Here is a 72089-nt window from a genome sequence, read left to right on the forward strand (position 1 = left end):
ATACACGGGTGGGGGTTCGACTCGTACATACACGGGTGGTGGTTCGACTCATACATACATGGGTGTACATACAGAGGTGGGGGTACGACTCGTACATACACGGGTGTACATACACAGGTGGGGGTTCGACTCATACATACACGGGTGGGGGTTCGACTCGTACATACACGGGTGTACATACACGGGTGGGGGTACGACTCGTACATACACGGGTGTACATACACGGGTGGGTGTACGGCACGTACATCCGCAGGGTCTGGGGGGGGTTCGGCACGTACCGGGCCCCCAATTCCGCTCGCATCGCGCCGTACTTCGCTTTTCCGGCACTTTTTGGGTGCCGTAAAAATATTGCCATCCGGACTGGTGTTGGTACGATTCGTACTTCCTGGTTCGTGAAATGCAGCCTGCATGCGTCCCGACGTCACGTCGGCGCTGTCCCGAATCACATTGGTATGTGTTTTTACAGTCGGTCGGTGTTTTTTCCGACTCGTACGGAAATGGTGTTTCCGTACGAATCGTACTTGCAAGTTTGTAGGGTTATTTTACCGGGTACGAGTCGGACGGAGAAAACCCTCCGACCGACGGTTCGTACCCGGTTTTTCCAGGATCGGAATCGGCACCACAGTAATACAGTGAAAACACTACAAATGGACACCACACCAGTTTAGAAGTATAAGTAATCTTTATCTAAACCAAACAAGACCGAAATGACAAAAATCCACAATAAAGTAATAAAAATATGACTTTCAAATGGTAGAAATAGTTCAGCTCAAAGCAAATTGTGGATGCAACACTTTTCACATAAAGTACCTTGGATGCGTCGCGCACACAAAAAAGGGTCGCAAAGTAGGTTATGCATCGGTTCCTTACACCCAGGGAAGGTGATGCGTCGGTTACTTACTCGGGGAAAGGTGATGCGTCAGTTCCTTACTGCTGCCAAGGGGAGGTGATGAGTTGGTTCCTTACCGGAGAGGAGGGGATGCATTGGTTTCTTACTGCTTGGGGAGGTGATGCGTCGGTTTCTTACTGCATCCACCAACGTAGTGACAGACTTGGTGCCTCGAATCAATGCGACGATCCAGGATGATGCTTGGGTTCTTGCAGCCGCACAGCAGGCCTTGGGTTGGAATCACTGCAGTGATCTCGGAGATCGGTGCACTTGATGCGGCGTGCATCGATTTGCTGAGCCGCGGGCAGGCGCTGCAACAATTTTTTCAGCGATGCGTCGGAAACTTTTGAGGATGCGTAGCGCTTCTCAAAATTGCATTACTTTTCTAGCTCCCAGGGGCAAACAGCCTCCAGAGGTCCAAAACAACAGCAGGCACCTCTTAGCAGGTTAGAACTCTCAGCAAGGAAGTTTAGGGGAGCTGGTGGTGAAGTCTTTGTGTCCCTGAGACTTCAGAACAGGAGGAAAGCTCACTCCCTTGGATATCTTCCTCAAGCAGGGGACACAGCAAACAGCAAAGTCCTTTCCCCTTTCCTTGGCAGGAAGTAGCCACTGCAGGCCAACCCCTGACAGCAAACAGCACAGGGGCAGTATTTCTCCTCAGCTTCTCCTGCTCTTCTCCTTGGCAAAGGTTCCTCTTGATTCCCAGAAGTGATCTAAAGTTCTGGGGTCTGAACCCCAATATTTATAGCACAAATTCCTTTGTTTCCTGGTGGCAAAGAGGCTCTTTGCCCAGCCAAACCCAGTTCTGTCCTCTCTGGTGCAGCTGCCTGGCAGGAGGTGGAGACAGCCCTGTGTAAGGCAGACAAGGCCTAGTCAGGTGCAAGGGAAATCTCCTTCCACCACTCTAAATGCAGACCGGGCCTCTTCAGGTGCTAGTGAAAACTCCTCACCCTACTCTAAATGCAGCCCCATTTCTCTTCAGCCCTTCTCGACTTGTGCAGACTCTCGGGAGCCACTAGACATCCCAAGCCCCTGTCACTGTAAAGCCAGACAGTCAATACACATCCTAGCAGAGGCACAATGGATGACTAAGCAAGAAAATACCTACTTTCTGAAAGTGGTATTTTCAAACACAGAGAGGTGCCGATTCGGATCCTGGAAAAACCGGGTACGAACCGTCGGTCGGAGCGTTTTCTCCGTCCGACTCGTACCCGGGAAAAAACCATTACAAACATGGAAGTACGATTCGCACGGAAACACCATTTCCGTACGAATCGTAAAAAACACTGACCGACGAAAATATACATACAAATGTGATCCGGGAAAGCGCCGACGTGACGTCGGGACGCATGCAGGCTGCGTTTCACGAACCAGGAAGTACGATCCGCACTGACGTCACCCCGCACGGATAAAATTCTCCGCCTGCCAAAAACTGCCGGGAAATCAGGACGACGCGCACAAGGAGCACCTGTACGCGACAGACAGCCATGGACCCGAACCTACGTGTCATCCCAGCACTCATAGCAGTCCACCTGCTCTACAGGAACCGACGCAGACGCCGCAGAAGGTCAGAACAACACCCAGGGGCAAAGGGGGGGGCAGGGGCAGGACACAAAACCCCCACCCAAGTCACAAATCATACATGGCCTGGACATACCTGACCTTCAGGGCCTGGTCACTTCGAGGGGGTGGGGGCGTGTCCAGCAACGGAAGTGGATGTACACGCGAACCGGCAACACAACAAGTCCGGTATGTACCGTACCCACGCCTTAAGAGCGTGGGTACGAGTCGTACCACGCCCACCCCTACGTCACCCCAATAATGGCGGTACGGCCCGTACCCACGTTCCAAAGGCCTGGGTACGGGCCGTACCCCCACCCGTGTATGTACGATGCGTACCAACACCCCACCCGTGGATGTACGGACAGTACCCACACCCGCGTACGTATGGAGCGTACTTCCACCCCAACAGTGTATGTATGGAGCGTACCCCCACCCCAACAGTGTATGTATGGAGCGTACCCTCACCCCAACAGTGTATGTACGGACCGTACCCCCACTCGTGTATGCATGGAGCGTACCCAGACCCGCGTATGTTCGGAGTGTACCCCCACCCGTGTATGTACGGACCGTACCCACACCCGCGTACGTATGGAGCGTACCCCCACCCCAACAGTGTATGTACGGACCGTACCCCCACCCGTGTATGCATGGAGCGTACCCAGACCCGTGTATGTTAGAAGCGTACCCCCACCCGTGTATGTACGGATCGTACCCACACCCGCGAACGTATGGAGCGTACCCCCACCCCAACAGTGTATGTACGGACCTTACCCCCACCCGTGTATGCATGGAGCGTACCCAGACCCACGTATGTTCGGAGCGTACCCCCACCCGTGTATGTACGGACCGTACCCACACCCGCGTACGTATGGAGCGTACCCCACACCAATAGTGTATGTACGGACCGTACCCCCACCTGTGTATGCATGGAGCGTACCCAGACCCGCGTATGTTCGGAGCGTACCCCCACCCGTGTATGTACGGACCGTATCCACACCCGCGTACGTATGGAGCGTACCCCCACCCCAACAGTGTATGTATGGACCGTACCCCCACCCGTGTATGCATGGAGCGTACCCAGACCCGCGTATGGTCAGAGCGTACCCCCACCCGTGTATGTAAGGACCGTACCCACACCCGCGTACGTATGGAGTGTACCCCCACCCCAACAGTGTATGTATGGAGCGTACCCCCACCCCAACAGTGTATGTATGGAGCGTACTCCCACCCCAACAGTGTATGTACGGACCGTACCCCCACCCGTGTATGTATGGAGCGTACATGGCCAGACACAGGAGGGCTGGGTGCAGAGTCCTCCCAGCAGTGGCCAGACGCAGGAGGGGTGGGTGCAGAGTCCTCCCAGCAGTGCCCAGACACAGGAGGGGTGTGTGCAGAGTCCTCCCAGCAGTGCCCAGACACAGGAGGGGTGGGTGCCTATCACTCCCAGCAGTGCCCAGACGCAGGAGGGGTGGGTGCAGAGTCCTCCCAGCAGTGCCCAGACGCAGGAGGGATGGGTGCAGAGTCCTCCCAGCAGTGCCCAGACGCAGGATGGGTGGGTGTAGAGTCCCTCCAGCAGTGCCCAGACACAGGAGGGGTGGGTGCCTATCACTCCCAGCAGTGCCCAGACACAGGAGGGGTGTGTGCAGAGTCCTCCCAGCAGTGCCCAGACACAGGAGGGGTGGGTGTAGAGTCCCCCCAGCAGTGCCCAGACACAGGAGGGGTGGGTGCAGAGTCCTCCCAGCAGTGCCCAGATGCAGGAGGGGTGTGTGCAGAGATTCCCAGCAGTGCCCAGACACAGGAGGGGTGGGTGCAGAGTCCTCCCAGCAGTGCCCAGACACAGGAGGGGTGGGTGCAGAGTCCTCCCAGCAGTGCCCAGACGCAGGAGGGGTGGGTGTAGAGTCCCACCAGCAGTGCCCAGACACAGGAGGGGTGGGGGCCTATCACTCCCAGCAGTGCCCAGACACAGGAGGGGTGTGTGCAGAGTCCTCCCAGCAGTGCCCAGAAACAGGAGGGGTGTGTGCAGAGTCCTCCCAGCAGTGCCCAGACGCAGGAGGGGTGGGTGTAGAGTCCTCCCAGCAGTGCCCACACAGGAGGGGTGGGTGCAGAGTCCTCCCAGCAGTGCCCAGACACAGGAGGGGTGTGTGCAGAGTCCTCCCAGCATTGCCCAGACACAGGAGGGGTGGGTGCAGAGTCCTCCCAGCAGTGCCCAGACGCAGGAGGGGTGGGTGTAGAGTCCCCCTAGCAGTGTCCAGACACAGGAGGGGTGGGTGCCTATCACTCCCAGCAGTGCCCAGACACAGGAGGGGTGGGTGCCTATCACTCCCAGCAGTGCCCAGACACAGGAGGGGTGTGTGCAGAGTCCTCCCAGCAGTGCCCAGACACAGGAGGGGTGGGTGCCTATCACTCCCAGCAGTGCCCAGACAAAGGAGGGGTGGGTGCCTATCACTCCCAGCAGTGCCCAGACACAGGAGGGGTGTGTGCAGAGTCCTCCCAGCAGTGCCCAGACGCAGGAGGGGTGGGTGTAGAGTCCTCCCAGCAGTGCCCAGATACAGGAGGGGTGGGTGCAGAGTCCTCCCAGCAGTGCCCAGACACAGGAGGGGTGTGTGCAGAGTCCTCCCAGCAGTGCCCAGACACAGGAGGGGTGGGTGCCTATCACTCCCAGCAGTGCCCAGACGCAGGAGGGGTGGGTGCAGAGTCCTCCCAGCAGTGCCCAGACACAGGAGGGGTGGGTGCAGAGTCCTCCCAGCAGTGCCCAGACGCAGGAGGGGTGGGTGTAGAGTCCCCCCAGCAGTGCCCAGACACAGGAGGGGTGGGTGCCTATCACTCCCAGCAGTGCCCAGACACAGGAGGGGTGGGTGCCTATCACTCCCAGCAGTGCCCAGACACAGGAGGGGTGTGTGCAGAGTCCTCCCAGCAGTGCCCAGACACAGGAGGGATGGGTGCCTATCACTCCCAGCAGTGCCCAGACACAGGAGGGGTGGGTGTAGAGTCCTCCCAGCAGTGCCCAGACACAGGAGGGGTGGGTGCAGAGTCCTCCCAGCAGTGCCCAGACACAGGAGGGGTGTGTGCAGAGTCCTCCCAGCAGTGCCCGGACACAGGAGGGGTGTGTGCAGAGTCCTCCCAGCAGTGCCCAGACGCAGGAGGGGTGGGTGTAGAGTCCCCCCAGCAGTGCCGAGACACAGGAGGGGTGGGTGCAGAGTCCTCCCAGCAGTGCCCAGACGCAGGAGGGGTGAGTGCAGAGTCCTCCCAGCAGTGCCCAGACGCAGGAGGGGTGGGTGCAGAGTCTTCCCAGCAGTGCCCAGACGTAGGAGGGGTGGGTGCAGAGTCCTCCCAGCAGTGCCCAGACGCAGGAGGGGTGGGTGTAGAGTCCCCCCAGCAGTGCCCAGACACAGGAGGGGTGGGTGCCTATCACTCCCAGCAGTGCCCAGACACAGGAGGGGTGTGTGCAGAGTCCTCCCAGCAGTGCCCAGACACAGGGGAGGTGGGTGCCTATCACTCCCAGCAGTGCCCAGACACAGGAGGGGTGGGTGCCTATCACTCCCAGCAGTGCCCAGACACAGGAGGGGTGAGTGCAGAGTCCCCCCAGCAGTGCCCAGACACAGGAGGGGTGGGTGCCTATCACTCCCAGCAGTGCCCAGACACAGGAGGGGTTTGTGCAGAGTCCTCCCAGCAGTGCCCAGACACAGGAGGGGTGTGTGCAGAGTCCTCCCAGCAGTGCCCAGACGCAGGAGGGGTGGGTGTAGAGTCCTCCCAGCAGTGCCCAGACACAGGAGGGGTGGGTGCAGAGTCCTCCCAGCAGTGCCCAGACACAGGAGGGGTGGGTGTAGAGTCCTCCCAGCAGTGCCCAGACACAGGAGGGGTGGGTGCAGAGTCCTCCCAGCAGTGCCCAGACACAGGAGGGGTGTGTGCAGAGTCCTCTCAGCAGTGCCCAGACACAGGAGGGGTGTGTGCAGAGTCCTCCCAGCAGTGCCCAGACGCAGGAGGGGTGGGTGTAGAGTCCCCCCCGCAGTGCCGAGACACAGGAGGGGTGGGTGCAGAGTCCTCCCAGCAGTGCCCAGACGCAGGAGGGGTGGGTGCAGAGTCCTCCCAGCAGTGCCCAGATGCAGGAGGGGTGGGTGCAGAGTCCTCCCATCAGTGACAAGACGTAGGAGGGGTGGGTGCAGAGTCCTCCCAGCAGTGCCCAGACGCAGGAGGGGTGTGTGCAGAGTCCTCCCAGCAGTGCCCAGACACAGGAGGGGTGGGTGCAGAGTCCTCCCAGCAGTGCCCAGACATATGAGGGGTGGGTGCATATCACTACCAGCAGTGTCCAGACATATGAGGGGTGGGTGCAGAGGACTCCCAACAGTGGACAGACATATGAGGGTTGGGTGCAGAGGACTCCCAGCAATGCCCAGACATATGAGGGGTGGGTGCATATCACTACCAGCAGTGTCCAGACATATGAGGGGTGGGTGCAGAGGACTCTCAGCAGTGGACAGTCATATGAGGGGTGGGTGCAGAGGACTCCCAGCAGTGCCCAGACATATGAGGGGTGGGTGCATATCTCTACCAGCAGTGTCCAGACATATGAGGGCTGGGTGCAGAGGACTCCCAGCAGTGGACAGACATATAAGGGGTGGGTGCAGAGGACTCGCAGCAGTGCCCAGACATATGAGGGGTGGGTGCATATCACTACCAGCAGTGGACAGAGATATGGGGGTGGGTGCAGAGTTGTTAGACCCGGCCCTCGTAACATAGTCAGACCTGACCCCTGCACCTCACACCAGCCCCGAGCCCCTGGCCTGGTCGATCCTTCCCACCAGAACACACACACCCGACCCGGACTTCCCCCGTCCGTAGGCCTTCCTCCTTCGGCCACCCCGGGCCCGCGTGCCCACTTCATGCACCAAGAGGGCCGCCCGGCCCCAGCGCGACCCTAGCCTACAGGCGCCACTCCGGCTGGAGGACATCGCGCACCCCTTGGGATGAGAAGGGGAGAAGCAGTTTCCATCACACCTCTGCGCTTCCCTGGGAAGGTGGGTTTCGATCGACCCGCCGGCCTCCCCGAGGGTTGGCTCCACGCCTGCTGGGTGTCTGGGGCTCCTCCCGACCCGGCCCTGAAAGGATCAAAGGACAATGGCAGGAAACCCCCAACAAGCGACCCCCAGGTGACAAGACCCCTGCCTGCACAGACTCCGGACATCAAAGAGGAGTCGCCCTATAACAAGGGGTGCCCTGGGACTGTCCGGCAGATTCGCCTTGGAAACACCTGAGCCCTGCTGAGTGACTCGCGGCTCCCTGAAGATCGTAAGACCTCCGAACTTGTGCTTGAGCCCTGCTGAGTGACTCGCGGCTCCCTGAAGATCGTAAGACCTCCGAACTTGTGCTTGAGCCCTGCTGAGTGACTCGCGGCTCCCTGAAGATCGTAAGACCTCCGAACTTGTACTCGAGCCTGCTGAGTATCTCGCAGCGCCCCCAGACTCCCTTGGTCCCGCCGGACCCCACGACGACAAGCGTAACCCCCAGCTCGAGGATTGTGAGCTGTGCGCCGGATACGCTCCTGCATTTGATCCATTCCCCCAAAGACTGTCCCGCTACCTCCTAACCCCCCTCCAAGACTTTGTGAGCCCGCGCTCTACTTGTATATATATTGCCTTGCTGATCATAAAAATTTTACCACTCCGATCTGATCCTAGATACGAGATTCCTCCCCTGAGGAGTCTCCCGCCAGTGCCCGGCTACGATACCTCGAGGGTTGGTCTCAGGACAGTCAGGGCCCCCTCCGGGCCCCTCTGAGGTCGCCTTCTAACATTGGTGGCAAGCGACGGGATTCGGGCCCATAAACTAGAGATCGTACCGTGAACGGCTGACGCACTACCGACAAAGATGGCAGAAGGAAACACCGCGGTTCTCGTAGAAGACGACGCCAGTACCATGTTCCAGGTGGAACAGCTGGAAGAGCACACTCACAGGGAACTAAAGCAATTCTGTAAGGAACTCAGAATCGCTACCAGTGGTCTCAACACCAAAGAAGATATGCAAAAGGCACTGAAAGCTTGGGTGGATTCGGGAGCCCCCCGCCCAGAAGGAGCGGTGGAGCCCCACGACGAAGCAGGACCCTCCCAAGGAGAACGCAGCAGCAACCATGTGCGAGGCTTCGTACCAGACGGGGGCCTATCCCCGGAGGAACTCGCAGACAGAGAAAAAAGTCGCCATCGCGAGCTCGAATTAGCCAAACTCAAAATTGAGGGCGAGTTGAAATTAGCCGAGAAAAAGCTAGCAGTAGAACAGTTGCGAGTGCAAGGAGAACTGGAAGAGAAGAAACTCCAACGAGAACACGAGGGAAGGAGACTTCAACTAGAACATGAACGCAGTTTGAAGGAAATAGAACTGAAAGCAAGAAGCGAAGAAGCGCGGCCCCCGGGGAACCGGGAGGCGGCCGCCCCGACGGAACAGAAGGTCCACATCCCCAAGGATGTGGTCAAGGAATATTACAAGAATGATGACATTCAGCAGTGGTTTCGGGCGTACGAGGTCGCCATGACCTCCCACCGGGTCCCGCAGAAGGATTGGGGGGCTGGGTTATGGGGACGGTTCCTGAGCGAAGGAAGAGACACCCTGCTCGACCTACCCACCTCCATGCAGACCTCATATGAACACATGAAAGCGGCCCTCCTCACAAGGTACGGCCTCACCCCGGAGATGTACCGCCAGCGGTTCCGGGACTGCCGGAAGATCCCGGGTACCACCTGGGTGGAATATGTGAATTTCTTCAGCCGTGCCTTCGATGGGTGGATCAAGGGCAGCAAGGTAACCACCCTGGAAGAACTAACTGACCTTATGTTATGGGAACACCTGGCTGCCAACTGCTTTGTGGAACTACGCCAGCATCTGCTCGACAGCAAGCTCACAGACCCGAGAAAGCTGGCTGTCGAGGCGGATCGCTGGACCAACACCCGGGTCTCCCGGGGCCCTGTAGGAGAGTACCCCCGAGCCAGTCAGGGACCACCCCGCCAGAGAGGGGGGGAAACCAGGGAGGGCAGAGAGAGCCCCAGACTAGCCCCCCGAAGTCCCAACCTCCGCCTTTCCCGGCACCCCCACCAGCTGTATCCGGCCCCCCCCCTGAGACGGGGGCACCGGGTAACCATCACTTGTTTCCGTTGCCAGAAGCCCGGGCATTACGCCAACGACCCTGAATGCCCCATGGCCCCACGCACCAACCAGGCAGCACCCCCTGCTAGACAGATAGCCAATGTAGCCCTGGGGGAGGAGGTTGAGGAGGCCGAGGAGTGGGAACCCGCCGCTATGGCCCTAGTGTCCTTAGGAGATAGAGAGATGGTCCCTGGGAGCCTCCTGCCCTCTAACACAAAGAAATATGGGCAGGTCGTCACGATCAATGGCCACCAAGTAGAAGCCCTCCGTGACACCGGGGCCAGTATCACCGGTGTCCTCAGCCATTTAGTCCACGAGGACCAGGTCCTCCCCAACGTATTTTGCCCTGTCATTTCAGCCGACAACACAGAAAGCTTATGTAAGGTAGCCCTGGTACCTTTCGAGTGGGGAGGGGTGGTCGGTAAACTGAAGGTCGCAGTGAGAACATCCCAGCCCGTCGACTGTCTCCTGGGGAACGACCTAGAAAGTTCCCCCTGGGGGCAAGTTGAGCGCAAGACCCACCTAGGGATGATGGGCCTCCCTGAGTGGGTGTGCGCCACCACTCGATCCATGGCGGCTCGACTGACCCCCCTGAGGGACGTCGACGACGCCCCGACCCCTGAAGATGGGATGGTCCCGGCCGAGGGCCCCCACATCCCCCCACCAGAAGAGTCGCTCGCCCGTGACGAACCACCGCCTTCCGACTCCACCCCAGACACCGAGTTAGGCGATCTGCCTGAATTAGCACAGTGGCGCCACGAAGGGGGCCCCTACCGAGAGGAGTTCTGCCGAGAGCAGGCTACCTGTCCCTCCCTGGTCGGGCCCCGGCAACAGGCAGAGGCCCAGGCCGCAGGCGTCCAGACAGGGACACACCGGGTCTATTGGGAGAATGACCTTCTGTACAGCAAACAGAAGTCGGTGGAGCTAGGGTCCGGCCGAGTGCTGGTGGTACCCCTACGCTTCCGAGACCTCCTCCTGGGCTTGGCCCACGACGTCCCCCTCGCAGGCCACTTGGGTCAGGACAAAACATACAGTCGCCTCGTGACTCACTTCTACTGGCCCAGAATGAAAGCGGATGTAGAAGCCCACTGCAAGTCCTGTCCCACGTGCCAGGCCAGTGGGAAGAGTGGAGGAAAGCGCAAGGCTCCCCTCCAGCCCTTCCCTGTCGTCAGTACCCCTTTTGAGAGGGTCGGGATCGACATTGTAGGACCTCTGGACCCCCCAACTTCCCAGGGGCACCGGTTTATCCTCGTCCTGGTGGACCATGCCACCCGTTACCCTGAGGCCATCCCCCTGCGCACCGTCACGGCCCCCGTGGTGGGCCGGGCGCTGATGGGGATCTTCTCCCGCATGGGTTTTCCCCGCGAGGTCGTGAGCGACCGCTGTACCAACTTTATCTCCCGATACATGAGGTCCTTATGGCAACAGTGCGGGGTGTCCTACAAGTTCACCACCCCGTACCACCCCCAAGGAAACGGCCTGGTAGAGCGGTTTAACCGGACTCTGAAGGGGATGATCGCGGGCCTGGAAGAGCCCCTCCGGCGTAAGTGGGACCTCCTGCTCCCCTGCCTCCTATTCGCATACCGCGAAGTTCCCCAGAAATCCTTGGGTTTCAGCCCCTTCGAGCTACTCTACGGGCACCCCGTCAGGGGGCCCCTCAGCCTGGTCAAAGAAGAGTGGGAGGCGGCGCCCCGAGGCACCCCCCGAGACGTGTTCCGTTACGTCCTGACCCTCCGCAATCAGACTAGGAGGTTCCGGGAGATGGCAGAGGCCAATCTGGAGGCGAGTCAGGAGGAGATGAAGCGCTGGTATGACCAGAATGCCGCGCTAGTCGAGTTTCAGCCGTGCCAGCTGGTGTGGGTCATGGCCCCCGTGAAACCCTGCGCTCTCCAGGATAAATGGACCGGGCCCTTCAAAGTAGTTGAGCGAAAGAGCCCGGTCACGTACTTGGTAGATGTCCAGTCCCCCCGGGACCCCCTCCGGGTCCTCCACGTGAACCGCCTCAAGCCCCACTTTGTGCGGACAGAGCTGAGCCTCCTACTGGCCACTGACGACGGGTCCGAAGAAGAGTCAGATCCTCTCCCTGATCTTCTGTGCACCAAGGAGAAGGACGGCTCCGTAGAAGGAGTGAACCTCTCCCCGTCTCTCACTCCCCAGCAACGTGAGGATTGCCGCCAGCTCCTAGGGCAGTTTCCCGACCTTTTCTCCCTGGTCCCCAAGGTCACCGACTGGTGTGTCCATGATGTGGATACCGGGGACAGCCCACCAGTAAGACACCGAGCCTACCGAGTCCCCGACCGGGTCCGGTCCTGTATCCAAGCCGAAGTCTCGAAAATGTTGACCCTAGGCGTGATCGAACCCTCAGACAGCCCCTGGGCCAGCCCCGTGGTCCTGGTCCCAAAAGCAGCCGCCCCCGGGGTCGCCCCGGAACTCCGCTTTTGCGTGGACTACCGGGGACTCAATGAGGTCACCCGAGCCGATGCCCACCCCATTCCCCGAGCCGACGAGCTCATTGACCGGCTCGGAGCTGCACGGTTCCTCAGCACCTTCGATCTCACCTGCGGCTACTGGCAAATTGTGCTCACAGAGGGAGCCAAGGAGCGGTCCGCCTTCTCCACCCCGGATGGGCACTATCGCTTTCGCGTAATGCCCTTCGGGATGAAAAATGCCCCGGCCACCTTCCAGCAACTGGTAAATAGAGTCCTGGCCGGGCTGGAAAAATTCAGCGCTGCATATCTCAACGATATCGCAGTTTTTAGTTCAGAATGGAGCGAGCACCTCCAACACCTCCGGAGGGTGCTAACCGCCCTACGCCAGGCGGGCCTCACCGTGAAAGCCAGCAAATGCCAGATTGGGCAAGGTTCGGTAACCTACCTGGGGCACCAGGTCAGAAGCGGGCAGGTCGCCCCTCTACAGCCCAAAATCGACGCCATCCTAGCCTGGGAACCTCCCACTACCCAAACAGAGGTCCGAGCCTTTCTGGGCCTCACGGGCTACTATCGGCGATTCATCCGGAATTACGGCAGCCTGGTCGGTCCCCTCACGGGGCTCACGTCCAAGAAGCAGCCCAAGAAGGTACAATGGTCCCCTGCCCGCCAAGAGGCGTTCAATGCCCTGAAAACGGCCATGTGTACGGCCCCTGTCCTCCAGGCCCCCGACTACTCCAAAGAGTTTGTGGTACAAACTGATGCCTCCAAGCATGGCATCAGGGCCGTCCTCTCCCAAGTAAATGACCAGGGTCTGGACCAGCCCGTGGCCTTCCTCAGCCGAAGGCTGTTGCCCCGGGAACAGAGATGGAGTACCATCGAGCGCGAGGCGTTCGCAGTAGTCTGAGCCCTCAAAAAACTACGCCCTTACCTGTTCGGCACCCATTTCAGGGTCCAGACCGACCATCGCCCCTTGCGATGGCTCATGCAGATGCGAGGAGAAAACCCCAAGCTTCTGCGGTGGTCAATCTCCCTCCAGGGGATGGATTTCACCGTGGAACATCGCCCTGGTACGGACCACGCCAACGCCGATGGCCTCTCCCGATTCTTCCGCCTCAGCGAAGAGAACCCCCAAGAAGATGGGTAGTTCTCTCCGGCTTTCAGCTGGGGGGGACGCGTGTTAGACCCGGCCCTCGTAACATAGTCAGACCTGACCCCTGCACCTCACACCAGCCCCGAGCCCCTGGCCTGGCCGATCCTTCCCACCAGAACACACACACCCGACCCGGACTTCCCCCGTCCGTAGGCCTTCCTCCTTCGGCCACCCCGGGCCCGCGTGCCCACTTCATGCACCAAGATGGCCGCCCGGCCCCAGCGCGACCCTAGCCTACAGGCGCCACTCCGGCTGGAGGACATCGCGCTCCCCTTGGGATGAGAAGGGGAGGAGCAGTTTCCATCACACCTCTGCGCTTCCCTGGGAAGGTGGGTTTCGATCGACCCGCCGGCCTCCCCGAGGGCTGGCTCCATGCCTGCTGGGTGTCTGGGGCTCCTCCTGACCCGGCCCTGAAAGGATCAAAGGACAATGGCAGGAAACCCCCAACAAGCGACCCCCAGGTGACAAGACCCCTGCCTACACAGACTCCGGACATCAAAGAGGAGTCGCCCTATAACAAGGGGTGCCCTGGGACTGTCCGGCAGGTCGCCTTGGACACACCTGAGCCCTGCTGAGTGACTCGCGGCTCCCTGAAGATCGTAAGACCTCCGAACTTGTGCTTGAGCCTTGCTGAGTGACTCGCGGCTCCCTGAAGATCGTAAGACCTCCGAACTTGTGCTTGAGCCCTGCTGAGTGACTCGCAGCTCCCTGAAGATCGTAAGACCTCCGAACTTGTGCTTGAGCCCTGCTGAGTGACTCGCGGCTCCCTGAAGATCGTAAGACCTCCGAACTTGTACTCGAGCCTGCTGAGTATCTCGCAGCGCCCCCAGACTCCCTTGGTCCCGCCGGACCCCACGACGACAAGCGTAACCCCCAGCTCGAGGATTGTGAGCTGTGCGCCGGATACGCTCCTGCATTTGATCCATTCCCCCAAAGACTGTCCCGCTACCTCCTAACCCCCTCCAAGACTTTGTGAGCCCGCGCTCTACTTGTATATATATTGCCTTGCTGATCATAAAGATCTTACCACTCCGATCTGATAAAGATTTGCTCTTAAGAACTCTCGGTGTGGTGTCTCTTTGTCGTATGGTGCCGAGTGTACGATCCTAGATACGAGATTCCTCCCCTGAGGAGTCTCCCGCCAGTGCCCGGCTACGATACCTCGAGGGTTGGTCTCAGGACAGTCAGGGCCCCCTCCGGGCCCCTCTGAGGTCGCTTTCTAACAAGAGTCCACCCAGCAGTGCCCAGACACAGGAGGGGTGGGTGCCTATCACTCCCAGCAGTGCCCAGACACAGGGGGGGTGTGTGCAGAGTCCTCCCAGCAGTGCCCAGACGCAGGAGGGGTGGGTGTAGAGTCCCCCCAGCAGTGCCGAGACACAGGAGGGGTGGGTGCAGAGTCCTCCCAGCAGTGCCCAGACGCAGGAGGGGTGTGTGTAGAGTCCCCCCAGCAGTGCCGAGACACAGGAGGGGTGGGTGCAGAGTCCTCCCAGCAGTGCCCAGACGTAGGAGGGGTGGGTGCAGAGTCCACCCAGCAGTGCCCAGACACAGGAGAGGTGGGTGCCTATCACTCCCAGCAGTGCCCAGACACAGGAGGGGTGGGTGCCTATCACTCCCAGCAGTGCCCAGACACAGGAGGGGTGTGTGCAGAGTCCCCCCAGCAGTGCCCAGACACAGGAAGGGTGGGTGCCTATCACTCCCAGCAGTGCCCAGACACAGGCGGGGTTTGTGCAGAGTCCTCCCAGCAGTGCCCAGACACAGGAGGGGTGTGTGCAGAGTCCTCTCAGCAGTGCCCAGACGCAGGAGGGGTGGGTGTAGAGTCCTCCCAGCAGTGCCCAGACACAGGAAGGGTGGGTGCAGAGTCCTCCCAGCAGTGCCCAGACACAGGAGGGGTGTGTGCAGAGTCCTCCCAGCAGTGCCCAGACACAGGAGGGGTGGGTGCAGAGTCCTCCCAGCAGTGCCCAGACGCAGGAGGGGTGGGTGTAGAGTCCCCCCAGCAGTGCCCAGACACAGGAGGGGTGGGTGCCTATCACTCCCAGCAGTGCCCAGACACAGGAGGGGTGGGTGCAGAGTCCTCCCAGCAGTGCCCAGACGCAGGAGGGGTGGGTGTAGAGTCCCCCCAGCAGTGCCCAGACACGGGAGGGTTGGGTGCCTATCACTCCCAGCAGTGCCCAGACACAGGAGGGGTGGGTGCCTATCACTCCCAGCAGTGCCCAGACACAGGAGGGGTGTGTGCAGAGTCCTCCCAGCAGTGCCCAGACACAGGAGGGGTGGGTGCCTATCACTCCCTGCAGTGCCCAGACGCAGGAGGGTTGGGTGTAGAGTCCTCCCAGCAGTGCCCAGACACAGAAGGGGTGGGTGCAGAGTCCTCCCAGCAGTGCCCAGACACAGGAGGGGTGTGTGCAGAGTCCTCTCAGCAGTGCCCAGACACAGGAGGGGTGTGTGCAGAGTCCTCCCAGCAGTGCCCAGACGCAGGAGGGGTGGGTGTAGAGTCCCCCCAGCAGTGCCCAGACACAGGAGGGGTGGGTGCAGAGTCCTCCCAGCAGTGCCCAGATGCAGGAGGGGTGGGTGCAGAGTCCTCCCAGCAGTGCCCAGACGTAGGAGGGGTGGGTGCAGAGTCCTCCCAGCAGTGCCCAGACGCAGGAGGGGTGTGTGCAGAGTCCTCCCAGCAGTGCCCAGACACAGGAGGGGTGGGTGCAGAGTCCTCCCAGCAGTGCCCAGACACAGGAGGGGTGTGTGCCTATCACTCCCAGCAGTGCCCAGACATATGAGGGGTGGGTGCATATCACTACCAGCAGTGTCCAGACATATGAGGGGTGGGTGCAGAGGACTCCCAGCAGTGGACAGACATATGAGGGGTGGGTGCAGAGGACTCCCAGCAGTGCCCAGACATATGAGGGGTGGGTGCATATAACTACCAGCAGTGTCCAGACATATGAGGGGTGGGTGCAGAGGACTCTCAGCAGTGGACAGACATATGAGGGGTGGGTGCAGAGGACTCCCAGCAGTGCCCAGACATATGAGGGGTGGGTGCATATCACTACCAGCAGTGTCCAGACATATGAGGGCTGGGTGCAGAGGACTCCCAGCAGTGGACAGACATATAAGGGGTGGGTGCAGAGGACTCCCAGCAGTGCCCAGACATATGAGGGGTGGGTGCATATCACTACCAGCAGTGGACAGAGATATGGGGGTGGGTGCAGAGTCCACCCAGCAGTGCCCAGACACAGGAGGGGTGGGTGCCTATCACTCCCAACAGTGCCCAGACACAGGGGGGGGTGTGCAGAGTCCTCCCAGCGGTGCCCAGACGCAGGAGGGGTGGGTGTAGAGTCCCCCCAGCAGTGCCGAGACACAGGAGGGGTGGGTGCAGAGTCCTCCCAGCAGTGCCCAGACGCAGGAGGGGTGGGTGTAGAGTCCCCCCAGCAGTGCCGAGACACAGGAGGGGTGGGTGCAGAGTCCTCCCAGCAGTGCCCAGACGTAGGAGGGGTGGGTGCAGAGTCCTCCCAGCAGTGCCCAGACACAGGAGGGGTGGGTGCAGAGTCCTCCCAGCAGTGCCCAGACACAGGAGAGGTGGGTGCCTATCACTCCCAGCAGAGCCCAGACACAGGAGGGGTGGGTGCCTATCACTCCCAGCAGTGCCCAGACACAGGAGGGGTGTGTGCAGAGTCCCCCCAGCAGTGCCCAGACACAGGAGGGGTGGGAGCCTATCACTCCCAGCAGTGCCCAGACACAGGAGGGGTTTGTGCAGAGTCCTCCCAGCAGTGCCCAGACACAGGAAGGGTGTGTGCAGAGTCCTCCCAGCAGTGCCCAGACGTAGGAGGGGTGGGTGTAGAGTCCTCCCAGCAGTGCCCAGACACAGGAGGGGTGGGTGCAGAGTCCTACCAGCAGTGCCCAGACACAGGAGGGGTGTGTGCAGAGTCCTCCCAGCAGTGCCCAGACACAGGAGGGGTGGGTGCAGAGTCCTCCCAGCAGTGCCCAGACGTAGGAGGGGTGGGTGCAGAGTCCTCCCAGCAGTGCCCAGACACAGGAGGGGTGGGTGCAGAGTCCTCCCAGCAGTGCCCAGACACAGGAGAGGTGGGTGCCTATCACTCCCAGCAGAGCCCAGACACAGGAGGGGTGGGTGCCTATCACTCCCAGCAGTGCCCAGACACAGGAGGGGTGTGTGCAGAGTCCCCCCAGCAGTGCCCAGACACAGGAGGGGTGGGAGCCTATCACTCCCAGCAGTGCCCAGACACAGGAGGGGTTTTTGCAGAGTCCTCCCAGCAGTGCCCAGACACAGGAAGGGTGTGTGCAGAGTCCTCCCAGCAGTGCCCAGACGTAGGAGGGGTGGGTGTAGAGTCCTCCCAGCAGTGCCCAGACACAGGAGGGGTGGGTGCAGAGTCCTACCAGCAGTGCCCAGACACAGGAGGGGTGTGTGCAGAGTCCTCCCAGCAGTGCCCAGACACAGGAGGGGTGGGTGCAGAGTCCTCCCAGCAGTGCCCAGACGCAGGAGGGGTGGGTGTAGAGTCCCCCCAGCAGTGCCCAGACACAGGAGTGGTGGGTGCCTATCACTCCCAGCAGTGCCCAGACACAGGAGGGGTGGGTGCCTATCACTCCCAGCAGTGCCCAGACACAGGAGGGGTGTGTGCAGAGTCCTCCCAGCAGTGCCCAGACACAGGAGGGGTGGGTGCCTATCACTCCCAGCAGTGCCCAGATGCAGGAGGGGTGGGTGTAGAGTCCTCCTAGCAGTGCCCAGACACAGGAGGGGTGGGTGCAGAGTCCTCCCAGCAGTGCCCAGACACAGGAGGGGTGTGTGCAGAGTCCTCTCAGCAGTGCCCAGACACAGGAGGGGTGTGTGCAGAGTCCTCCCAGCAGTGCCCAGACGCAGGAGGGGTGGGTGTAGAGTCCCCCCAGCAGTGCCCAGACACAGGAGGGGTGGGTGCAGAGTCCTCCCAGCAGTGCCCAGACGCAGAAGGGGTGGGTGCAGAGTCCTCCCAGCAGTGCCCAGACACAGGAGGGGTGGGTGCAGAGTCCTCCCAGCAGTGCCCAGATGTAGGAGGGGTGGGTGCAGAGTCCTCCCAGCAGTGCCCAGACGCAGGAGGGGTATGTGCAGAGTCCTCCTAGCAGTGCCCAGACGCAGGAGGGGTGGGTGCAGAGTCCTCCCAGCAGTGCCCAGACACAGGAGGGGTGTGTGCCTATCACTCCCAGCAGTGCCCAGACATATGAGGGGTGGGTGCATATCACTACCAGCAGTGTCCAGACATATGAGGGGTGGGTGCAGAGGACTCCCAGCAGTGGACAGACATATGAGGGGTGGGTGCAGAGGACTCCCAGCAGTGCCCAGACATATGAGGGGTGGGTGCATATCACTACCAGCAGTGTCCAGACATATGAGGGGTGGGTGCAGAGGACTCTCAGCAGTGGACAGACATATGAGGGGTGGGTGCAGAGGACTCCCAGCAGTGCCCAGACATATGAGGGGTGGGTGCATATCACTACCAGCAGTGTCCAGACATATGAGGGCTGGGTGCAGAGGACTCCCAGCAGTGGACAGACATATAAGGGGTGGGTGCAGAGGACTCCCAGCAGTGCCCAGACATATGAGGGGTGGGTGCATATCACTACCAGCAGTGGACAGAGATATGGGGGTGGGTGCAGAGTCCACCCAGCAGTGCCCAGACACAGGAGGGGTGGGTGCCTATCACTCCCAACAGTGCCCAGACACAGGGGGGGTGTGTGCAGAGTCCTCCCAGCAGTGCCCAGACGCAGGAGGGGTGGGTGTAGAGTCCCCCCAGCAGTGCCGAGACACAGGAGGGGTGGGTGCAGAGTCCTCCCAGCAGTGCCCAGACGCAGGAGGGGTGGGTGTAGAGTCCCCCCAGCAGTGCCGAGACACAGGAGGGGTGGGTGCAGAGTCCTCCCAGCAGTGCCCAGATGTAGGAGGGGTGGGTGCAGAGTCCTCCCAGCAGTGCCCAAATGCAGGAGGGGTGGGTGCAGAGTCCTCCCAGCAGTGCCCAGACACAGGAGAGGTGGGTGCCTATCACTCCCAGCAATGCCCAGACACAGGAGGGGTGGGTGCCTATCACTCCCAGCAGTGCCCAGACACAGGAGGGGTGTGTGCAGAGTCCCCCCAGCAGTGCCCAGACACAGGAGGGGTGGGTGCCTATCACTCCCAGCAGTGCCCAGACACAGGAGGGGTTTGTGCAGAGTCCTCCCAGCGCTGCCCAGACACAGGAGGGGTGTGTGCAGAGTCCTCCCAGCAGTGCCCAGACGCAGGAGGGGTGTGTGCAGAGTCCTCCCAGCAGTGCCCAGACACAGGAGGGGTGGGTGCAGAGTCCTCCCAGCAGTGCGCAGACACAGGAGGGGTGGGTGCCTATCACTCCCAGCAGTGCCCAGACACAGGAGGGGTGGGTGCCTATCACTCCCAGCAGTGCCCAGACACAGGAGGGGTGTGTGCAGAGTCCTCCCACTAGTGCCCAGACACAGGAGGGGTGGGTGCCTATCACTCCCAGCAGTGCCCAGACGCAGGAGGGGTGGGTGTAGAGTCCTCCTAGGAGTGCCCAGACACAGGAGGGGTGGGTGCAGAGTCCTCCCAGCAGTGCCCAGACACAGGAGGGGTGTGTGCAGTGTCCTCTCAGCAGTGCCCAGACACAGGAGGGGTGTGTGCAGAGTCCTCCCAGCAGTGCCCAGACACAGGAGGGGTGGGAGCTGAGTCCTCCCAGCAGTGCCCAGACGCAGGAGGGGTGGGTGCAGAGTCCTCCCAGCAGTGCCCAGACGTAGGAGGGGTGGGTGCAGAGTCCTCGCAGCAGTGCCCAGACACAGGAGGGGTGTGTGCAGAGTCCTCCCAGCAGTGCCCAGACGCAGGAGGGGTGGGTGCATATCACTACCAGCAGTGTCCAGACACAGGAGGGGTGGGTGCCTATCACTCCCAGCAGTGCCCAGACACAGGAGGGGTGTGTGCAGAGTCCTCCCAGCAGTGCCCAGACACAGGAGGGGTGGGTGCCTATCACTCCCAGCAGTGCCCAGACGCAGGAGGGGTGGGTGTAGAGTCCTCCTAGCAGTGCCCAGACACAGGAGGGGTGGGTGCAGAGTCCTCCCAGCAGTGCCCAGACACAGGAGGGGTGTGTGCAGAGTCCTCTCAGCAGTGCCCAGACACAGGAGGGGTGTGTGCAGAGTCCTCCTAGCAGTGCCCAGACGCAGGAGGGGTGGGTGCAGAGTCTCCCCAGCAGTGCCCAGACACAGGAGGGGTGGGAGCTGAGCCCTCCCAGCAGTGCCCAGACGCAGGAGGGGTGGGTGCAGAGTCCTCCCAGCAGTGCCCAGATGCAGGAGGGGTGGGTGCAGAGTCCTCCCAGCAGTGCCCAGACGTAGGAGGGGTGGGTGCAGAGTCCTCCCAGCAGTGCCCAGACACAGGAGGGGTGTGTGCAGAGTCCTCCCAGCAGTGCCCAGACGCAGGAGGGGTGGGTGCAGAGTCCTCCCAGCAGTGCCCAGACACAGGAGGGGTGTGTGCCTATCACTCCCAGCAGTGCCCAGACATATGAGGGGTGGGTGCATATCACTACCAGCAGTGTCCAGACATATGAGGGGTGGGTGCAGAGGACTCCCAGCAGTGGACAGACATATGAGGGGTGGGTGCAGAGGACTCCCAGCAGTGCCCAGACATATGAGGGGTGGGTGCATATCACTACCAGCAGTGTCCAGACATATGAGGGGTGGGTGCAGAGGACTCTCAGCAGTGGACAGACATATGAGGGGTGGGTGCAGAGGACTCCCAGCAGTGCCCAGACATATGAAGGGTGGTTGCATATCACTACCAGCAGTGTCCAGATATATGAGGGCTGGGTGCAGAGGACTCCCAGCAGTGGATAGACATATAAGGGGTGGGTGCAGAGGACTCCCAGCAGTGCCCAGACATATGAGGGGTGGGTGCATATCACTACCAGCAGTGGACAGAGATATGGGGGTGGGTGCAGAGTCCACCCAGCAGTGCCCAGACACAGGAGGGGTGGGTGCCTATCACTCCCAGCAGTGCCCAGACACAGGGGGGGTGTGTGCAGAGTCCTCCCAGCAGTGCCCAGACGCAGGAGGGGTGGGTGTAGAGTCCTCCCAGCAGTGCCCAGACACAGGAGGGGTGGGTGCAGAGTCCTCCCAGCAGTGCCCAGACACAGGAGGGGTGTGTGCAGAGTCCTCCCAGCAGTGCCCAGACGCAGGAGGGGTGGGTGTAGAGTCCCCCCAGCAGTGCCCAGACACAGGAGGGGTGGGTGCAGAGTCCTCCCAGCAGTGCCCAGACGCAGGTGGGGTGTGTGCAGAGTCCTCCCAGCAGTGCCCAGACACAGGAGGGGTGGGTGCAGAGTCCTCCCAGCAGTGCCCAGACACAGGAGGGGTGGGTGCAGAGTCCTCCCAGCAGTGCCCAGACGCAGGAGGGGTGGGTGTAGAGTCCCCCCAGCAGTGCCCAGACACAGGAGGGGTGGGTGCCTATCACTCCCGGCAGTGCCCAGACATAGGAGGGGTGGGTGTAGAGTCCTCCCAGCAGTGCCCAGACACAGGAGTGGTGGGTGCAGAGTCCTCCCAGCAGTGCCCAGACGCAGGAGGGGTGGGTGCAGAGTCCTCCCAGCAGTGCCCAGACGCAGGAGGGGTGGGTGTAGAGTCCCCCCAGCAGTGCCCAGACACAGGAGGGGTCGGTGCCTATCACTCCCAGCAGTGCCCAGACACAGGAGGGGTGAGTGCATAGTCCTCCCAGCAGTGGCCAGACACAGGAGGGGTGTGTGCAGAGTCCTCCCAGCAGTGCCCAGACGCAGGAGGGGTGGGTGTAGAGTCCTCCCAGCAGTGCCCAGACACAGGAGGGGTGGGTGCCTATCACTCCCAGCAGTGCCCAGACACAGGAGGGGTGTGTGCAGAGTCCTCCCAGCAGTGCCCAGACACAGGAGGGGTGGGTGCAGAGGCCCCCAGCAATGCCCATGGAAAGAAAAAGTGTGGAGTACCCACAGATCCAATGGCCACAATTGTCAGTCAGGTGCACAAAGACCCTGCAGTACATGTAACACATGTGTGCGAGGCTGGGAGTACACACATGCATACTGCCTAAAAGGGAACATGTCCACATGAAGTCATGTCAACAGACTACATACACAAGTACAGTGATCACCAAGGATGCCACGAATGATGCAGGTGGAGACATCGCTCTGCATGCATGGCCAAAGTTGAAGGGGTCCGTCACACACCCAGCTAATGTAGACACAGCTCAGCACAACATATTGGAAACAGGGATGGCTAACGCAACACATACTTTCACTCAAGACTTGGGCAGAGGCGTACCCGCCGACGCTGACTACATGGATCACAATGCTTTGGGGTAACACGCTGGTAGGACGAGCAGAGTGTGGCCAATTAGACTTTTGTTAATATTCAGGCTCCCTCGAGCCGGTGGAGCTGACGAGCTCATGGATACGCACCTGCGCGCCACGAGGGGTACTTCACCTGAGAAAACTTATTTTGGCAGCCTACGCAGCAACCCTATACACTCACCTACTCCCTGCTGACGAGAGGCAACTACCTCGAAACACGTGTCCAGGGATGGCTAACGCAACACATACTTTCACTCAAGACTTGGGCAGAGGCGTACCCGCCGACGCTGACTACATGGATCACAACGCTTTGGGGTAACACGCTGGTAGGACGAGCAGAGTGCGGCCAATTAGACTTTTGGCAACATATTGGAAACACCCTGCAGGGAAGATGTCAGGGTACACAGAGGAAGGAACACACCTTGGGACAATTTCACCATGCAGTAACTGCTTACATGAACAAAGAAACTTAGCTAACACCTTGTGATGGCACACAGATACCAGGGTCCCCCCTATGACCAGCACACTACTACATTTCCCACACACCCAACACATGATCACCACCCAAAATCATGTAGCAGCCCCACCAACAGCAATACCACAAAAGCAGTAGTGTTCTAAGGAAAAAAAATGGCTTTATTCAGCATTATCAAAAAATGTTTGTGTGGATAAAGTTCAATATTTACAAAGCCCATAGGGCAGTCCATAAGTCACAGCTGGATGGGGGACACAGTGGGACGCGTGTCCCCTAGCTTGCCTGCACAGTTCAGACCACCCTGTCTTCCACGGGGGGGTATCATGTGGGGGGGAAGGACCAGGCACCGCAGGGACAGGAGGGGCAAGGGCAGGCTGTTAGAAGGCGACCTCAGAGGGGCCCGGAGGGGGCACTGACTAGCCTGAGATCAACCCTCAAGGTATCGTAGCCAGGCGCTGGCGGAAGACTCCTCAGGGGAGGAATCTCGTATCTAGGATCGTACACTCGGCACCACACGACAAAGAGACACCACACCGTGAGTTCTTAGGAACAAATCTTTATCAGGTCGGAGTCGTAGGATCTTTATGATCAGCAAGGCAAATATATACAAGTAGAGCACGGGCTCACAGAGTCTCGGGGCGGGGGTAGGAGGTAGCGGGACAGTCTTTGGGGATAGGGATCAAATGCATGGGCGTACCCGGCGCACAGCTCACAATCCTCGAGCTGGGGGATACGCTTGTCGTCGTCGGGGTCCGGCGGGACCAACAGAGTCTGTGGGAGCCGCGAGTCACTCAGCAGGGCTCAAGCACAAGTTCGGAGGTCTTACGATCTTTCGGGGAGCCGCGAGTCACTCAGCAGGGCTCAAGCACAAGTTCGGAAGTCTTACGATCCTCAGGGAGCCGCGAGTCACTCAGCAGGGCTCAAGCACAAGTTCGGAGGTCTTACGATCTTCAGGGAGCCGCGAGTCACTCAGCAGGGCTCAAGCACAAGTTCGGAGGTCTTACGATCTTCAGGGAGCCGCGAGTCACTCAGCAAGGCTCAGGTGTTTCCAAAGGCGAATCTGCCGGATAGTCCCAGAGCACCCCTTGTTATAGGACGACTCCTCTTTGATGTCCGGAGTCTGTGCAGGCAGGGGTCTTGTCACCTGGGGGTCGCTTGTCGGGGTTTCCTGCCATTGTCTTTTGATCCTTTCAGTGCCGGGTCGGGAGGAGTCCCAGACACCCAGCAGGCATGGAGCCAGCCCTCGGGGAGGCCGGCGGGCCGATTGAAACCCACCTTCCCAGGGGAGCTCAGAGGTGCGATGGAAACTGCTCCTCCCTTTCTCATCCCAATGGGAGCGCGATGTCCCCAGCCGGAGTGGCGCCTCTAGGCCAGGGTCGCGCTGGGGACGGGCGGCCATCATAGTGCATGAAGTGGGCACGCGGGCCCGGTGTGGCCGATAGGAGGAAGGCCACGGACGGGGAAGTCCGGGTCGGGTGTGTGTGTGTTCTGGTGGGAAGGGTCGGCTAGGCCGGGTGCTCGGGGGCTGCGTGAGGTGCATGGGCCGGGTTATGGGGTGCGGGGACAGGGATGGCCATGCCACGAGGCCGGGTCTAACACGCGTCCCCCCCAGCTGAAAGCCGGAGAGAACTACCCATCCTCTTGGGAGTTCTCTTCGCTGAGGCGGAAGAACCGGGAGAGGCCATCGGCGTTGGCGTGGTCAGTACCAGGGCGATGTTCCATGGTGAAATCCATCCCCTGGAGGGAGATTGACCACCGCAGTAGTTTGGGGTTTTCTCCTCGCATCTGCATGAGCCATCGCAAGGGGCGATGGTCGGTTTGGACTTTGAAATGGGTGCCGAACAGATAGGGGCGTAACTTCTTGAGGGCCCAGACTACGGCGAACGCCTCGCGCTCGATGGTGCTCCATCTCTGTTCTCTGGGCAACAGCCTTCGGCTGAGGAAGGCTACGGGCTGGTCTAGGCCTTGGTCATTCACCTGGGACAGGACGGCCCCAATTCCATGCTCGGAGGCATCCGTTTGTACCACAAACTCCTTGGAGTAGTCGGGAGCCTGAAGGACGGGGGCAGTGCACATGGCCGCTTTCAGGGCATCGAACGCCTCTTGGCAGGCAGGGGCCCACTGCACTTTCTTTGGTTGTTTTTTGGATGTGAGTTCCGTGAGGGGACCGACGAGGCTGCCGTACCCCCAGATGAATCTCCAGTAGTAGCCCGTGAGGCCCAGAAAGGCTCGGACCTCCGTTTGGGTAGTGGGAGGCTCCCAGGCTAGTATGGCGTCGATCTTGGGCTGTAGAGGGGCGACCTGGCCGCTTCCGACCTGGTGCCCCAGGTAGACTACCGAACCTTGCAGAATCTGGCACTTGCTGGCTTTCACGGTGAGGCCTGCCTGGCGCAGGGCGGTTAGCACCCTCCGGAGGTGCTGGAGGTGCTCACTCCATTCGGAACTGAAAACTGCGATATCGTCTAGATAGGCAGCGCTGAATTTTTCCAGCCCGGCCAGGACTCTATTTACCAGTCGCTGGAAGGTGGCCGGGGCATTTTTCATCCCGAAGGGCATCACCCGAAAGCGATAGTGCCCATCCGGGGTGGAGAAGGCGGACCGCTCCTTGGCTCCTTCTGTGAGCGCAATTTGCCAGTAGCCGCAGGTGAGATCGAAGGTGCTGAGGAACCGAGCAGCCCCGAGTCGGTCAATGAGCTCGTCGGCTCGGGGAATGGGGTGGGCATCGGCTCGGGTGACTTCATTGAGTCCCCGGTAGTCCACGCAGAAGCGGAGTTCGGGGGCGACACCGGGGGCAGCTGCTTTCGGGACCAGGACCACGGGCTGGCCCAGGGACTGTCTGAGGGTTCGATCACTCCTAAGGTCAACATCTTCGAGACCTCGGCTTGAATGCAGGACCGGACCCGATCAGGGACTCGGTAGGCGCAGTGTTTCACCGGTGGGCTGTCTCCGGTGTCCACGTCATGGACACACCAGTCGGTGACTTGGGGGCCAGGGAGAATAGGTCGGAAAACTGCCCTAGGAGCTGGCGGCAATCCTCACGTTGCTGGGAAGTGAGGGATGGGGAGAGGTTCACTCCCTCTACGGAGCCATCCTTCTCTTTGGTGCACAGGAGATCTGGGAGGGGATCCGACTCCTCTTCGGCCCCGTCATCGGTGGCCAGCAGGAGGCTCAGCTCCGTCCGCACAAAGTGAGGCTTGAGGCGGTTCACGTGGAGGACCCGGAGGGGGTCCCGTGGTGACTGGACGTCCACCAAGTACGTGACCTGGCTCTTCCGCTCAATCACTTTGAAGGGCCCGGTCCATTTATCCTGGAGAGCGCAGGGTTTCACGAGGGCCATGACCCATACCTGCTGGCCCGGCTGGAACTCGACCAGAGTGGCATTCTGGTCGTACCAGCACTTCATCTCTTCCTGGCTCGCCTCCAGGTTGGCCTCGGCCAGCTCTCGGAACTTCCTAGTCTGGTTTCGGAGGGTCAGGACGTATCGGAACACATCTCGGGGGTGGCCTCGGGGCACCGCCTCCCACCCCTCCTTGACCAGGCTGAGGGGCCCCCGGACAGGGTGCCCGTAGAGTAACTCAAAGTGGCTGAACCCCAAGGATTTCTGGGGAACTTCCCGGTAGGCGAACAGGAGGCAGGGGAGCAGGACGTCCCACTTACGCCGGAGGGGCTCTTCCAGGCCAGCGATCATCCCTTTTAGAGTCCGGTTAAACCGCTCTACCAGGCCATTTCCTTGGGGTGGTACGGGGTGGTGAACTTATAGGACACTCCACATTGTTGCCACAGGGACGTCATGTATCTGGAGATGAAGTTCGTACCGCGATGGCTCACGACCTCGCGGGGAAAACCAATACGGGAAAAGATTCCCATCAACGCCCGGCCCACCACGGGAGCTGTGACGGTGCGCAGGGGTATGGCTTCAGGGTATCGGGTGGCATGATCCACCAGGACGAGGATAAAGCAGTGCCCTTGGGAGGTTGGGGGGTCCAGGGGCTCCACGATGTCGATTCCGACCCGTTCAAAAGGGGTACTGACGACAGGGAAGGGTTGGAGGGGAGACTTGCGCTTTCCTCCGCTCTTCCCACTAGCCTGGCACGTGGGACAGGACTTGCAGTGGGCTTCTACATCCGCTTTCATTCTGGGCCAGTAGAAGTGAGTCACGAGGCGACTGTAGGTTTTGTCCTGGCCCAAGTGGCCTGCGAGGGGGACGTCGTGGGCCAAGCCCAGGAGGAGGTCTCGGAAGCGTAGGGGTACCACCAGCAACCGGGCGGATCCTAGCTCCACCGACTTCTGCTCGCTGTACAAAAGGTAATTCTCCCAATACACCCGGTGCGTTCCAGTTTGGTCGCCCGCGGCCTGGGTGTTAGAAGGCGACCTCAGAGGGGCACGGAGGGGGCCCTGACTGTCCTGAGACCCCCCCTCGAGGTATCGTAGCCGGCCACTGGCGGGAGACTCCTTAGGAGAGGACTCTCGTACCTAGGATCGTACACTCGGCACCACACGACAGAGAGACACCACACGGGGAGTTCTTAAGAGCAAATCTTTATCAGATCGGAGTGGTAGGATCTTTATGATCCGCAAGGCAAATATATACAAGTAGAGCGTGGGCTCACAGAGTCTTGGAGGGGGGGTAGGAGGTAGCGGGACAGTCTTTGGGGATATGGATCAAATGCAAGAGCGTACCCGGCGCACAGCTCACAATCCTCGAGCTGGGGGATACGCTTGTCGTCGTGGGGTCCGGCGGGACCAAGAGAGTCTGTGGGAGCTGCGAGTCACTCAGCAGGCTCGGGTACAAGTTCAGAGGTCTTAAGATCTTCGGGGAGCCGCGAGTCACTCAGCAGGGCTCAGGCACAAGTTCAGAGGTCTTACGATCTTCAGGGAGCCGCGAGTCACTCAGCAGGGCTCAAGCACAAGTTCGGAGGTCTTACGATCTTCAGGGAGCCGCGAGTCACTCAGCAGGGCTCAAGCACAAGTTCGGAGGTCTTACGATCTTCAGGGAGCCGCGAGTCACTCAGCAGGGCTCAGGTGTTTCCAAGGCGAATCCGCCGGACAGTCCCAGAGCACCCCTTGTTATAGGGCGACTCCTCTTTGATGTCCGGAGTCTGTGTAGGCAGGGGTCTTGTCACCTGGGGGTCGCTTGTTGGGGGCTTCCTGCCAATGTCCTTTGATCCTTTCAGGGCCGGGTCAGGAGGAGGCCCAGACACCCAGCAGGCGTGGAGCCAGCCCTCGGGGAGTGCCCAGACGCAGGAGGGGTGGCTGCAGAGTCCTCCCAGCAGTGCCCAGACGTAGGAGGGGTGGGTGCAGAGTCCTCCCAGCAGTGCCCAGACGCAGGAGGGGTGTGTGCAGAGTCCTCCCAGCAGTGCCCAGACACAGGAGGGGTCGGTGCCTATCACTCCCAGCAGTGCCCAGACACAGGAGGGGTGTGTGCATAGTCCTCCCAGCAGTGCCCAGACACAGGAGGGGTGTGTGCAGAGTCCTCCCAGCAGTGCCCAGACGCAGGAGGGGTGGGTGTAGAGTCCTCCCAGCAGTGCCCAGACACAGGAGGGGTGGGTGCCTATCACTCCCAGCAGTGCCCAGACACAGGAGGGGTGTGTGCAGAGTCCTCCCAGCAGTGCCCAGACACAGGAGGGGTGGGTGCAGAGGCCCCCAGCAGTGCCCATGGAAAGAAAAAGTGTGGAGTACCCACAGATCCAATGGCCACAATTGTCAGTCAGGTGCACAAAAACCCTGCAGTACATGTAACACATGTGTGCGAGGCTGGGAGTACACACATGCATACTGCCTAAAAGGGAACATGTCCACATGAAGTCATGTCAACAGACTACATACACAAGTACAGTGATCACCAAGGATGCCACGAATGATGCAGGTGGAGACATCGCTCTGCATGCATGGCCAAAGTTGAAGGGGTCCGTCACACACCCAGCTAATGTAGACACAGCTCAGCACAACATATTGGAAACAGGGATGGCTAACGCAACACATACTTTCACTCAAGACTTGGGCAGAGGCGTACCCGCCGACGCTGACTACATGGATCACAACGCTTTGGGGTAACACGCTGGTAGGACGAGCAGAGTGCGGCCAATTAGACTTTTGTTAATATTCAGGCTCCCTCGAGCCGGTGGAGCTGACGAGCTCATGGATACGCACCTGTGCGCCACGAGGGGTACTTCACCTGAGAAAACTTATTTTGGCAGCCTACGCAGCAACCCTATACACTCACCTACTCCCTGCTGACGAGAGGCAACTACCTCGAAACATGTGTCCAGGGATGGCTAACGCAACACATACTTTCACTCAAGACTTGGGCAGAGGCGTACCCGCCGACGCTGACTACATGGATCACAACGCTTTGGGGTAACACGCTGGTAGGACGAGCAGAGTGCGGCCAATTAGACTTTTGGCAACATATTGGAAACACCCTGCAGGGAAGATGTCAGGGTACACAGAGGAAGGAACACACCTTGGGACAATTTCACCATGCAGTAACTGCTTACATGAACAAAGAAACTTAGCTAACACCTTGTGATGGCACACAGATACCAGGGTCCCCCCTATGACCAGCACACTACTACATTTCCCACACACCCAACACATGATCACCACCCAAAATCATGTAGCAGCCCCACCAACAGCAATACCACAAAAGCAGTAGTGTTCTAAGGAAAAAAAAGGCTTTATTCAGCATTATCAAAAAATGTTTGTGTGGATAAAGTTCAATATTTACAAAGCCCATAGGGCAGTCCATAAGTCACAGCTGGATGGGGGACACAGTGGGACGCGTGTCCCCTAGCTTGCCTGCACAGTTCAGACCACCCTGTCTTCCACGGGGGGGTATCATGTGGGGGGGAAGGACCAGGCACCGCAGGGACAGGAGGGGCAAGGTCAGGCTGTTAGAAGGCGACCTCAGAGGGGCCCGGAGGGGGCACTGACTGTCCTGAGACCCCCCCTCGAAGTATCGTAGCCAGCCACTGGCGGGAGACTCCTTAGGAGAGGACTCTCGTACCTAGGATCGTACACTCGGCACCACACGACAAAGAGACACCGCACCGTGAGTTCTTAGGAACAAATCTTTATCAGGTCGGAGTCGTAGGATCTTTATGATCAGCAAGGCAAATATATACAAGTAGAGCACGGGCTCACAGAGTCTCGGGGCGGGGGTAGGAGGTAGCGGGACAGTCTTTGGGGATAGGGATCAAATGCAGGGGCGTACCCGGCGCACAGCTCACAATCCTCGAGCTGGGGGATACGCTTGTCGTCGTCGGGGTCCGGCGGGACCAAGAGAGTCTGTGGGAGCCGCGAGTCACTCAGCAGGGCTCAAGCACAAGTTCGGAGGTCTTACGATCTTTTGGGGAGCCGCGAGTCACTCAGCAGGGCTCAAGCACAAGTTCGGAAGTCTTACGATCCTCAGGGAGCCGCGAGTCACTCAGCAGGGCTCAAGCACAAGTTCGGAGGTCTTACGATCTTCAGGGAGCCGCGAGTCACTCAGCAGGGCTCAAGCACAAGTTCGGAGGTCTTACGATCTTCAGGGAGCCGCGAGTCACTCAGCAGGGCTCAGGTGTTTCCAAAGGCGAATCTGCCGGATAGTCCCAGAGCACCCCTTGTTATAGGACGACTCCTCTTTGATGTCCGGAGTCTGTGCAGGCAGGGGTCTTGTCACCTGGGGGTCGCTTGTCGGGGGTTTCCTGCCATTGTCTTTTGATCCTTTCAGGGCCGGGTCGGGAGGAGTCCCAGACACCCAGCAGGCATGGAGCCAGCCCTCGGGGAGGCCGGCGGGCCGATCGAAACCCACCTTCTCAGGGGAGCTCAGAGGTGCGATGGAAACTGCTCCTCCCTTTCTCATCCCAATGGGAGCGCGATGTCCCCAGCCGGAGTGGCGCCTCTAGGCCAGGGTCGCGCTGGGGCCGGGCGGCCATCATGGTGCATGAAGTGGGCACGCGGGACCGGTGTGGCCGATAGGAGGAAGGCCACGGACGGGGAAGTCCGGGTCGGGTGTGTGTGTGTTCTGGTGGGAAGGGTCGGCTAGGCCGGATGCTCGGGGGCTGCGTGAGGTGCATGGGCCGGGTTATGGGGTGCGGGGACAGGGATGGCCATGCCACGAGGCCGGGTCTAACACACGTCCCCCCCAGCTGAAAGCTGGAGAGAACTACCCATCCTCTTGGGGGTTCTCTTCGCTGAGGCGGAAGAACCGGGAGAGGACATCGGCGTTGGCATGGTCAGTACCAGGGCGATGTTCCACGGTGAAATCCATCCCCTGGAGGGAGATTGACCACCGCAGTAGTTTGGGGTTTTCTCCTCGCATCTGCATGAGCCATCGCAAGGGGCGATGGTCGGTTTGGATTTTGAAATGGGTGCCGAACAGATAGGGGCGTAACTTCTTGAGGGCCCAGACTACGGCGAACGCCTCGCGCTCGATGGTGCTCCATCTCTGTTCTCTGGGCAACAGCCTTCGGCTGAGGAAGGCTACGGGCTGGTCTAGGCCTTGGTCATTCACCTGGGACAGGACGGCCCCAATTCCATGCTCGGAGGCATCCGTTTGTACCACAAACTCCTTGGAGTAGTCGGGAGCCTGAAGGACGGGGGCAGTGCACATGGCCGCTTTCAGGGCATCGAACGCCTCTTGGCAGGCAGGGGTCCACTGCACTTTCTTTGGTTGTTTTTTGGATGTGAGTTCCGTGAGGGGACCGACGAGGCTGGACCAGAAAGGCTCGGACCTCCGTTTGGGTAGTGGGTGGTTCCCAGGCTAGGATGGCGTCGATCTTGGGCTGTAGAGGGGCGACCTGGCCGCTTCCGACCTGGTGCCCCAGGTAGACTACCGAACCTTGCCCAATCTGGCACTTGCTGGCTTTCACGGTGAGGCCTGCCTGGCGCAGGGCGGTTAGCACCCTCCGGAGGTGCTGGAGGTGCTCACTCCATTCGGAACTGAAAACTGCGATATCGTCTAGATAGGCAGCGCTGAATTTTTCCAGCCCGGCCAGGACTCTATTTACCAGTCGCTGGAAGGTGGCCGGGGCATTTTTCATCCCGAAGGGCATCACGCGAAAGCGATAGTGCCCATCCGGGGTGGAGAAGGCGGACCGCTCCTTGGCTCCCTCTGTGAGGGCAATTTGCCAGTAGCCGCAGGTGAGATCGAAGGTGCTGAGGAACCGAGCAGCCCCGAGTCGGGGAATGGAGTGGGCATCGGCTCGGGTGACTTCATTGAGTCCCCGGTAGTCCACGCAGAAGCGGAGTTCTGGGGCGACCCCGGGGGCAGCTGCTTTTGGGACCAGGACCACGGGGCTGGCCCAGGGGCTGTCTGAGGGTTCGATCACGCCTAGGGTCAAAATTTTCGAGACTTCGGCTTGGATACAGGACCGGACCCGATCAGGGACTCGGTAGGCTCGGTGTCTCACTGGCGGGCTGTCCCCGGTATCCACATCATGGACACACCAGTCGGTGACCTTGGGGACCAGGTAGAAGAGGTCCGAAAACTGCCCTAGGAGCTGGCGGCAATCCTCACGTTGCTGGGGAGTGAGAGACGGGGAGAGGTTCACTCCCTCTACGGAGCCGTCCTTCTCTTTGGTGCACAGAAGATCAGGGAGAGGATCTGACTCCTCCTCGGACCCGTCATCAGTGGCCAGTAGGAGGCTCAGCTCCGTCCGCACAAAGTGGGGCTTGAGGCGGTTCACGTGGAGGACCCGGAGGGGGTCCCGGGGTGACTGGACGTCCACCAAGTACGTGACCTGGCTCTTCCGCTCAACTACTTTGAAGGGCCCGGTCCATTTATCCTGGAGGGCGCAGGGTTTCACGGGGGCCATAACCCATACCTGCTGGCCCGGCTGAAACTCGACCAGAGTGGCGTTCTGGTCGTACCAGCGCTTCATCTCCTCCTGACTCGCCTCCAGGTTGGCCTCGGCCATCTCTCGGAACCTCCTAGTCTGATTTCGGAGGGTCAGGACGTAACGGAACACATCTCGGGGGGGGGCCTCGGGGCGCCGCCTCCCACCCTTCCTTGACCAGGCTGAGGGGCCCCCTGATGGGGTGCCCGTAGAGTAACTCAAAGGGGCTGAACCCCAAGGATTTCTGGGGACCTTCTCGGTATGCGAATAGGAGGCAGGGGAGCAGGATGTCCCACTTACGCCGGAGGGGCTCTTCCAGGCCCGCGATCATCCCCTTCAGAGTCCGGTTAAACCGCTCTACCTGGCCGTTTCCTTGGGGGTGGTACGGGGTGGTGAACTTATTGGACACCCCGCATTGTTGCCATAAGGACCTCATGTATCGGGAGATAAAGTTGGTACCGCGATCGCTCATGACCTCGCGGGGAAAACCCATGCGGGAGAAGATTCCCATCAACGCCCGGCCCACCACGGGGGCTGTGACGGTGCACAGGGGGATGGCCTCAGGGTAACGGGTGGCATGGTCCACCAGGACGAGGATGAACCGGTGCCCTTGGGAAGTTGGGGGGTCCAGAGGTCCTACAATGTCGATCCTGACCCGCTCAAAAGGGGTACTGATGACAGGGAAGGGTTGGAGGGGAGCCTTGCGCTTCCCTCCGCTCTTCCCACTGGCCTGGCACGTGGAACAGGACTTGCAGTGGGCTTCTACATCTGCTTTCATTCTGGGCCAGTAGAAGTGAGTCACGAGGCGACTGTATGTTTTGTCCTGGCCCAAGTGGCCTGCGAGGGGAACGTCGTGGGCCAAGCCCAGGAGGAGGTTTCGGAAGCGTAGGGGTACCACCAGCACCCGGCCGGACCCTAGCTCCACCGACTGCTGTTCGCTGTACAAAAGGTCATTCTCCCAATACACCCGGTGCGTCCCCGTCTGGTCGCCTGCAGCCTGGGCCCGACCAGGGAGGGACAGATAGCCTGCTCTCGGCAGAACTCCTCTCGGGAGGGGCCCCCCTCGTGGTGCCACTGGGCTAATTCGGGCAGATCGCCTAACTCGGTGACTTGGGTGGAGTCGGAAGGCGGGGGTTCGTAACTGGCGATCGACCCTTCTGGTGGGGGGATGTGGGGACCCTCGGCCGGGACCATCCTATCTTCAGGGGTCGGGGCGTCGTCGACTTCCCTCAGGGGGGTCAGTCGAGCCGCCATGGATCGAGTGGTGGCGCACACCCACTCAGGGAGGCCCATCATCCCTAGGTGGGTCTTGCGCTTGACTTGTCTCCAGGGGGAACTTTCCAGGTCGTTCCCCAGGAGGCAGTCGACTGGCTGGGAGGTTCTCACTGCGACCTTCAGTTTACCGACCACCCCTCCCCACTCAAAGGGCACCAGGGCTACCTTACATAGGCTTTCTGTGTTGTCGGCGGAAATGACAGGGCAAAATACGTTGGGGAGGACCTGGTCTTCGTGGACTAAATGGCTGAGGACACCGGTGATGCTGGCCCCGGTGTCACGGAGGGCTTCTACTTGGTGGCCATTGATCGTTACGAGCTGCCCATATTTCTTTGTGTTAGAGGGCAGGAGGCTCCCAGGGACCATCTCTCTATCTCCTAAGGATACTAGGGCCATGGCGGCGGGTTCCCACTCCTCGGCCTCCTCAACCTCCTCCCCCAGCGCTACATTGGCTATCTGTCTAGCGGGGGGTGCTGCCTGGGTGGTGCGTGGGGCCATGGGGCATTCAGGGTCGTTGGCGTAATGTCCGGGCTTCTGGCAACGGAAACAAGTGATGGTTACCCGGTGCCCCCGTCTCAGGGGGGGGCCGGATACAGCTGGTGGGGGTGCCGGAAAAGGTGGAGGTTGGGACTTCGGGGGACTAGCCCGGGACTCTCTCTGCCCTCCCTGGTTTCCCCCCCCTCTCTGGCGGGGTGGTCCCTGACTGGCTCGGGGGTACTCTCCTACAGGGCCCCTGGAGACCCGGGTGTTGGTCCAGTGATCCGCCTCGACAACCAGCTTTCTCGGATCCGTGAGCTTGCTGTCGAGCAGATGCTGGTGTAGTTCCACAAAGCAGTTCGCAGCCAGGTGTTCCCACAACATAAGGTCTGTTAGTTCTTCCAGGGTGGTTACCTTGCTGCCCTTGATCCACCCATCGAAGGCGCGGCTGAAGAAATTCACATATTCCACCCAGGTGGTACCCGGGATCTTCCTGCAGTCCCGGAACCGCTGGCGGTACATCTCCGGGGTGAGGCCGTACCTTGTGAGGAGGGCCGCTTTCATGGGGTCATAGGAGGTCTGCATGGAGGTGGGTAGGTCGAGCAGGGTGTCTCTCCCTTCGCTCAGGAATCGTCCCCACAACCCAGCCCCCCAATCCTTCTGCGGGACCCGATCATGGCGACCTCGTAGGCCCGGAACCACTGCTGAATGTTATCATTTTTGTAATATTCTTTGACCACATCCCTGGGGATGTGGACCTTCTGCTCCGCCGGGGCGCCCGCCTCCCGGTTCCCCGGGGACCGCGCTTCTTCGCTTCTTGCTTTCAGCTCTATTTCCTTCAAGCTGCGTTCATGTTCCAGTTGAAGTCTCCTTCCCTCGTGTTCTCGTTGGAGTTTCTTCTCTTCTAGTTCTCCTTGTACTCGCATCTGTTCTACTGCTAGCTTTTTCTCGGCTAATTTCAACTCGCCCTCAATTTTGAGCTTGGCTAATTCGAGCTCGTGATGGCGACTTCTTTCTCTGTCTGCGAGTTCCTCCGGGGATAGGCCCCCGTCTGGTACGAAGCCTCGCACCTGGTTGCTGCTGCGTTCTCCTTGGGAGGGTCCAGCTTCGTTGTGGGGCTCCCCCGCTCCTTCTGGGCGGGAGGCTCCAGAGTCCACCCAAGCTTTCAGTGCCTTTTGCATATCTTCTTTGGTGTTGAGACCAGTGGTAGCGATTTTGAGTTCCTTACAGAATTGCTTTAGTTCTTTGTGAGTGTACTCTTCCAGCTGTTCCACCTGGAACACGGTACTGGTGTCGTTTTCTGTGAGAACCACGGCGTTTCCTTCTGCCATCTTTGTCGGTAGTGCATCAGCCGTTCACGGTACGATCTCTAGATTATGGGCCCGAATCCCGTCGCTTGCCACCAATGTTAGAAGGCGACCTCAGAGGGGCCCGGAGGGGGCCCTGACTGTCCTGAGACCCCCCCTCGAGGTATCGTAGCCGGCCACTGGCGGGAGACTCCTCAGGAGAGGACTCTCGTACCTAGGATCGTACACTCGGCACCACACGACAGAGAGACACCACACGGGGAGTTCTTAAGAGCAAATCTTTATCAGATCGGAGTGGTAGGATCTTTATGATCCGCAAGGCAAATATATACAAGTAGAGTGTGGGCTCACAGAGTCTTGGAGGGGGGGTAGGAGGTAGCTGGACAGTCTTTGGGGATATGGATCAAATGCAGGAGCGTACCCGGCGCACAGCTCACAATCCTCGAGCTGGGGGATACACTTGTCGTCGTGGGGTCCGGCGGGACCTAGAGAGTCTGTGGGAGCCGGGAGTCACTCAGCAGGCTCGGGTACAAGTTCGGAGGTCTTACGATCTTCGGGGAGCCGCGAGTCACTCAGCAGGGCTCAGGCACAAGTTCGGAGGTCTTACGATCTTCAGGGAGCCGCGAGTCACTCAGCAGGGCTCAAGCACAAGTTTGGAGGTCTTACGATCTTCAGGGAGCCGCGAGTCACTCAGCAGGGCTCAAGCACAAGTTCGGAGGTCTTACGATCTTCAGGGAGCCGCGAGTCACTCAGCAGGGCTCAGGTGTTTCCAAGGCGAATCTGCCGGACAGTCCTAGAGCACCCCTTGTTATAGGGTGACTCCTCTTTGATGTCCGGAGTCTGTGTAGGCAGGGGTCTTGTCACCTGGGGGTCGCTTGTTGGGGGCTTCCTGCTAATGTCCTTTGATCCTTTCAGGGCCGGGTCAGGAGGAGGCCCAGACACCCAGCAGGCGTGGAGCCAGCCCTCGGGGAGGCCGGCGGGTCGATCGAAACCCACCTTCCCAGGGAAGCGCAGAGGTGTGATGGAAACTGCTTCTCCCTTTCTCATCGCGGTGTTCTCCAGCCGGAGCGGCGCCTCTAGGCCAGGGTCGCGCTGGGGCTGGGCGGCCATCTTGGTGCATGAAGTTGGCACGCAGGCCCGGTGTGGCCGAAAGGAGGAAGGCCACGGATGGGGAAGTCCGGGTTGGGTGCGTGTGTGTTCTGGTGGGAAGGATCGGCTAGGCCGTGGGTTTGGGGGCTGGTGTGAGGTGCAGGGGTCAGGTCTAGCTATGTTACGAGGGCCGGGTCTAACACTGGGCCTCTGCTTGTTGCCGGGGCCCGACCAGGGAAGGACAGGTAGCCTGCTCCCAGCAGAACTCCTCTCGGGAGGGGCCCCCCTCGTGGCGCCACTGGGCCAACTCGGGCAGATCGCCTAACTCGGTGATCTGCGCGGAGTCGGAAGGTGGGGGTTCGTCACTGGTGACCGACCCTCCTTGTGGGGGGATGTGGGGACCCTCAGCGGGGACCATCCTGTCTTCGGTGGTCGGGGCGTTGTCGACTTCCCCAAGGGGGGTCAGTCGGGCTGCCATAGATCGGGTGGTGGCGCACACCCACTCAGGGAGACCCATCATCCCTAGGTGGGTCTTGCGCTCGACTTGTTTACAGGGGGAACTTTCCAGGTCGTTCCCCAGGAGACAGTCGACTGGCTGGGAGGTTCTCACGGCGACTTTCAGTTTACCGACCACCCCTCCCCACTCAAAAGGCACCAGGGCTACCTTACACAGACTTTCCGTATTGTCAGCGGAAATTACCGGGCAAAAGACGTTGGGGAGGACCTGGTCTTCGTTGGCCAAATGACTGAGGACACCGGTGATGCTGGCCCCGGTGTCACGAAGGGCCTCTACTTGGTGGCCATTGATCGTTACGAGCTGCCCATATTTCTTCGTGTTGGAGGGCAGGAGGCTTCCAGGGACCATTTCTTTATCTCCTAAGGATACTAGGGCCATGGCTGCGGGTTCCCACTCTACGGTCTCCTCAACCTCCTCCCCCAGTGCTACATTGGCTATCTGTCTAGCGGGGGGTGCTGCCTGGGTGATGTGTGGGGCCATGGGGCATTCAGGGTCATTGGCGTAATGCCCGGGCTACTGACAACGGAAACAAGTGACGGTCACCCAGTGCCCCTGTCTCACGGGGGGGCCGGATACAGCTGGTGGGGGTGCCGGGAAAGGCGGAGGTTGGGTTTTCAGGGGACTGGATTGGGACTCTCTCTGCCCTCCCGGGTTCCCCCCCCTCTCTGGCGGGGTGGTCCCTGACTGGCTCGGGGGTACTCTCCTACAGGGCCCCGGGAGACACGGGTGTTGGTCCAGCGATCCGCCTCGACAGCCAGCTTTCTCGGATATGTGAGCTTGCTGTCGAGCAGATGCTGGCGCAGTTCCACAAAGCAGTTCGCAGCCAGGTGTTCCCACAACATGAGGTCGGTTATTTCTTCTAGGGTGGTTACCTTGCTGCCCTTGATCCACCCATCGAATGAGCGGCTGAAGAAGTTTACATACTCCACCCAGGTGGTGCCCGGGATCTTCCTGCAGTCCCGGAACCGCTGGCGGTACATCTCCGGGGTGAGGCCGTACCTTGTGAGGAGGGCCTCTTTCATGTGGTTGTAGGAGGTCTGCATAGAGGTTGGTAGGTCGAGCAGGGTGTCTCTCCCTTCGCTCAGAAATCGTCCCCACAACCCTCCCCCCCAATCCTTCTGCGGGACCCGATGGGAGGTCATGGCGACCTCGTATGCCCTGAACCACTGTTAAATGTCATCGTTTTTGTAATATTCTTTGACCACATCCTTGGGGATGTGGACCTTCTGCTCCGCCGGGGAGGCCGCCTCTTGGTTTCCCGGGGGCTGCGCTTCTTCGCTTTTTGCTTTTAGCTCGATTTCTTTCAAGCTGCGTTCGTGCTCCAGTTGAAGTCTCCTTCCCTCGTGTTCCCGTTGGAGTTTCTTCTCTTCTAGTTCTCCTTGCACTCGCATCTGTTCCACTGCTAGCTTTTTCTTGGCTAATTTCAACTCGCCCTCGATTTTGAGTTTGGCTAATTCGAGTTCGTGATGGCGGCTTCTTTCTCTGTCTGCGAGTTCCTCCGGGGATAGGCCCCCGTCTGGTACGAAGCTTCGCACCTGGTTGCTGCTGCGTTCTCCTTGGGAGGGTCCAGCTTCGTCGTGGGGCTCCACCGCTCCTTCTGGGCGGGGGGCTCCAGAATCCACCCAAGCTTTCAGTGCCTTCTGCATATCTTCTTTGGTGTTGAGACCAGTGGTAGCGATTTTGAGTTCTTTGCAGAATTGCTTTAGTTCTCTGTGTGTGTACTCCTCCAGTTGTTCCGCCTGGAACACGGTACTGGTGTCGTTTTCTGTGAGAATCACGGCGTTTCCTTCTGCCATCTCTGTCGGTAGTGCGTCAGCCGTTCACAGTACGATCTCTAGATTATGGGCCCGAATCCCGTCGCTTGCCACCAATGTTAGAAGGCGACCTCAGAGGGGCCCGGAGGGGGCACTGACTAGCCTGAGATCAACCCTCAAGGTATCGTAGCCGGGCGCTGGTGGGAGACTCCTCAGGGGAGGAATCTCGTATCTAGGATCGTACACTCGGCACCACACGACAAAGAGACACCACACCGTGAGTTCTTAGGAACAAATCTTTATCAAGTCGGAGTCGTAGGATCTGTATGATCAGCAAGGCAAATATATACAAGTAGAGCACAGGCTCACAGAGTCTCGGGGCAGGGGTAGGAGGTAGCGGGACAGTCTTTGGGGATAGGGATCAAATGCAGGGGCATACCCGGCGCACAGCTCACAATCCTCGAGCTGGGGGATACGCTTGTCGTCGTCGGGATCCGGCGGGACCAAGAGAGTCTGTGGGAGCCGCGAGTCACTCAGCAGGGCTCAAGCACAAGTTCGGAGGTCTTATGATCTTTCGGGGAGCCGCGAGTCACTCAGCAGGGCTCAAGCACAAGTGCGGAGGTCTTACGATCTTCAGGGAGCCGCGAGTCACTCAGCAGGGCTCAAGCACAAGTTCGGAGGTCTTACGATCTTCATTGAGCCGCGAGTCACTCAGCAGGGCTCAAGCACAAGTTCGGAGGTCTTACGATCTTCAGGGAGCCGCGAGTCACTCAGCAGGGCTCAGGTGTTTCCAAAGGCGAATCTGCCGGATAGTCCCAGAGCACCCCTTGTTATAGGACGACTCCTCTTTGATGTCCGGAGTCTGTGCAGGCAGGGGCTTGTCACCTGGGGGTCGCTTGTCGGGGTTTCCTGCCATTGTCTTTTGATCCTTTCAGGGCCGGGTCGGGAGGAGTCCCAGACACCCAGCAGGCGTGGAGCCAGCCCTCGGGGAGGCCGGCGTGCTGATCGAAACCCACCTTCCCAGGGGAGCTCAGAGGTGCGATGGAAACTGCTCCTCCCTTTCTCATCCCAATGGGAGCGCGATATCCCCAGCCGGAGTGGCGCCTCTAGGCCAGGGTCGCGCTGGGGCCGGGTGGCCATCATGGTGCATGAAGTGGGCACACGGGCCCGGTGTGGCCGAAAGGAGGAAGGCCACGGACGGGGAAGTCCGGGTCGGGTGTGTGTGTGTTCTGGTGGGAAGGGTCGGCTAGGCCGGGTGCTCGGGGGCTGCGTGAGGTGCATGGGCCGGGTTATGGGGTGCGGGGACAGGGATGGCCATGCCACGAGGCCGGGTCTAACACAGGCGTTGTGGGTGCAGGGACGGAGGACTCCACCACAGGGGGTGGGGCAGCACCAAAGGAGGTGGTGAGGATGGCGCTGCACACGTCAGCAAGGTCCCCCAGCGTATCCCCTGCACCCGAAGGAACCACAGGCCCCAAGGAGGGGGGGGGGCGGAGGAATGGGTCGCAGCGCCACTGGGGGAGGGTGTGGACAGCGGGGGCACTCAACTACCCTGACCGGGGACTCCTTTGCCCGCTTGCGGGGTGGTGTCACTGTTGGGCTCAGGGACAGAGTGGCCATGAAGGAATCTTTGCTGGATTCGTGGCCAGGAGAGCTGAGGGGAGTGGATTTGGAGGGAGTGGATTTTGCAGAAAGCGGACTCCCACTCTGGCTGCGTGACTTACGTTGGCCCCCCGACCCAGTGGGTGTGCCTACCTCACCCTGTGTGTGCGTGCCAGGAGGCGTGCGCTTGCCCTGCCCTGCTGGTGTGGTGCCTGTGTCTGGTGGGGTGCGTGCATGCTGACGTCTGGGTGTACGTGGGACAGGCATGGGAGTGGGAAGTGTTGATGGGGCAGGGGTAGGGGGTGGGACGTAGCGCTGCAGGAGACCCACTGCTGCAGTCAGTGTCGAGTCTATGGACCTCAGCAAGTTGCGTTGGTCAGACTGCACGGCTGAAATGCCCTCCAAGTATGCCTCCATCTGGTTGAGCACTTGGCTGTGGCCATGGAGGACATTAAGCGTCGCAGTCTGACCATACCGCAACTGCCGCAGGATGTCCACAGACTCGGCATTGGTGGCAGCAGTGGAGACAGGGGCAGGGGGTGCGGTGCCTGGCAAGAAGGAGACACGTGCTGACCGAGCACGGCGGGAAGGGACACGAGCAAGTGGGAGGCCGGTGATCGGAATGGAGGGGGCTGGTAGTGATGGAGTGCTGGTGTCAGCTGTGGGACCAGCCACCGCCCCCTCGGAGTGCTCACCCTCGGACCCGTCTGCATCATAGTTGGTGGTGGATTGACTGGACAGGTCCTCCGCTGCACTCCCGTCGGCCTCCGTGCCACTCGATGTGCCAGACAACTCTGCACTGCTGGCACTGGTGTTCGCTCCCTCCTCACGGTCCGTGCAAGTGTCTCCCTCGGAGTCCCCCGACGATGCTGTGGGCAAGGTGAAGAGACAGGAAATAATCAGACACCTGTATACATATGTCACATGAGTCAAATCCACATAGGTCACAGTGCATATCCTGAAAAGCAACATGAGTAACATCTACAATACAAGGTACATATGTAGGCCCTGCAACACACAGTTGGTTGACCCACCATGCCACTGACCAACTATGGCGAGAATGACACAAAAGCAAATAACATGATATGGATTTGGACAGAGGAGCCAGGCACTGGGGACAATCCAGCACAGCATCTGCAGCACACAGCGTTGGCGTAAAAAGGGATGAGCAGGAACCATGTCTATTAACTGTAGGCACATGCTGCAAAGGCAATACTTAAAAACATGCCCAACATTAATGGGTCACTGCACCTTGAGTGTATGTCCAGACAAACATCACACACTGGCCAGACCTAGCAAGGAGACTTCAGGTCTAGACATGTAGGCCTTGCCTGCACCAACCACCACCTACATGAGACAATTGTTTGAGACACAGGAAGCACTTACATCTCTTAGTTTGGAATAAAAACACATGGCCTGCAAGAAATCCAGATTGGACACAAAATACCCCTGGTGCGCCGGTACAAATACATCATCTACAAATGGCCATCATCAGATCATTGTACCAAGACACACAGGCACTGGCCCCCGTGAGTATGAACAAGGGACATTTGGTCAGCCTGTACAGTGGACACATGTAGCAGAGTTTACGTAAACACAAATGGTGCCAGGGTACAATGGCACAGAGCACAACCTATGCTGTAGACACAGAGATTGTCGACATTTTTGGATTACACACATGATACCTAGGAAAAGATGCCCCAGGGGACAGTAGTGGCCACACTACTCCATGGTCCTGAATGGTAATGACTGCAACACAAACCACCATCCCTGCACTCTGCATATCTCACACTCATGCACATCATGTCACAGGCCACAAAATAGAACATGCATGCTGTATAGCAATACACTTTAGAGACACACTCCTATGTCTGGACTCAGCATCAGTGACAACTGACATGGACCCCACAAGTACTGAACTGGACAGGGCACAGGCAAGGTCCCCAAACCTGTTACACACCACCCCCACACATGAAGCTGCAAGCATTGGGCACATCGATAAACTGGCAGCCTAGATAACCTTTTGCAAGTGTGACTACACACAGACCAGGGTACACATGCCAAGGAGGGGAAGGGTGGAAGGACAGCACCGCTACACTTTGGGGACCAGGAACTGCACTGCACATGTAAACCCTGGCAGTGTATCCATGCAACTGTGCACTTACAAATGCTGGTGACACACAACAAACACACATGTACCTACCCCCTTCCTGCTGCTGCTTTTCCCGTAAGCGCCTGTCCATGTCAGGGAAGACGACCGCCAGCACACGCTTGTGGATGTGGGTCAGACGGCGGCGCCCATGGTTCTTTTGGCTCACAGGTGAGTCCCCCAGCAGGACCCGTGCGATCCTCCGCGTCCAGCACCGGATATCCTGCCAGCGTTTCCTCACCTGGGCTAGGCGCCGCTTCCGACCATCCGTCTGCCTCACGGCACTGACGGCGTCCTTCCAGATCTGCTCCTTGGCACAGGCGCCTACCTGTGAGGATGAAAAAGTGAGACAACATCATTCAATACACCTGCGACATGTCACAGAGACACACATTAGAGCAATTTGGCTGGTTTTAACAGGGCATAGAATGCATCAAGCTCATTCCACCTGTGTCATAGGGACACTTTCCTCTGTGGAAGGCAAAAAGCACTAGGTGGCATTGTAGAGTACACAGGTGGCATGAGGGGTACGACACAATCAATCATCCAGGCTCACACTGTGCATCACAAGCGACACCAGGATTATGTTCAGCACCTCAATGCAGTCACATGCCACAGGCCACTGAGGCGCCCTCAGCAGAGTACACAGACACACACAGCCACAGGACAATCACCTGTCATTGCCAACTGCAGCTACACACCTCACTCTGCACATGTGCCACTAGACTGGGGGGCGTCACAGGTGTGGGGCTGGCCCATCACCGCAGACACACAGCACTGCTCCCTGCTCACATCAGATGGGCAGGGTATATCCATCCCTCATGCAGCTGGGGTGCTACACTCCACATATGCACTCACCCACATGACAGGGGACTTACACACACACACCAATGTCCAGGGGACAAACACATCATTTGTACACTCTCAGCACATGTACACTAAACAAACACACATCTGTGGGTACTGCCACCTGTCACACTGGGGGGACCACAGATTCACATGAGGACTGTAGTAACAACATTCCCAGGAGGATTAGACAGGCAGAATGTGTAATGCCACATGCAGTGATTGTCACAGTACACACAATGCAAGTGAGGAGAGCAGACATGCACCACAGCATGCTCTGGCTGGGAGACATTAGGCATTCCCCCACCCGGGACACACCCTACAGTACATTGCATGTGTGTTACACCTGGACACAATGGCAGAAGTCACAGTCACAAAAAAGGGGCACAGTCTTTGCTAGTGGACTCAGCACTCACCTGAACCCCTGGTCGACCATACAGCATGGGGTACTGTGGGAGGATCACATCCAGCAGGGCTTGGTTCTCCTCCTGGGTGAAAGGCTGGGCCCTCTCCACAGACCTGGACATGGTGCCAGAGGATTCACGAGCAGCAGCAGTGTAGTTGAATCAAAGGATGTGCAGGCAAGTGCTCTCTCATAGGACCTGGCTGCCTTATATCTAACTTGCTGCCCTGTCTCATTCACAGGAGTACAGAGTGATTGGTCACTCACATTTGCATCCTATGTTTCCTTCCAATCCCTTTAAACCTACCACAGTCAGTGGCTTTGCTTTTTTTTTTTGAGCATGATGTCAACTCAACAACCACTTTGCAACAAAGTAGATTCTTTCAAACCGACTTTAGCTGGGCACCTGATGAAAAAAATTCAAACTTTAAACTCGGTCTCCATGACAACCAGCATGCATGTAGGGCTTTATACTTGTCCCTCATGTGTCCCCTATGTAATTTGGACATTCACACACAGGTACGGTGAGTTCCAGGGCCCTAGGGCACCCCATATGCATAGAAACGGCCCGTACACGCGCGTGTACAGGGTGTATCACTATGGGTATGCATACGCGAGCAAAGCCATAGTGAGGCGGGCCATACACGCACGTGTACGGGGTGTATCACTATGGGTACGCATACGCGAGCAAAGCCATAGTGAAACGGCCCGTACACGCGCGTGTACGGGGCGTATCACTATGGGTACGCATACGCGAGCAAAGCCATAGTGAAACGTCCCGTACACGCGCGTGTACGGGGCGTATCACTATGGGTACGCATACGCAAGCAAAGCCATAGTGAAACAGCCCGTACACGCGCGTGTACGGGGCGTATCACTATGGGTACGCATACGCGAGCAAAGCCATAGTGAAACGGCCCGTACACGCGCGTGTACGAGCCGTTTCACTATGGCTTTGCTCGCGTATGCGTACCCATAGTGATACGCCCCGTACACACGCGTGTATGGGCCGTTTCACTATGGCTTTGCTCGCGTATGCGTACCCATAGTGATACGCCCCGTACACACGCGTGTACGGGCCGTTTCACTATGGGTAGGCCTACGGCAGCACTCCCATAGTGATGGGGAACGTACACACGCCCTCAGAGTGCATGTACGGTGCATTTCACACCTGACAGTGGTGACAGGCAGCACACAGAAAGGAATAGAGCTGACATACTTGTCCAAGGCTGGACATCAAGGCATTGTCTGTGCAGTACTACATGTGTGGGGCACAGGTGTGTCAGGCTGTAATGTGGCACATTACTCCTGAGTTGTGAAGGCAATAGATGTATGATGATATGTGTACAGATGTCATGTGTGATCGTGGACTATGTGGCAGACATCCCCTTCACTCCTTTGACATGTGTGCATGTAGTACAGAACACTTGTGAAAAGCGTCACTGCCATGGCACAGTCAACAACACACGCAACTGTCCCCTGATGCCAGCTACAGGGGTTTTCACACCTGACATGTGACTACCCGCGTTGCACGATGTGACTATGTCATGTATGTGTCGTGTGTTCCCATTAGCTTGCTGTAGGTGTTTGGTCAAATGCATCTGCAGTTGCTGCAACCAACATGTGTCTGTGTGTAGATGGCCATGGCACAGTGTTACGCATACCAGGCCACATGTGGAATCCGACGTAAGGTGTGTGTGTATGCATCGACACGGAGTTTCAAAACAAGGACATATCTGCATACTCTCAATGTATGTGGGATCATTCTTGAAATGTAATCCTTCATGGCAAGGTGTGTGGTCTGTCCTTTTTCTATTACATGTGACCTGTGCCTCTAGTGTTCCGCAACCTGTCTGTACAATAAACATCCTTCCTCTGCAAATATTTGGTTGTCTGTAACTCCTGTAATGCGTCTGCCTGCTCACTTACACTGGCCCACAGCTAGTTTAAGGTCATGGCATTATGAGGTTGAGAATAAACGTTTGGAGCTGTCTCTTGGTAGGAGTGTCACATGGCTGGCATACGTGTCCAGGGCATATTGCACAGACCTGACTCTGTATGTAACATATTTGTATTGCCTGTTGAGCATGTGCTCAGCACATTGACATTGGTGGTGTACTGTACTCACTCTTCGTTGTCCCTTCTAATTCACTGCAGGGCTCCGCCTCTCCCTCGAGCAATTCCGGACTTGGCTGACATGCGGGAAAATGACTGTATACGCCAGTACCGCTTCCCCCAACGTTTGATTGAGGACTTGACGACACGGCTGGCAGCACACCTCCAACCGCTACACAGGTATCCTGGTGCACTGACACCCAAGATGAAGGTGATGGCAGCCCTACATTTCTTGGCCACAGGTACCTTTCAACATACCATTGCCCATGTCGGTGGGATGTCCCAAACCATGTTAAGCCGTGTTCTGCATGATTTTGTAGAGGCCATGTTGGAGCACCTTGATGAGTTCATAAAATTCCCAACTCCTGAGCAGTTGACAGCTGTCAAGCGTGAGTTCTATGCCCTGGGAGGGATGCCCCATGTCATTGGGTCCATAGATGGAACACATGTGGCTTTGGTACCACCACAGGCACAGGAGGTAGCCTTCCGTAACCGCAAGCATTACCACTCCATTAATGCCCTTGCGGTGTGTCTTGCCAACATGGTGATCTCACATGTCTGTGCTCGTTTTCCAGGATCAGCACACGATGCGTACATCATGAGGCGTAGCAGGGTGCCTGAAATGATGCTGCAGCTGCGCAACGAACGAGCATGTATTGTTGGTGGGTATACTCTGGAAGTCCTGTATTTAACTTCATCTTCCTGTCTTACTGCTTCTCCTGACCCACTCTTGTCCATGATGTTTCCATGTAGGGGACGCTGGCTATCCCAACATGCCATGGCTGATCACGCCTCTCCGCAACCCCAGCACGGCTGCCGATCACCGCTACAACAACGCCCATGGGTGGACCAGGCGAGTGATAGAGAGGACGTTTGGCCTTCTGAAGAGCCGATTCTGTTGCCTCCACAAGACCGGTGGCGCACTCCCATATGCACCGGTGAAGGTCTGCAAGATATTCCTCGTGTGCTGCATGCTGCACAACATGGCAGTGGAGAAAGCTGTGCCACTCATCCTGGATCCAGATGAGCAGGACCATCCACCCGTGGAGGATGAAGGGCTTGGGCACGAGGCAAGTGATGTGGAGGAGGAGGAGGCGGTAGAGGACATGCGGAGTCGGCTCATACGCAACTTCTTTGCTTAGTGGTGAGTTCCAGTGTCTGAGTGTGCACGCATTGGGCTGTGTGTGGCATGTGTTGCAATGTGTGTGTCCATCTGCATGTCTTCCAAGTGAGTCTGAGGTGTGTTTGGATGTGTCACTCGAGTGATGGTGCAATAGAAGAATGTTTTTCCAGAGTCATCATTGTCACCTAGCATGTTGACAACCTAATACGTGTCGAGTACATGCACATGCATGCGGATGTACTTCTTTTGGCTGACTTCTGGTGTGTCTCACATCCACAGGTACTTGCACATGCTGTCTGCTGGTGGCATTGTTGTGCTCCTGCTATTCCTCATGAACACAGCAACATGTGCTGAATCAGCGTTACATGCACGGACAAGTTTGAAAATCTCCTTCGGGTAAGGGATGCAGCACGGCTTTTTGGGAGTGGTATTTGTTTTGAATGTGTATGCACTGCTCCTGTTCATGTTTGGTTACTTTGCATACATGTAGAATCACCATGGGGCACATGACCTGGAGCAGAATTCACCTGAATTGATGGTCAGACTTGGTGACAGTCATCTGTAATGGGATTGTGATGGAGCCATCAATGTGTGTAACACTGGCCTCGGAAACATACGGGTTGCACCGAGTTGACATGGTGTGTGAATTCCCCATTAGGGGCTCAATGGTGTATAGCAGGCTCTCCGTGAGCAGCAGGGGGTGTTTAGCTGAAACCCGTCACTTGTGTGCCAGTGCCATGGATTTCCAGCATCCGTGGTGGTAAGGGGGGTGCCAATGTTGGTCCCACGTGTTCATCCACATGACCTGTGTATGTGTTGACAGAGTTGCATTAGCATTCCGACACACATGAGTAATAAAGGTGTCCCTCTGCCTCCAAGGTGCCTCATCTCTGTCAATGGTGGTCTGTTGCCACTGTGCATGCGGCATGTCTGGCATTGTTCTCAGAGATGGTGCATATGAGTCTATGTGTAGAGTAGCAAGATGCAAGCTGTTTGTCAGGGATTAGATTCTGTATTGTGCATGATGTCCATGGCTGTGTAGGTTATGTGGCATGTCAGTCTCCACGACGGCCACTGTGCCGCATGTGAATCCATTGTGTGTGTGTGTGCCATGTTGAACCAGACATTCCTTCCTTGACATACACCTTTTGCATGGTTCCTTCCTGAGATCCTTGCCTTTGTGTGCTACTTGTGGCATTGTTTCCTTGACATGGCGCATGCTGCTGCAGGCCCTGCTGCAAGGGCACCCAGTCTCCACGCAAACGGGCTGGTGTCCATCATGGATTGCTTGCTGACATGTGCTATGCTGATCAGCAGCATCTGTGCCTCATGCGGCAGCACACTCTGCATTATGCACAAGATCCCCAGTTCCATCCACCTCAAGGCAAGAGGGAGACCATCCCCCAGGTCAACTATGACATCCGTGTCTACTCCTACCCTGCACTCTACGGACATGTGCGTTAGAAATCCCATGATACTTGTCCACATCCAGGGTGCATCTGCACAGCTCTGCTACTACATCCGGCGACCAGGCCACATCAACGTCCAACAGAGATGGAGGGAGTGGATCACTGCCAGCTGCAGGATGACCTTCTCAATCCACGCACACCCTCAGGATGCAGCCCACACCCACAACACAGCTTTGTGGCACTGTGATCCAACACCCAATTGTGCCATCTCCATGCATCCAACCTTGGCTGGCTCACCATTCTCCACATCCACCTGACTCAAGCATGCAGGACATGGTTCTGCCACGTGTCTACACATACCTGGGACTCCCACCCCAGGACACTCCACATGATCCCTGACCTCTGCGCATGACTGTTGCTCTTCTAAATAGGTCTGTGGGCACAGTTGTGCGGGCACCCCCTCAGCTGGTTGGGCCCATCACGGGTGAATATGGTGCTCCATGTCTGTCTTGGATGGTACGTTGTGACCCATGTGTGTCCTGTGCCAGACTCAGACCCCAGGGTATGGTGGTTCAGAGTTAATTCAGAAATCAGGCATGGTTTGACTTTACAACACACACATGTAGTGGAATAATGCAAAATGACGACATCATCTTGTGATTGTGATGAATTTTATTAGTGCTGGGGTACGTGTTTGGGGGGTGACAAGAGGTGCTTGGCGGGAGTGTAGAATCCAAAGTTCACAGGGGGAGTTGGTGTCCTTGCCATTGACAGTCATCAGAGTCTGTGCCACAGTCTTTGTCAACATTGGTCAGACAGTGACCAGCAAGGCCATGTGGCAGAGAATGTCCTTTGCTGCTGTGCTGCTGTTGGGCCATAGGGCCAGGTGCCAGGCCAGGTGACCTGGGAGATGGTGATGTTCCGCTGACTCTCGCGGTCTTTTTCGTGGACGACCCACCTTCCTGCGGAGACCCTCAGACTCCTGGCTTGACGGTGCAAGGGACGCTCCGTCAGATGAATCCTCCTCCTCCTCCCTCCGTGGGTCTGGTGCTGCTCTACGCCTGGTGTTACAACAAACAAATGATGGACGGAATGCTGACAATGCAGACATTCTCCCCCAGTCAAGAGATCTGGGTTAAATCCATCGTTCTTTTGCCCACTACACCACCCCAGTTTAGACATTGCCATATGCAAATCAGTCTTGACCCTGTGCCTCATGGGAACAGTCCAGCCCGAACTGCCAAGCCATGTCTTCCCTGGACCGGAATCAAGCATCCTAGGACCGGTTTCTGGCTATCAGCCGTCATCAGCCAGGATAGCTTGACTCCAGTGGCGTAGTGAGCACGGGTCCCACGTCTGGGAATACCCATCCCACTTAGGGCGAAAAGCGTTACAACAAACAAATGATGGAATCAAGACTGATTTGCATATGGCCATGTCTAAACTGGGGTGGCGTAGTGGGCAAAAGAACGATGGATTTAACCCAGATCTCTTGACTGGGGGAGAATGTCTGCATTGTCAGCATTCCGTCCATCATTTGTTTGTTGTAACGCTTTTCGCCCTAAGTGGGATGGGTATTCCCAGACGTGGGACCCGTGCTCACTACGCCACTGGAGTCAAGCTATCCTGGCTGATGACAGCTGATAGCCTGAAACCGGTCCTAGGATGCTTGATTCCGGTCCAGGGAAGACTTGGCTTGGCAGTTCGGGCTGGACTGTTCCCATGAGGCACAGGATCAAGACTGATTTGCATATGGCCATGTCTAAACTGGGGTGGCGTAGTGGGCAAAAGAACGATGGATTTAACCCAGATCTCTTGACTGGGGGAGAATGTCTGCATTGTCAGCATTCCGTCCATCATTTGTTTGTTGTAACGCTTTTCGCCCTAAGTGGGATGGGTATTCCCAGACGTGGGACCCGTGCTCACTACGCCACTGGAGTCAAGCTATCCTGGCTGATGACGGCTGATAGCCAGAAACCGGTCCTAGGATGCTTGATTCCGGTCCAGGGAAGACATGGCTTGGCAGTTCGGGCTGGACTGTTCCCATGAGGCACAGGGTCAAGACTGATTTGCATATGGCCATGTCTAAACTGGGGTGGCGTAGTGGGCAAAAGAACGATGGATTTAACCCAGATCTCTTGACTGGGGTAGAATGTCTGCATTGTCAGCATTCCGTCCATCATTTGTTTGTTGTAACGCTTTTCGCCCTAAGTGGGATGGGTATTCCCAGACGTGGGACCCGTGCTCACTACACCACTGGAGTCAAGCTATCCTGGCTGATGACGGCTGATAGCCAGAAACCGGTCCTAGGATGCTTGATTCCGGTCCAGGGAAGACATGGCTTGGCAGTTCGGGCTGGACTGTTCCCATGAGGCACAGGATCAAGACTGATTTGCATATGGCCATGTCTAAACTGGGGTGGTGTAGTGGGCAAAAGAACGATGGATTTAACCCAGATCTCTTGACTGGGGGAGAATGTCTGCATTGTCAGCATTCCGTCCATCATTTGTTTGTTGTAACGCTTTTCTCCCTAAGTGGGATGGGTATTCCCAGACGTGGGACCCGTGCTCACTACGCCACTGGAGTCAAGCTATCCTGGCTGATGACGGCTGATAGCCAGAAACCGGTCCTAGGATGCTTGATTCCGGTCCAGGGAAGACATGGCTTGGCAGTTCGGGCTGGACTGTTCCCATGAGGCACAGGGTCAAGACTGATTTGCATATGGCCATGTCTAAACTGGGGTGGTGTAGTGGGCAAAAGAACGATGGATTTAACCCAGATCTCTTGACTGGGGGAGAATGTCTGCATTGTCAGCATTCCGTCCATCATTTGTTTGTTGTAACGCTTTTCGCCCTAAGTGGGATGGGTATTCCCAGACGTGGGACCCGTGCTCACTACGCCACTGGAGTCAAGCTATCCTGGCTGATGACGGCTGATAGCCAGAAACCGGTCCTAGAATGCTTGATTCCGGTCCAGGGAAGACATGGCTTGGCAGTTCGGGCTGGACTGTTCCCATGAGGCACAGGGTCAAGACTGATTTGCATATGGCCATGTCTAAACTGGGGTGGTGTAGTGGGCAAAAGAACGATGGATTTAACCCAGATCTCTTGACTGGGGGAGAATGTCTGCATTGTCAGCATTCCGTCCATCATTTGTTTGTTGTAACGCTCTACGCCTGGTGGCACAGGGAGGGTTTGCCAGGCTTTGGACGATCTGACGGAGGGATTGGCTCAGGTCCCTGTGCACCGCCAAGTGCTCTGCATGTCTTGCCTCCATCCTGGCATGATGCTCAACCTGCAAGGCCTTCATCTCATTGAGGGTCTCCACACCCTGGGCGATGCCTCTGGAGTCACGCCGGTATGCGTCCAGGATGGTTCTTATGTGTGCCATAGCCGGGTCCAGAGCCAACTAGGCAGGTTCGGGCCTCCGCCATCCTCCACTCCCACCACCCCTGCCCACTTGCGCCCGGCCTGCCGTTGTGGGCTCATCGGGTCTTCGGGACCCCTGAGGGATGGCATTTGCGGAGTCGCCTGCCTCCTCCTGGGTGCCCGGAGAACCTTGTCCCTCCTGGACAGACTGGCTACGTTGTTGTGTGCGGGCAGGGCTCCTGGGTGTCTCCTGGGATGTGGCAGGAATGGGGGTGGTGGTTGGCACAGTTGTACCTGACGCAGGTGCTTGGACACCAGAGGGGCCAGGTTGGTCTGGGTCATCCACGGAGTGGTGAGAGTCGTCGCTGCCGGTGGGGTCCTCTTCACGCAGAGCCTGGTCCTGTGAGTCTTCCCCCCCAGTGTTGGGGGAGATCGATGACGTTGACCTGTGTGTGAGAGAGACAGTGTTAATTGTGTTACATGCGACATCCATGTTTCATTCTTTTTTGATTTGGCACAGTTCCTCTGGGTGGTTGGATTTGGCTAGCATTCCTCACACAGTGCACTTGTGCATGGGTATGTCCCTTGGCCACAGCGTTTGACACTTTACCTATGTGTGACACAATCTTAGTTGATGCATATTTTGGGAACGCAGTCAGCAGTGTAGTGAGCGGGCGTAACAAGCCATGCAGTGCCGCCTTCCGTGTTGCACTGTACGTGGCCAAATGGTGTTTTTTCCATGCTATTTGAGAATGCAGGTAGGTAACTTAACAATTTGTGACAGGGTTCTGACGAACACAGTGGGTAGGTATACTGGGTGTAAGGTTCTGTTTGTGCCTGCAGCACGCATGTACTCCCTGGAGTTGGAATAGTAATTTTTACCCTTACGTTATCCAACACTTTCCCTACTGTTGCAATGTATGGAGTGGGAATTGTAATTTTTACCCCTACGCCATCCAACATTTTCCCTACGGTTGCACTGTCTGAAGTGGGAATACTAATTTTTACCTCTACGCTATCCAACACTTTCCCTACTGTTGCACTCTCTGGAGTTGGAATAGTAATTTTTAACTCTACGCTATCCAACACTTTCCTTACTTTTGCAGTCCCTGGAGTCGGAATAGTAATTTATATCTCTACGTTATCCAACACTTTCTCTACTGTTACACTATCTGGAGTGGATATAGTAATTTTTTTATATCCGCTATCCAACATTTTCCTTTCTGTTGTTTTTTTTGGAGCTGAAGTAGTAGTTTTATTCTATCTGCTATTTAATATTTTTTTTATTATTTTAGCTAATGTAGTATATAATTAATTTTAACAATATTTAAATTAAATGTAATTATTTAATTTGTTATACATAATTATTTAATTTTTATTTATGTTATTGTTTTATGTGTGTAATGTTTTTGAAATTTTTAATATTTTTATATAATTTATAATTTATTAAAATAATTATTAAAACATTATTAAGTAAGTATCTATATTATATATTATATGTATATGTTTAATTAATTTTTTATTGAATTATATTTATTAATTATTAATTTTTAACATTATGAAATATATTAAATTATGTTTATTTTATTTATAAGTATTATTATGTTTATTTTACATATATTATTAAACTAAAAAAAAAACTATATTTACCAGAGGCTATTTAACTTTGTTTTGAATCAAACTCTTAGTCAAAATGGTAAACACTAGAGTGAGTAAACCAAAATGGTTACACTGTACAGAAAGTACAATTTGGACTCTTACTTCACCCATTATCTAACACACATGACCAAGGAACAATACCCTGTATCTGAGTGCATAAGTGTTTCACTGGTTACTATTTGACAACATTCTCATGCCTAGGAAAACAAATGGGAAGTACAACTCCTCTGGCGCTATATAACCACATTATAATACCTTCATACAATTATGCCATCTGCACTTGGTGTATGATCATGTTTGTGAAACACTGCAGATATCTGAACCAAGGTTGACTCAGTTGCCACCTGTGTTTGCTATCCCGGCCCTTCTCATTAAATCTAGTGTTCGTCTTCTGAATCGAGCCAACTACAGTTCAGTTCTCAATCCATGCATTTATTGCCTTTCACCTCTATATCTTTTTAACTGAATGTACTATCCATGCTTTCTCTAGTCTCAGCTCTGACTTTTGAAGAGATGAAGACGAGGGCTGGTTCAGGTAAGTTGCTTTAGTCTCAACAGCACCGAGCATCTGGCAGCAACTGATGATCTCGGAATTCCCCCACCTTCATTTCAAAGTCCTGCCACATTCCAATTCCATATCATGTAGATTGGAATGACAACAGGCAGACCCCAACAAAACCCCCTCCCTTCCAAATTACCAATAAAGAACAAGAAATACAACACACACAATTTTTATATATATAAAACTACAATAACACAGATACATAAATTCAATTTCTCCTATAAAGAAAATTTGGTGGGAAATGGACAATTGGAGGACAGCATTTAAAGGAACCATCTACATTACAAAATCATTGAATTTCAGGGGCACAAACCTCTTCTGCTTTGAATTAGGATGACATTCTGGAACATATTCATCATTTCACACACAGAGTCAGCTATGGCCTTGGGTACCACCACCATCACTGAGCTCTTGTTCCAGACTCCATTCTCTCAGATCACGACTCGATCTCTCACTTCCTTCATGAGACTGACCCTTATGAACATGCCTGGGAATTAATATCCCCACATTCATAGTCCCCAACTTTGACTTTACATTCCTTAATTTCGGTCCCTTTGGAAGCATATACTTCTCTTATACACATCTTTGCACATCCAGTACACACATACTTTCTCACAATTCAGATTCTTTCTGTTCATCCATCCTCTATTCATGTGCTTACTAGCCACTCTTCCTCTCACTAAGGAGAAAGGAGATACCCCAGCGCTAACATGCGGGGTGGTTCTTATGACCCACAACATGTTCCTTAACAGCTTTTTCCCAATTTATGCCATTGGCCAGGGTTAACTGAAGTTGATTCTTTACTACGTGATTCACTATGTTGACAAGTCTGTTGCTGCAGGGATGGTGCAAAGATGTCCTTATATGTTGGATACCATTGGACATTAACAAATTACCCATCTTGCTGGATATTAATTGGATACCATTATCTTTCACTAATTCTTCTGGAAATCCCTTTCTGATGAAAGTGTCTTGGAAAAAATCAACGATTGTGTTAGAATTGACATTAGTGACAAATTTAATTTCCGACCAGTTAGACATTAGTCAAATAATTCCGAAGGATACTTAGGCGAACTGCCCAAAACTCCAAAAGGGCTAGACACTTTGAACGCTAACTTGTGCCAAGGTACTCCATTGCTGACTACAGGAAGATAGGAGATGGTACAGTGATCTGCAACTTGTCACCTAGGACACATACACTACACTCACTCGCAAAATATTCAAGTGGTTTGACCATTCCAGGCCACCAAAAGTCCTCTCCCAGACGGAGCTTCAATGTACGCATGCCCACATGCCCCTCATGTGCTATTAAATTTAAGAAAGTTGACGTCAATATGAATAACGATACATTCATGTATAGAAACGAAGTTGCAAATTCGCCCGTTATGAACTCTACGTCAACCCCAACTCAGAAATACATAGTGAGGCAGGCATTGAGGCTCAGGCCCGAGGTCACTGATTGCAGGTCACAGGTGAGATTGCACATAGTCAGCAACCACAGATCAATCCGACAGATAGGAGCAGCGACACTACAATGATTAAGGGAGATTGGCCCCAATACCGCACACATATCCTGAGGGGTACCCAAATTCTCAAAACACCATGAAGTCAGATGCCACACCAAGATAGGAACATATAACTAATCAGGAAACAGCACACACAGTACATGCAGTGATCACACACTCCCCATGCTGGGCATCTGGACACGTTACCCACAGGTCACATTGTGCCCACGTAAGGTTGAGGTCCACCTGGATTCCTCATTGAATACATTCATTTATGGCTCCAAAGACAGCGTTTCATATTCCTCCCCAAAAAGGATTGCCAAAACTATTTTATTTTATGGCATTCAATGAATTGTATAAAAACTCAGGTCAGGTTGATTGTAAGTTGAGACAGTCCTCAGACGCTGTGCCTGTAACTGTTCTCCCGGCCACACTGTTCAATTAAACAAATTAGTCATGTTTAGCCAAATACTTCTTGTCTCTTTTTTTTTAAGGTATTTCATGTTCAAGCAACATTTTGTTGAGCCACCATCGGAGTTTTGGTATAGCGAACCTGACTGCAGCCGAAGGAAAGAGACCCCGCCAGGACGGATTCACATTTGGGCATTGAGGAAGGTAAGCAGACACAGCAACTCACACCTGCTGCAATGCCGCCCCAAGGCGCACCCACGGCCCCTTCACCTGCCGGAACTGCAGCTTCTCCTGCCACGAAAGTGCCAAGACACCCACCACAATGGAAGCCAACCAGCTTAGATGCATCCTGATCAACACCCGCTCCGCACACAAACACGCCGTCGAACTCTGGGACCTACTCAACACCACATCACCGGACGTCGCCTTCCTGACCGAGACCTGGATGAACGAAGCCTCCTCGCCAGACATGGCCATAGCCATCCCAAACGGGTACAAGATCACCCGCAGAGACTGCACCAACAGGGCCGGAAGAGGAATCGCCATCGTCCACAAAAACACCATCAAGATCTCAACAAACACCAACGACACCCTCAGCACCGCCGAACACATGCACTTCCAGATCCACACGAACCCAAAGACCACCCTAAGAGGCAGCCTCGTCTGCAGACCTCCAGGACCCCGGCCTCAATTCTGCGACTCCATCGCCGACCTCATCAGCACACACGCGCTGACCTCCACCGACTACATCCTCCTCGGAGACCTGAACTTTCACCTGGAGAACAACAACGACAGCAACTCCTTCAGCCTGATCGACAACCTCACCAACCTTGGACTGAAACAGCTTGTTACAACGACGACCCACAACGCCGGCCACAGGCTAGATGTCATCTTCTCCTCAAGCCCCCACGTCACCTTCAGCCATGCCTCCGAACTCACCTGGACAGACCACCACTGCATCCACTTCTCCTTCAGAAAACCGCCCACACACCACCGCACCCTACAGACACCCCGCCTCCGCTGGGGCAAAATCACTGAAGAACAACTACAAACAAACCTCGCACTCAACCCCCCGACGACCCCAACCAACCTAGATGAAGCGGCACTCGTCCTCAAACGCTGGATGAACGACTGCGCCAACACCGTCACTCCACTGAAAAACCCCACCAACACAGACACCAGCAGAAGAGTCAGCTGGTTCCCCCCCGAAACTCCTCAACTCCAAAGGCACCTGCCGGAAACTGGAAAACATATGGCACAACGACAAGACGCCAGACAGCCGCACTGCCCACAAAGACGCCATCCGCAACCACCACCACCTCATCAGGACCGCCAAACGAACCTCCTTTACAGACCGCCTTGACAACAACGCACACAACAGCAAAGAGCTCTTCACCATTGTGAAGGAACTCTCCAACCCCAGCTCCAACGCCAACGACATCCCACCATCGCAAGCCCTGTGCGACTCCCTCGCAACCTTCTTTCACCGGAAAATCACCGACATCCATGACAGCTTCAGACCCCGGACGACCCCTGCCGACCACACCGCACCAAACCCACCGCACCCCACCGCCCACGACACCCTGACAACCTGGGCCAACGTGAGCATCGAGGACACAATCAAGACCATGGGAACAATCCACTCCGGATCCCCATCCGACCCTCTCCCGTACCACATCTTCAACAAAGCCAGCAAGTCCACCGCTCCCCACCTGTACTAAATCATCAACCTGTCCTTCGAATCCGCCACCTTCCCTGAGATCTGAAAGCATGCAGAGATCAACGCCCTACTGAAGAAACCCAAGGCGGACCCGAGCGACCTCAAGAACTTCAGGCCCATATCCTTGCTTCCGTTCCCAGCTAAGGTCATCGAGAAGATAGTAAACATCCAGCTCACCCGGCACCTCGAAGACAACAACATCCTAGACCCGTCCCAATCAGGATTCCGCAGCAACCACAGCACCGAGACCGCCCTCATCGCCGCCACAGACGACATCAGGATACTGCTGGACAACGGCGAGACGGTGGCCCTCATCCTCCTGGACCTCTCCGTCGCTTTCGACACCGCCTGCCACCTCACACTACGCACGCGCCGCCACGACTCAGGGATCTGTAACAAGGCCCTGGACTTGACCACCTCCTTCCTCTCCGGCAGAACGAAGAGAGTCCGCCTCCCCCCGTTCCGATCCGAGGCCTCCAAGATCATCTCTGGCATCCCTCAAGGATCCTCCCTCAGCCCGACACTGTTCAACGTCTACATGGCACCACTAGCATGCATCGCCCGACAGCACGACCTCAACATAATCTCCTATGCCGACGACACTCAGCTGATCCTCTCCCTCACAAAGGACCCCCTCACCGCCAAATCCAACCTCCACCAGGGAATGAAGGCCGTCGCCGACTGGATGGAGGACAGCCGCCTCAAACTGAACACAGACAAGACGGAAATCCTCATCCTCGGATCCAACCCCTCCGCATGGGACGACTCTTGGTGGCCCACTTCACTGGGGTCCCTCCCGGCCCCCACCGACCACGCATGCAACCTGGGAGTCATCCTCGACTCGAAACTCTCCATGACCAAACAAGTCAACGCAGTCTCCTCCACCTGTTTCAACACCCTCCGCATGCTCCGCAAGATCTACAGATGGATTCCGACCAACACGAGGAAAACAGTCACCCAGGCCCTAGTCAGCAGAAGACTCGACTACGGAAACGCCCTCTATGCCGGAGCCCCGTCCAAGCTCATCAGCAGACTACAGAGAATCCAGAATACCTCCGCACGCCTGATCCTCGACGTCCCACGCCATGACCTCATCACCCCCCACCCGAGGAACCTGCACTGGCTCCCCGTCGTCAAAAGAATCTCCTTCAAGCTCCTGGTCCACGCACACAAGGCACTCCACAAAACCAGCCTATCTCAACAGTCGGCCACAGTCCCACGCATCCGGAGAAACACTTCCGGAGGCAGGTCCTTCTCCCATCGCGCCGCCAAGACCTGGAACACCCTCCCCCTCGACCTGCGACAAACCGAAGACCTGCTGACTTTCTGGAGACAACTCAAGACATGGCTCTTCAACCAGTAACAGCACCTCTCCCCTCCTCCCCCACCCAGCGCCTTGAAACCCTACCAGGTATGTAGTGCGCTCTACAAATTATGTGATTGATTGATTGCAATTGATTAGAAGTTATGCTGAATCTGCAGGGCGGAGGTCCATCCTGAAACAGCCGTCACAGAGGGTAAGAGACTACATAAGAACCTTAGTAAAGCATGTGGCGTATGGAAAACTAAGGGGAAGCATAAAAAGATAACCAGAGTGCCCTGTCACTGACAGAAATCTTGCATATTACCTATTTTATATGTCCTAGCTGAGTAGTCACGAGGGGGCCTCGGAGGCAGACCTGAGGAATTAATCATTTTGCGATAGTCAGAGCGCTAGGAAAGATGAATATTTATTTATAGCCCTTAATGGCTCCCAGGAAGCTATTTGTGTGGTAAAGCTATCCTGATCGGGCAGAGTTGACACCTTAATATTATTTTGTAGTCTAAAAGGGTTTCTCAGTGCCACCGGTTTCTAAACACCATTGGTATCTGAAAGGAATGAGAAGTGTTGGTCGCTTCGGCCGCTGGGCGTGACACAGATGGTACGCTTGGCCCGCACTGATACAGGATGCAATTCAGACAAAGATCTGGACTTGGGAGATGAGGTGTAACTTGTGCTTGGCCAAGTTGGGCCTATGGTTCTTGAGTTATTGCATTTTTTCCGCAAACTATTGCTATTATCTTTGTCCCAGAGCCAATATTGACAGACTATCATGCTCACTAAGTCCCATGTCCCGCGTAGAGCTTCCCCTGGTCACAGGAAAGCATGCCCTAGAAGCCGGATAAGGTATTTCTTTTTACAAAGTCATAATTTTTTCTCTATTAGTTTTTTATCGCTGAGATTGATGTAGGGTACGTGTGATATAATTACTTCAAACTGTGTTTTGTCTTAAGTATTGTGTTTACGCTGATGGTGCATTGTTTCATATGAGGGTGCTGCTATTTCTCACAAACTGTATTTGATGCTAAGAGTCAATCTCGTTCAGATACTGTTTTTATTGACAATTGCTCTTTTCTTATGTTGCAACCCTTCATATGCATTGTTATATGTGTTTATGAAATGTTCATGTAGAATCGTTGATGCATCTGAGATATAGCCAAGCTCGTAGTAGCATAATTTATAAGCGGTAATCCCCCGTGTATCTTTTTAGATCAAAACCAAAGATTCCCTAAAACAAAGAAGCTAAGCTGTGCCTTGTCCTCTAAAATTATCAAACTTATCATAGACTCACCATTAAAACACAGACAAACCAGGTTCCCCACAAAGGCAAAAAAACATAATACATTTTGCCAAGAATGGCACGCACACAAAAGCACACACTTTTCTGTGGCTAAAGGAGGGAACTTTTTACACTAACTTAATTGGACACATGAGAACACATATACAAAACAAAATATACAGGTCAAAAGAAAGACACCAGAGAGTGAATATTAAAACTATGGAACATCTTCAAGGAAGCCCAGATCAACAATCCTGCACCACAGATAGCAAGCAACGCTTCAGCACCTCCCCCCACCATATGCAGGTATGGAGGTGCTCTCGCCCTCTCTCCCAGCATTAGGATACCCTATTAGGCCAGTTGAAGAAGTCAGCAGGCCCCCTACCGAACAACAAATGGTTATGCCCTGGAATGACAGACTAACAGGCCTGCAGGCCCAGGCAGTCCTAGTGCAACCCTATTCTGGTGTGAGGGCTTCCAGAATTTCGACACCCTACCCATCCATCGCGCCCAACACATAAAACCCCAGTGGTGCAGCGAACGCACACTGCCACTGGTTTAGGTGAACACACACAAGTGACTGGGAGATTTGTGGCAGTTCTAGACAGTGATACAGCATGCAAGGTTGAGGAAGGGGGCCCGGTCCCCTAGGATCAGCTGACAAGAGTGGAGCTACAGGATTTGCTCAGGTAGCCAAGGAAACAACAGAGACTGAGTTTGAGGGCAAAGACCAACTGAAAAGAACAGCATATAACTCAGAGCGAAGGAGGCAACTAAGACAGAATGTGGAAGAAAGGCATTAGCTAAGAAGGGAGGGAGAAAAAGCTTGCACCCAAGATGCACAAAGATAAAACAGAGCAGCGCACCCCCCATATGAGGAGAACACTGATCAGGGAAGAATCAGAGGTAGAATTAGGTGAGAGGCTTCTGGTTCGGATCCGCAACTCACCAAATTTTCAACATAGGAGAAGGGCTGACCGGGAACTAGGACACCAAGGTAGCCTGCTGCTGACTCAACCAAGACATAGGAAAAACAAGGTGGCACCTTTGTGAGAGCACGAGGGGAGCAGCAATGAAGATGTATGATTCTCCCGAATGCACGGCATTCATGGAACTTGGCGCATTGCCAGAATTACAAAATTTTGTAAAACTGGAAATGCGTCAAAATTTTATGCCTCTCCAGGGGAGGCGTAGGAAAGGCTCAACAGGGAGAAATACTTTTATTTATCCTCGTTTTTCCTCTTTCTTGGCGTACTGCATTCTGCAGCACACATAGAAAGACGTAAATGCGGTTAATTATTGTTTTTTGTGAGGTAAGGCCTCCCTTCCACCACAACAATGATCATTCCCGCCTCGCAGGCACCCTTGCAAAATGACACAAGGGTACCTGTGCTGGCATGCAGCTAATTGTGTGCCAGGAAAAAGCAGAGGGATGTGTTGTATTGTTGTTAATACAACGCATCTCTGTGCTTTGAAAATGACATTGCACTGGGCAGCTAAATGGCGTGTGGTACTGCGCTGCGTCATTTTCTTGTAGATTAGGCCCTCAGTTAGTACAAGGCAATGTTGCTGTGGACCAATCACATTTTTACTCACTTCACAATTAGGGGGATTTGTTCAAGGAAGTGGCAGAGTGCGGCGTTAGCCTCCTTGTCTTAATGCCGTGCTCTGCCACTTCTGAAACGCAAGGCTGCACCATATTTACAAGAATGTGGTGCAGCCTTGCATTTCCTCCTGCGATGATGCTAAGCTTTGCAATGTAGTGCTCATGCAGGCACCCTTGCACCTTAGTGCATAGGTGTCTGTGCGCAGAGGGGGATTGTTTATGTGTAGGAAGGTGTTCCTTCCTGCACATAAACAATCCTAAAATGGCATTCTGTCACCTTCATGTGTGCTGCTTCGTGCAGCACACATGAAATTGACAAAATGGCATTATTTTTTAAGGTTTGTTTATGTACAGGAAGGAACACCTTCCTGTACATAAACAAACCATGGCATTTTGCTTTTTCCATGGGTGCTGCACATGGCAGCATACATGGAAAAAGCATAAACGAGGAGAAATAATGCATTACTCCTCATTTCGCCAACTTATGACCAGAATTTACATGGTCTTAATTTTGGCGCTGCCTCCTATGTATGCCACCCTTGTACATAGAGGGCAGCGTCAAAATGGATGGGTGTTGCGGTGGAAGGCTCACCGCAACAACCACCGCCCACCCCTTTCACGCTAACCATAGCGTGAAAGGGGGCCTTATGTACAAGGCAGCGTTAAGGCACGTTAAGTGGCTTAACGCTGCCTTGTACATAAGGCGCAGCCACTATCGCCACCACAACGTCAGTAAAAGTGACGTTGTGGTGGCGACAGGTGGTTGTACATATGCCCCTAAGTGTTTTCATTCTGGTAGCAATGTTTTAGGCTTCCTCGAATCCATCCTTTGTTGTCCACATTCTTTATAGCAACACATACATTCACAAGAACACAACCAATAAGATTACAGGCAAGGCACCCTTAATACAACATCTTTCTGGAAATGTTTTGACAACCCTCTTAAGGGGCATATTATCAAGGTCCGGCGTTAAAATTATCGCCGCTTTATCGGCAGAAAACTGCCACTAAAGCGGCGATAATGGTCCGGACCTTGATAATATTCCCTTCCTTAAAGCGTTTATCTTAGTCAATAGACAGTCTGACCTACACTCTGTTAATCTATTTCTAGCTTCAAATAACACCCATACACCCCAAAGTATTATACATCCTCACTGGTATGATTACTTTGCTATCTCTTTCATACACTCCCTGACCCACAGCGAAAGCCCACACAAATTCTGATGAAACAACTTAAATAACGTCAATCTAAAATACCTCTCATTCATGAATGTGGATGAGTCTCGAATCTAAAATGATCGTGTACTGTCTTGGATCTATCCAATGTCGACCATCTGGGACCACGTAAACGGAAATGCAACAAAGCAAGTTTATTGACCTCATGCAGGGAAACGCGCATGTACACAGCCATGGAGTCTTTCAAACACTCACGTTCCAGTGCGCTCTCACGCTCAAACGCACAGCCACACACACACACACCCAGAGACAGACACACATTCACTTCGCTAGTTTATAAATTACTTACCAACAAGAATGTTCATTCATCTGTTCGCTATCTCATTCGGAACACCTATCCCATAAACGTACCCACTCACTCACACACTTATGAAAGACACCCTGTAAAATATCAAAGGTGGAGCAAATGTTTCCCCACTGCCAATTTCAATGTCTGAAAAAGAAATGTAATGTAAACAACCACTGGGTGTCACTACTTCCACATACGTGATCAGCATTTGTATATAATTATGCTGCTTAAAGGGCATTAGTGTTTTGTGCAAATTTCTGATTTTACCGATGCAACATAAGCTTACACATTACTTGGTTCACAATTGTTATTTTTTATCCTAGTTTCCTCAACATGGCTGTATGTGACAATTATTTATAAAAACTATGGCGATTGCTTAGATGTTGTATTCACTTTGTTTTACGCACGGGGTGTTGTATTCTTCCCCCCCCCTCCTCATTAGAGAGCAAAAAGGGAACTCTCTTATTCCCCTTCTCACCCCCCCCCCTATTTATTTTTGTTATTTTCGTCAACAATCACTTAACAGTAAATGTAAAAATACAATTCGTACCAGGGAAAACTGATATGAAGATAGTTATTGTGCATTATCTTGAGTGAACCAAGCGACACAAGGAGATGATGGACAGAGCGCTGAAACTTTTCAGACACTCCCCCCCCAGTCACAGACATTTTTAGCTCACTTCGCCAGCTCAGTTTATATATATATATATATATATATATATATATATATATATATATATGTTCCAAAAAGCCCCGAAGTTAACACAACCTTTCTATTCATGAAGGCGGTGGGAACGCCGGATTCTTGTTCTATCCAATTATCTACAAGAACCCACTCAGGTCGCCAGGATCTTTTTATTTGACAAATAGCGTAGAGGGAAGAAACACAATTATCAAATCGTATTTACCGCACTTTGACATTTCAGAAATAAAACTCATAATCTTGGAGGTTGACCTTTTATTATCAGCAAAAACATCTGAATATATAGGCACCTCAATACAAGGCACAAAAGATAAATGGGGACTAACACAAATGCTACTCTATGAAGTATCCGCATACGACTAAAGATAAACAGGATTACAGCTTCCAAAAACATCAAGTACCCTATGGCAATCGTGATATCAAAATTTAAAGTCATGAATCATATCATTTCTGTCCCTACTCTATTCTAAGGTGACATCCCTACACAACGTTCCCTTCCAGGTGAGAATCGCATAAAAGGTGTCAGCAGTGAAACTTCCTAAGAAGTCTTCACTATATGAGAGCTCGATCTGTAGTGCTCCTTTCAGTCCCTCTCCTAAGTCTCGTCTGCCCAACCCACGGGGCTCTGTCCCTAATACAAAACCCCAAAAAGCTGTACACGCCCTTCAGCACACCCCTTCAGGCAGATTCTTCCTCCAGTAGGTTTCCATTAGGATCCTTTCATCTTCCTTTTCATAAATTCGACCTTGGGTCCCAGGCCTCTTCTGTACCAGGAGTTGCAACTTCACATTCCAATTCACTCCCTTCCTGTCTACTCCTTCTGTCTCCATTCCATTTGAACAAAGACGTATTTTAACTAACGAGCTACATGGCCTTGTACCTGTAGCCAAATGATGAACGGAAAAAAAAACTAACATCAGGAAGTTTCACAATTCACTGCAATAGCTAAAATAAGAACGAAGGCCTTCACTTTACATACATGATTAGGCCTCAAACTAAACATACTACAATTACTAATTCAATTTATTCGTCTCATACTTGTAAGAGAACTACCTTCTTCATTCTTCTAACATGAACTAATGTCTCTTAATGCATGACATTACTACAAACTAAACATTACACATACACAAATGCATTTCTTAATAACTGGTGGCCTTTTCTCTTCTCTCGAGGCCTGTTCACATTTCTACTTTTCTATTTCAATGGATATATTTCTGTTACTCTTTAAACATTCTTATTTTATATGCGGGTGCTGACTAACAATGAATATGGTGCACCCCTACAAATTTTTGCATCAGTAACACTCTATCAGTTCCCCCCTTTGATGACAACTTGTCATCACACAAATCCATTTATACAGAAGTGGTAACCATCCTATTCTGTCGGAAACCCTCCATTCTTTTTTTTTAGGTCCTGATATTGATTATCTTGCATATGCGCCATTCGTCTTTCATATCCCCTGAGAATCCTCACAGCTCTGTTTCCTCTGTACCACTTGTGCGCTCTTACAAGTCCCCACAAACAGATCACACAAATCACCACAATCAAGATTGGTTTCAGCACATATCCGAAAACTCCTTTCCCTAAATCTGCAAACCAATTTCCCACATGTCCAAATCCTTTTCCAATCTTCTCCCACACATTCTCTTCTGCCAACATTGCAGCCTCTTCGTGAAGCGTGGTAATGTTGACTATATATTTCCTCAGCTCCTTGCTGTTGTCTGGAATATACGTGCAACACTCTTGAACCTTCAACAATTTACAGACTCCGCTCTCTTTTGCCAATAATACGTCTAATGCAAGACGATTTTGTAAGACCATTGTCCTGATTGATAACATTTCTCCATCCACCAACAACAATGACTTTGCCGTGTTCATTGACAACTCATCGACCACAGTTGCTAGCTTTCGTATTTTCACATCATTCAAAACACCACCCAGACTGGGTATCATTGCTCCAAAGATATCACCAATCACAACTCCTGCACTTGCATCCCTCCGTGCTCTCGAATGGTGTCCTGTTTCTAGCAGAGACAAATCCTCGGCATGGTATACCTTCGGGAAAATAACAGCCAAATAACAAGTCCAGTACCACTGCTCAGGCAACCTCACGTATGCATTCCTTCCACACACATAATATACTGTCGGGATGACTTGTATCTGACCCTGCAAGAAGTTCCTAGCTGAATCTTCCATAGTAAAGGTATGAGCACATGTGCTATGTCCAACCCAGATTTTGTCCTTGTCCGACTGCGGACGAGCAACACACAGATTTCCCCTCTGTACTTGATCTAAAGCTATGGGTCCATAACTTCCCCTTGACTTATGTAGTCTCTCTTCATCTGTCCAATCTGTTGACTTCTTTCCCCCATCCTTATCTTGGGTTAATTTTCTATATCTGTCTTCAACTTGGCCAATGAATTTCTTTTCAGTGTCTGATAATGAGCAAGTCAAATTATGTCTATGTGCATGAGCAGTATCCAAACTTGTAGTCGGTATGAAATAAGTCCGAAGTCTTTCTTCTGACTCATAATAATCATACTTATTCAAATGCTTAAACGCTGGTACGTCAGGAAGTACTGTGTCATAATTAGAGAAATAATACTCAAACTGTTTCCTTTCGTAAAACAGACTAAGCAATAAACTGCAAGAAATCCCATATGTCAATGGAAGGTGATGGTATCTAATACCCTCATCTACAGAAGCAGGCAACTGCATGCACACATAGCAATCTTTCGTATCCATCGCATCAACGTACTCATACAACAATTTCGCATACGCATTAAGTTTGAAATCACTTCTCGACAAATCTATGTGAAACATACGACTTTCTTCTAGCATCATCGCCCTTTTATCTCCTGAAATATCCTTCTTCGTACTGGGAGTGACAGATGTAGGTGTTCCCAGCATCTCCCCCTCCTGCCTGTGGGCCACTGCATAAGAAGTTATGACTGCTGCGAATATAACAGCTATAACTACTCCTAAAAGTGTACCTATCACTATCTTCGCCCTACGGTGTGAATTTCTAGCCTCCGCCATCTTTCCTCCGTGCTCAGAATCCAGTTCAATAACAATGGGCGAGAGTCTCTTCCTCATTCAGGCTTGTATCTCAATGCAACAATTATCCTCTGTAGATAATGTTCTCTTCTAGCGTTTCAGTTCTCCACTTTATTTCTGATCAGCAAAGGCTTCCTTCCCCTTTTCGATACCTCCAGCTGAGATGTCACTAAATTTTTTTTAATTTTTATTTTTCTTTCACTCGGGCCTAGGTTATTTTCTTTTTGCTCTTATACGACAAAGTTCATCGCTAATCCAAAATAACTGCCGGTCCCAACAACTCTAGGACCCCCTGCAAAATCTCAAGTTTGAGAGTTTTCAGTTCTTGGGGAGAAGGTACAACAGCAAAGGTCGGGAAAGCCAATGTATCCAAGATCAGACCACGAATGTTACTCAGGAGCGGCGGATCTGGAATATGGAGAGTCAATATTCCCTCGATCTCCAATCCTGGAATCTTTAGTAACACTTCCGCCCTCAGAGCCGGAGGACCGCTGACAAGAGTAATCGACCTCAGCCTCCCCGTACTCATCGGTCCTAGCATTCGTCGCTACGTACGTCCACTCAGGTGAAGCGTACCTGTAACACGGCACTCTTGCTCTCCTCGACCTTCTCGGAGCTTCCGGATCGTGATCTTCCTCACTCTGTTCTGACTCTGTCACCTCAGATACTGGGGCAAGATCTCTTTTCGGTGTCCCTCTCGAATTTACCCGTTTCTGACTCACGGGACAAACTCTTTCTGCTTCTGAGACACCCCTGCTCTCCCTTCTGATACCCTGTGCACTGCTTTCTTCCTCTGCAGAATTAGGCTCAACTCCGCCTACTGCACCTTCTTCCGCTTCTGTTTCTGATTTGGAGATTCTCTCACTTTCGCTTTCAGCTTGTTCCAGTGCACATCCAGCTGCGTCAGTCACCCTTACAGCTTGACTTGCCCTCTCAGATGGCCCTGCCACCTCAGCTGGGTTTTCGTTCACGAGAGGGGCTGTATCTTCCAAGGGTGCTGGAACTCTACGGGTATGGGAGGCATGCACCCAGTTCGGTAGTCCCCCACACTTCACTGCCGTATTTGTAACCAGAATAATCTGGTACGGGCCTCTCCAGCGAACATCCAAGCAACTCTTCCTCACGTGTTTTCGTACCAACACCCAGTCCCCTGGGCACAGGTGGCACAGATCACTTGCGGCTGGAACAGCTACCGCCTGCACCTGCTGGGACACAGAATGAACCACATCAGCCAGGCCTTTACAGTAGTCGAGAATTACATCATCAGTCATATTTATCAATGCAGAGGCGGGTATTGCTGGCACACGCATCGCTCTCCCCATCAATATTTCGTGGGGTGACAATCCAGTTCTCCTATCAGGCACACTCCGGAGACTCATGAGAACCAAAGGTAAGGCATCTGGCCATTTCAGAGGAGTTGAGGAGCACACTTTTGCCATTCGGGCCTTCAATGTTCCATTAACTTGTTCTACTATCCCAGAAGCCTCTGGTCGATAACTGCAATGTAACCTTTGGTCTATGTTCAAGGCAGCACAGAACAATTTCATTATTTCACTGTGGAAATGCGTTCCTCTGTCCGATTCCAGAGAGGTCGGGAACCCGAACCTCGGGATGAGCTCTCTCAATAGTAACTTAGCTACAGTTAGTGTATCACACCTGCGTGTTGGGTAAGCCTCCACCCATCTAGAAAAGACACACACTACGACTAATATGTACCTTAACCCATTACACTTTGGCATCTCAATGAAATCTAACTGCATCCTGTTGAAAGGGCCACCTGACCTCCCTATGTGACTCATTGTCACAGCTGTTCTCTTCCCTACGTTCATTTGTTGACAAGTGACACATCTTTGACATACAGCTTCGGCTGCTGCCCGAAACTTCGTATTGTACCATGTTTGACGAAACACTCGTACCATCGCATCCCTGCCAAGATGCACAGCACCATGTATCAATCGTGCCATTGGATTCAACAGACATTCCGGTAACACCGTTCTTCCATCACTTGAAACCCAAACATCCACATCTCCCTTCTCACATCCAGCTCGCTCCCAACTATCCCGTTCCTGGTCAGACACCTCGTCTTGCAATTGTTTTAACTCTTCCCATGTATCTGCCATCGCCAGCATCACACTGAGGTCAGTTGTCTCTTCATTTCCCCCTATATGTCGTTCCGTGAAGTTACTAATTTGAAAAACAAGAGGTCCTTCAAAAACAATGCAGCATGCGATAAATATAGACCAGAATCGGCTCTATATCACTTGTACAATGCCCAGCCGGACATTGAAGTTTTAATGATCAATAGAATTAATTTCTGACATACAATAGAATGTAGAGTGGGACACAGTCCTGTGTCCTTACCAACTGAACAAAAAGTACAGACAGTCAAACACAAGAAACATACATCAGGCTGAAGAATGAAGCTTATAGCCAGTACGAGATACAAGGGCAAGCTTTCTTAAAGGTACAATGTCATGCACAATTTTTAACAAATGCGTTTAAAATGCATGTTTGTACATGGGGTCGACGACGTTTCGATCTATTCAACCAATACATAGATCATCATCAGGACTAGAGAGAATAAAAGCCTGAATTTACAATTCCCATTTTGGAGACGAAACATCCTTGAGTAAATTCACACAGTTCCAGGTAAGGAAGTGGTAGCACGGATCAACCGACCAGGACAATACCATGGAGGTTCAGCTGAAAACATTTGTTCGCTGCAGCTTGTTGAGGGAATTAAGGGAACGACCAACTACCCAGCAAGGCGGCCTGAGAATCCAAAGTCCGCCAGCATCAAGGGGAACTGCACGATCGCTAGTTCCGTGAAGTTACATCCCTGTTCTGCACAAAATCGAGCAACCTCATCTGCATAATTATTTCCAAGTGACACAAAATCATTTCCTTTCGTATGGGCAGAACACTTTACCACTGCAATTTCATCTGGGCCTTGCAATGCTTCTAACAATTGTCTCACATAATCCCCATTTCTAATTGGCGACCCAGATGATGTCATGAATCCTCTCTGGGACCATAACTGTCCGAAGTCGTGAACGACACCAAACCCGTACTGACTGTCGGTGTAAATCGTTACACGGATTTCATTTGCGGCCAAACAGGCACGAGTCAAAGCAATAAGCTCAGCCACCTGTGCGGAGTATACTCCTTCTAGACAAGCAGCTTCAACCACTCCGGTGATGGTACAGACATATCCGGTCCGGGTTTGGTGCACAATTCAGTCACATCGAGGCAGTCATGATCCTCACAATCTTCATCATCTATATTCGGGATCGGTAACAATGTGTCAGGATTTAAAACAGAACACCTCTTCAACGTCACATTCTCGGCAGCTAGGATGACTTGTTCATAACGTGTCAACCTATTATTCGTGAGGTGCTGTGTTTTAGTCCTGGTCATCAATAGTTCAACAGAATGTGGCACATGTACTGTGAGCGGATGACCCATTACAATGCTCTCACATCTCTCGATACTGACACCTGTTGCAGCAACGGATCTGAGACATCCGGGCAACGCAGAGGCTACTGGATCTAGTGTAGCCGAAAAATAGGCAACTGGTCTACGGACATTCCCATGAACTTGAGTTAACACTGCCAATGCGCAACCTTCTTGTTCACAGCAAAACAATGCGAATGCCTTTTTGTAATCAGGCATTCCCAGAGCTGGTGCGCAGCACAAGGCTTCTCTTAGTTTCAAGAATGACCTTAAACAGTCTTCATCCCATGGTACCAGTTCACTCACATCCTTGCGCGTCAGCCGCTGTAAGGGCTTTGCTTCAAAGGAAAAGTTCGGGATCCATTGGCGACAATAGCCAACCATTCCCAAAAACATTCGAACTGCCCTCTGAGTCGTTGGGACGGGCATTCTCAAAATCGCATCTATGCGATCTGGTGACACTTTTCTTTTACCTTTCTCAATCCGATGACCCAAATACTGTACTTCACTCAGACAGTACTGTAATTTATTTGGAGACACCTTATGCCCATTCTCTCCTAGGAAATTCAACAGTGCTACTGTATCAATCCTGCAGGCGTCCTCAGTTTTTGACGCCACAAGCAAATCATCAATGTACTGGACGAGAACAGACTCCTGGGGAAGCACCAGACCTTCAAGGTTCTTTTTCAAAATCTGATTGAAAATAGACGGGCTCTCAGTGTACCCCTGTGGGATACGACACCATGTTAACACACGATTTTCCAGCCGAAATGCAAAAAGAAATTGGCTCTCCTCATGCAGAGGAATCGAGAAAAAGGCTTGACACAGGTCAATCACCGTGAACCATTCCGCATCACATGGGATTTGGAACAGGATCACAGATGGATTCGGTACCACGGGACAACATGGGACTACGATCTCATTAATTCTTCGCAAGTCTTGCACAATCCTGAATTTCCCGCTCGGTTTCTGCAATCCCATTATGGGTGAATTACATGGACTACCCCTGATTTCTCTCAAAATTCCTTGTCTAAGCATGGACTCAATTACAGGTCTAATCCCCTCAATAGTTTCAGGTGACAATT

Source organism: Triturus cristatus, chromosome 6 (genome assembly GCF_964204655.1).
Source record: "Triturus cristatus chromosome 6, aTriCri1.1, whole genome shotgun sequence".
In the NCBI taxonomy this organism is placed as follows: Eukaryota; Metazoa; Chordata; class Amphibia; order Caudata; family Salamandridae; genus Triturus; species Triturus cristatus.